General features: G+C 44.7%; 1 protein-coding gene across 1 annotated transcript; it reads right to left on the bottom strand.

The window, feature by feature from the left end:
• Positions 1-13,808: 13,808 nt before the first annotated feature.
• On the bottom strand, positions 13,809-36,354 carry LOC116501283 (Golgi phosphoprotein 3-like). The gene is made up of 3 exons (XM_032206801.1): positions 36,160-36,354; positions 18,620-18,734; positions 13,809-14,477 (listed from the first exon to the last, which is right to left on the bottom strand). Exons 1-3 carry the CDS (start codon positions 36,352-36,354, stop codon positions 14,053-14,055), a joined length of 735 nt encoding a protein of 244 aa, XP_032062692.1. The 3' UTR covers positions 13,809-14,052.
• Between the last annotated feature and the right edge of the window lie 24,594 nt (positions 36,355-60,948).

The following is a 60,948-nucleotide window of genomic DNA, read 5'->3' as shown; positions in this document are numbered from 1 at the left end:
ACAGCCTAGCTGAACAATTAGACCAGTTCCTACGACCTGATTTATACTCTTGGGGGAGGGAATTATGTCTATAAGTATGTTGTTTACAGGGAAAGAAATGGGAATGATCAGGAGGAGAGCTGCTATACAAGAATGGGAAAGAGCTCATCCTCCAGGACCAGGGGTAATACCGGCAGGGCAGAAATACCCACTTGCCAATCCTGGCTGGAATAATAATAGTGTGCAACACAGAAATCATATGAGAGACTTAGTGTCAGAATGAGAAAGTACTTGGGGATGAGACCTGAGGACCCAGTATCCCAAGGGCTCTTGAAAGTTCATTGTGTGATTAAAGCCTGGCAAAATACGCAGAAAATGCTTCAGAAGGTGGGGGGAATGTAGTGAACAGTCACTGGGGGACCCTCCTGCGGGAGGCCCTGGAGGGGTGTGTCTGGAGGGGAGATAAGAAGGGAAAAAAAAAAAAAAAAAAAAGATCGAAACTAATGGTATTGACAGTGCAGCGGGTAGTGAGGCAGAGGGTTGGAGAAAGATGAAGAAAATCTTCAGGGGGAGTCAGGGCCAGGATGGAAAGGAGAGGAAGAGAGATGAAGGAATGGCAGGCAAAGAAGGCTGCCTGTGTTGTGGCCCGAGTCCTAGCAGAGACAGGCTTTGATAAGATGTTTTAAGTGTGGCCAGGCTGGCCACTTCGAATGGGAATATCTGGAGTGGAAGAAGGAGGAAAGAAGGAATATGGGATGAAATATGCTATATTGATATGTTGTTTCAGTATCTTGGAGGGAAAAGGTATGGAATTAAGTTGGACCCTGACTGAGCCTTTGATGCTGGTATTAGAAAAGTACAGGCTGGAAAAAGATAAAGGAAGTGTTAAAAGAGTTGCTGAAGGTGTTAAAGGTGTGGCATGTAATATTTAACAGAGCTGTTTGAAGTTGAATGAGCAGGGAAAGAGGATGTAGGCATTATCTAAGTAACAGTCTAGAAGTTATGGTATATTTGCATATTTGCTGTGGTGTTTGGTCAGTTTCCCAGGCATCGGGGAGGGGGGAACAGCCTGCTCCACCAGGGGCCTCTCCAGCGGCCGCAGGGGGGTTTCGGCTCCAGCGCCTGGAGCGCCTCCTCCCCCTCCTTCTGCACTGACTTTGGTGTCTGCGGGGGGGTTTCTCGCTCTCTCAACTGCTGTTGAGAAGCAGGTTTTTGTTTGTTTCTTTGTTTGTTTGTTTTCGTGGATGTGCTCTCACAGAGGCACGGACTGTATTGCTCATGGCTTGGCTCTGGGCAGCAGTGGGCCCCTTAGGGCCAGATGAAATTGTCCCTTATCTGCCACGGGGAGGCTTCCGGGTTTTTTTCTCACGGGGGCTGCCACTGCAGTTTCCCACCCCCCTACTCGCAGCCCCCGAACCTTGCCATCAAACCCAATACACTGGGGAACAGCTAGGTCATTACTGACCTGTAAAGTATCAGGGATTAAATTAACTAATGAAACCCTAAAAAGTGGGGCTGGGATAACAGTGCCACTTTGGGGGGGATACCAAGCTGAGACTAGGGGATAAAATGATCACTGGGTAATTATTGTATGTACCCAAGGCAAGGACTAATTTGTTGGGAAGGGATTTGATGATTAAATTGGGCATTCAAATAGTAAATTGTTAGACTGGAATAACAGTGTTATTAATGGAGTGCTCTCTGGCCCTGAGAGCAAACATACATGTATATTCACCTCTGACTGGAAAGACCCTTAAATGGGGGCGGAAGCAACAATATAGGTGGACAATTTTACCTCAGGGGTTTACAGGGCCACCTATCTATTTGGGTCAGTTTAAATAACAAAAGATTTTGGAGCAATTACAACCTCCCAAGGAGGTATTAATGTTAACAAATATGTGGATCGTTTTCTATTGTCAGGACAGGAGAAAAGAGTTGTGAAGAAAGCTACTAACAAGCTATTCAACTTTCTGGGAAAGCAGGGCTTGGGAGTATTAATAAATAAATAAATAAATAAATTACAATATGGAGAAAGAGAAGTCAGGTATTTAAGGCATCTAATGTCTGAAGGAAAACAGAATAAATGCAGAGAGGATTCAGGGAATTGTTGAAAATTAAGAAAGAACTAAAAAGTTTTAAAAGAAAGATTTTTTTAAGGAATCAGGAGCCATGAAGTCTGAAGGAAAATCGATACTCCCTGATGGGAGAGAAATGCTGAATAAAGTGATAATGAGGCAAATATTAACTGTTTTACATCAGAAGAGTCATTAGGAGGTGCAAGCAATGTGTGATGTTGTGCTAAGAAAGTATGTCTGTGTAGGAATATACACTTTAGGGAAGCACATATGTAGAGGATGTACCATATGTCAAAAGGTAAATAAAAAGGTGTTCTGTAACCCATCTAGAGGGGGACGGGAGCCAGGGGTTTGACCTTTCCAAAGTATACAGGTAAACTTTACTGAGTTACTTGTTTGTCCTAATTGACCACGTGACTAGATGGGTGTAAGCTTTACTGCAAGGGTTAAAGCAGGCCTTAGAGATTGAGTGGGATTTTCACAGCCCCTGGCACCCCTCCTCTTCTGGGAAGGTGGAGCGAATGAATCAGACATTAAAGAAGCAATTAACTAAAGTAGTGTTAGAAACCCAACTTCCTTGGGTAAAATGCTTACTCCTACAGGTTTAAACAGCACCAAGAAAGGATATAGGAATTTCACCATATGAGATGCTGTTCAGATTGCCCTATCTGGGCAGAAGGGATGAGATACCACAATTCAAAATAAGAGAGTTAATCCTTAAGAACTGTATTCTGGGGTTGTCTTCTTCTTTGTCATCTCTCAGGACCTGTGGGTTGTTGGCTCAAACCCCACCTATGGAATTCCCCATTCACCACCATCATCCAGGAAACTGGGTCCTGATTCGGACCTGGAAAGAGTCAACTCCGGCCTGAATGGGAAGGACAATTACTGACCACTGAAACAGCCGTAAGAACTGCGGAAAAAGGTTGGACTCACTATACTCGAGTGAAGGCATCTGTCGACGCTAGTACCTGGGAAGCTGTTCCTACAAAAGACTTGTTGGAAGTTGAAATTGAAGAGAAAAATTTCGTAGTGGACTCTGAGCAGGATAAGAGCTTACAATTGTAAACTAACCTTTTATTTTCACAGGTAACTAACGAGTGTGACTTGTGATTGAGAGAAAGGACAGACCTATAGCGAACTGCAGTGCTCCCAAGGGGGGGGGTTGTTATAGTAGTAGTGTACATCTTATTTTTGTATCGATAATTATTTGGAAACCTAAGGTTTAAAAATAATGACAGGGAAAAATTGATTACTAATTTTGTTTTTAGTGATTCTAGGCCTCAGAGAAGGCCTTGGTCAATTGGTAACTTGGAAAAGGCATGACCAGATAATAGCAAAAACGGGATACCCCATCAAAATATGGGTGACTGTGACAGAGGGTTATGTACCACAAGCCGTCACGTTTGATGCTTGTGAGGTGTTAGCTTGTGGAGATTTAAATGCCCAATGACAATTGAGCAGAAAGAACAAATAACTGGGAGAGACACAACAGCCAGATTGAGAATAGCTGTATGGAAACAATCCTCTATTGCCATCAGAGAAAGGGAGAAACTCAAGGAGAAAACAGGAGAGTAAACAGGAGGCCCTCTGAAATGTGGCAGTTCAAACATTTGAGATTCAAACAGGGTATGGGGATGTGAATGCCTGGATAGAATGGGTCAAATATACTGTCCAGAGTCTCAATCGTAGCTACTGCTATGCTTGTGCCTCGGGATGACCGATTGCCCAGATAGTGCCCTTCCCATGGGGGTGGACCAAAGACTCCCAAGGGATGCGATGTATGATTGCATTGTACCAAGAAAAGACTGCCTGGGGAAATGAGGCCTGTAAGTCTCTCTTTGCTGTTTCTTGCATGATAACAATATCACAGTTCCCCCTGCATTCTCTACAGCTATAGGTAACCATACAGCTTGCCTCTCACAGCAGGGTGTGAGTGCTACCTGGCATCTGGGAGAATTTGCCTTGTGCTACCAAGGACTTGATGGGAAACTGCTCAAGACTAGAGATCCCCAGGGCAGATCTCTGGTGGTACGGCTGAGGGAAGATCTTACGGTCCACCCTACCATCTAATTGGGAAGGCACTTGTGCACTTGTTCAATCAGCTATACCCTTCACCCTGGCATTTGAAAGAGAAACATCACAAATACCCAGAAGAAGTAAAGGAGGCTTAGGAATATCATTTGATGATAGAGTATACATAGATTCTGTTGGGGTACCTAGAGGAGTTCAGGATGAATATAAAGCCAGAAATTAAATTGCTGCAGGGTTTGAGTTACTGTTCTGGTGGGTAACAATCAATAAAAATGTGGATTGGATTAATTATTTCTATTATAATCAGCAGAGATTCATCAATTATACCAAGGATGCGATGAGAGGAATCGCTGAACAACTAGATGCCATCAGCAAAATGGCTTGGGAAAACAGGATAGCATTAGATATGATGCTTGTGGAGAAGGGTGGTGTATGCATGATGCTGGGCAACCATTGCTGTACTTTTATCCCTAACAATACTGCCCCGGATGGCACAGTAACAAGAGCATTGCAAGGGCTTACCACCCTTGCCAATGAATTAGCAGAAAATTCGGGAGCAGACACTTCCATCACAGGATGGTTGAAATCTTGGTTTGGTAAATGGAAAGGGATGGTAATGTCCATATTTACATCCTTGATTGTAGTAGCAGGAGTTTTGACAGCTATTGGCTGTTGCGTTATCCCCTGTGTAAGGGGACTTGTCCAGCGGTTAATTGAAACCACATTATTGAAACAAATGACCATAGATCCACCACCCTACTCAGATAAAATGATATTAGAGGAAATGGAGAGCAAAGAAAGTGAAGAAGAGGAAGATATTTACCAAATTACACTTAAAATAAATAAATAAATAAAAATAAAAAGAGTTTTTGCAAAAATCAACAGTTTATAAAAAAAAAGAAAAGGGGGGAATTGTGGGAATAGAAATGGTTTTTTTGCAGAGTTACATTGTTTAGAAGGAGGGAATGTGGTACTGAGATATGCTTACAGTGATAAGAAAGTTTAGCAGGCGACCTTGTAAAATGCAGACAATCAGACTCCTTAGGACAATTAGGTGAAAATCACGGTGTCAAGTCAAGTCAGATAAGTGAAGAAACATTACCACTTCAAGCAGTAAAAATGTCAAAAGAAATTTGAAATTTAACAGGCTGGCAACTGAAGGCCATGCATTGTTTGTGAAGCATCAGATAGATTGTGAATCTGGATTACCCACTCAGTGGGGAAACAGGGGAGGGTCCTGCCATCAAAAAGTATATAAACTGTGTTTTGGAACTAGTAGATGCGCTCTCTCCTGCTTGTGGGGCGCCCGCCATTGCAATCGCGAATAAATTACTACTTCACTGAGATCCTCGCCTGAGCCTAAGTTATTGGCTACGGAGTGTTTCTCACAGTTTGTTGAGGGATTTTTGAAACAGCAAGGAGGCCATGACTTGCTGCAGCTGAGCAAACCAAGCTACCAGGAAAACTATGAAGAGTTGACATAATGATGTTCTTCTATTGCCCGATTGAGGAATTAAAAATATTGTTGCAAGCAGCTGGCACTTACTTCAAGGACAAGATCTACATGACTGCTAACCACAAGGTGTTTTTTTTCTTGCAGCTGGGGTTGTTTTCTTGCAGTTGTTTGTCTGTGTTTGTCTGAGTGCTGTTACATACAGAGTGGTAATTTGTGTCGTGAAGATGGTTGATATTGTGAGAAACACTCCGTAGCCAATAACTTAGGCTCAGTCGAGGATCTCAGTGAAGTAGTAATTTATTTGCGATTGCAATGACGGGCGCCCCACAAGCAGGAGAGAGCGCATCTACTAGTTCCAAAACACAGTTTATATACCTTTTGATGGCCGGACCCTCCCCTGTTTCCCCACTGAGTGGGTAATCCAGGTTCACAATCTATCCGATGCTTCACAAACAATGCATGGCCTTCAGTTGCCGGCCTGTTAAATTTCAATTTTCTTTTGACATTTTTACTGCTTGAAGTGGTAATGTCTCTTCACTTATCTGACTTGACTTGACACCATGATTTTCACCTAATTGTCCTAAGGAGTCTGGTTGTCTGCATTTTACAAGGTCGCCTGCTAAGCTTTCACTGTAAGCATATCTCAGTACCACATTCCCTCCTTCTAAACAATGTAACTCTGCAAAAACAACATTTCTATTCCTACAATATTAATAAAGAAGGGGGACATGTGGGAGTGTGGCCATGGGGGTCAGCAAGCCCGGTGGTTGAGGTAACATCAGACTCTTAATGATGAGGCCATCAGGAATATAAAAGAGTTTAGAGGGAACAAAGAAGGGTGATTCAGGAGACTCCATGCAGTCTCGGGTTGCTTGTTCTCCAGCCATTAAGACGTGGAAGTTGCTGGGTGTTTGCTGTTGCTGGGCAAAGTTGTTTGACCAATTAAAAGTTGTTTTTGAAAAGGACTGCTGTAGAGAGAAGGGTATAAGAGGGTAGCCTGTCCCCAAGATAAAAAAGAAGGCAACACGATGTAATGAAGTTCTGTCATCAGTAAAAAAGCAGAAAGAAGGATGAAAAGGAACAGGCTAGCAGAATGGAGACCAGGACGGGAACAGGCACATTGATTGCCTCATGAAGATAGGTTCGGCCAGACTCGGCAAACTGCTCAGAGAAGCTTGTACAGAAAGTTGCTGGAAATAGGCACACTGGAGCTGGGAAGAAGCTCGAGCTGAGAGAAGCGGACCCACGCACACAACTGCCCCTGGCTGGTAAGCAGATGTGCATTATGGGGAATCATATGTCCTTAGGAACAAAGACTGTCCAGGTAAACTTACAGATTATTCTCCTTATTAACCATAAGACAGTTTATGATCCTGAAATATGGGACCAAATTGAGGTCAAGGTGTGGGACTCTGTAACTAAAAATGACAAGGTTGCAGTGGGATTGCTTGGCACCTGGCGAGCAGTCTCTGAGGCCTTAAAGAGCCATGTGGGACCACAGTCAGAAACGTGTGGCTTGCCAGACAGTGAGGGAGCTGTGGGCTCCTTTACTGATCTGACTGCTATGCCAAAGGCTTTTCCTGTTATGCCCCATGTTGACCTGGATGTGCCTTTTGACCCAGGCCCTATTGGCCTTGAAAAGGAGATGGATATGCTTTTCTTCCAACTGGGAAGAATGGGGTACATAAGGCCCGAAGGCTGAGTTGCTTGACAACTTAAAGCGAGACATATTGTTCAAAAGGAATGGAAAATGGAGACTTGTTTGTAATCAATAAAAGGAATGGAAAATGGAGACTGTTAAGTCACGGAACTTAAAGGATTACAGAATCACAGAATCACAGAATTTCTAGGTTGGAAGAGACCTGAAGATCATCGAGTCCAACCTCTGACTTAATGCTAACAATCCCCACTAAACCATATCCCTAAGCTCTACATCTAAACGTCTTTTAAAGACTTCCAGGGATGGTGACTCCACCACTTCCCTGGGCAGCCTGTTCCAGTGTCTAACAACCCTTTCGGTAAAGAAGTTCTTCCTAACATCTAACCTAAAACTCCCCTGGCGCAACTTTAGCCCATTCCCCCTCGTCCTGTCACCAGGCACGTGGGAAAACAGGCCAACCCCCACCTCACTACAGCCTCCTTTAAGGTATCTGTAGAGAGCGATAAAGTCACCCCTGAGCCTCCTTTTCTCCAGGCTGAACAAGCCCAGCTCCCTCAGCCGCTCCTCGTAGGACTTGTTCTCCAGGCCCCTCACCAGCTTCGTCGCCCTTCTCTGCAACCGCTCAAGCACCTCGATGTCCTTCTTGTAGCGAGGGGCCCAAAACTGAACACAGTACTCGAGGTGCAGCCTCACCAGAGCTGAGTACAGGGGGACGATCACCTCCCTAGCCCTGCTGGCCACACTGTTTCTGATACAAGCCAGGATGCCGTTGGCCTTCTTGGCCACCTGAGCACACTGCTGGCTCATATTCAGCTGACTATCAACCATCACTCCCAGGTCCTTCTTTGCCTGGCATCTCTCCAACCACTCATCTCCTAGACTGTAGCTCTGCTTGGGGTTATTGCGTCCCAGGTGCAGGACCCGGCACTTGGCCTTGGTGAACTTCATGCAGTTGACCTTAGCCCATCGGTGCAGCCTATCCAGATCCTCCTGCAGAGCTTTCCTACCCTCGAGCAGATTGACACATGCGCATAGCTTGGTGTCATCTGCGAACTTACTGAGGGTGCACTTGATCCCCTCGTCCAGATCATCGATGAAGATATTAAAGAGGACCAGCCCCAGCACCGAGCCCTGGGGGACGCCACTAGTGACTGGCCTCCAACTGGACTTGGCTCCATTCACCACGACTCTTTGGGCCCGGCTATCCAGCCAGTTTCTAACCCAACGAAGCGTGCGCCAGTCCAAGCCATGAGCAGCCAGTTTCTTGAGGAGAATGCTGTGGGAAACGGTGTCAAAATCCTTGCTGAAGTCAAGGTAGACCACATCCACAGCCTTTCCCTCATCCACCCAGCGCGTCACTTTGTCACAGAAGGAGATCAGGTTCGTCAAGCAGGACCTGCCTTTCATAAATCCATGCTGACTGGGCCTGATCGCCTGCTTGCCCTGCAAGTGCTGCGTGATGACTGTCAAGAGGATCTGCTCCATGAGCTTCCCTGGTACCGAGGTCAAACTGACAGGCCTGTAGTTTCCCAGGTCTGCTCTCTGGCCCTTCTTGTAGATGGGAGTCACGTTTGCTAGCCGCCAGTCAACTGGGACCTCCCCCGATAGCCAGGACTGCTGATAGATGATGGATAGTGGCTTGGCCAGCTCCTCTGCCAGTTCACTCAGTACCCTTGGGTGGATCCCATCCGGCCCCATCAACTTGTGCACATCCAAGTGCCGTAGCAGGTCAACAACCAGTTCTTCGTGGATAGTGAGGGCCACGTTCTGCTCCCCATCCCCTTCCACCAGCTCAGGGTACTGAGTATCCAGAGAATAACCGGTATTGCCGCTAAAGACTGAGGCAAAGAAGGCATTGAGCACCTCCGCCTTTTCCTCATCTCTTGTCACTAAGTTCCCCCCCGCATCCAGTAAAGGATGGAGATTCTCCTTAGGCCTCCTTTTTGTGTTGATGTATTTATAGAAACATTTTTTTGTTATCTTTAACAGCAGTAGCCAGATTGAGCTCAAGATGAGCTTTGGCCTTCCTAATTTTGTCCCTGCACAGCCTCGCTATATCCTTATAGTCCTCCCTAGTGGCCTGCCCACTTTTCCAAAGATTATAAACCCTCTTTTTTCTCCTAAGATCAAGCCACAATTCTCTGTTCAGCCAGGCTGGTCTTCTTCCCCGCCAGCTCGTCTTTGGGCACATGGGAACAGACCGTTCCTGCGCCATTAAGATTTCCCTCTTGAAGAGCGCCCAGCCTTCCTGGACCCCTCTGCCCTTCAGAACCGCCTCCCAAGGGACTCCACCAACTAGTGTCCTGAACAGCTCAAAGTCAGCCCTCCAGAAGTCCAATACAGCGGTTTTACTGGTCCCCTTCCTGGCCTCGCCAAGAATAGTGAACTCCACCATTTCGTGGTCACTCTGCCCAAGACAGATTGTTTGTTACCTTTTCTGATTGTACATATGTATAGGCATACTCAGGTTTAGTATGTGAAAACAGTGTTCTGTATATTTAGAATGTTCGATGTTCGTGTGTGCATGTTGGTAGAGCATAGACTCCCTGCGCACCCAGCGCTGTTTACTTGCCTTTTATAAATATTCCTTTTATAAATATTTCTAAATTCAAATTGAGTTGAGACTTCATTTTTAACAGTGCTTTCGACCAATAATCTTGTGTTAGATGCTGTATGCCCCTGCTAGATTGCTATAAGAATCAGGCTATTCGGGTAATAAAGAGAGCATGATCTAGCCGTATTGGTGTATGTCATGACTTCAGCCGTTCTTCCTGTGACAAATGACGCCCGAACAGGGACCTGGGACATCGGTGATCAAACCGGACCTCAAAACTTCTATGGGAGAACAGAGGAGTCGGTGAAGACGGGGAACGAGTAGTGCTGTGAGGCAAGTGGCACACAGTAGTGCGGTGGGGATCGTGACCCTACAGGTTGTCCGGGGAAGCATGGAGGAGGAAGCAGCCATCCAGCTTCTCTCTAGTATACTCTCTAAGAGAGAACTATCTTGCAATGTGAATAAGTTGAAGGACTTGGTGCATTGGGCCCAGAAGGAGGGTTTTCTGAAGGAAATTCCTCTAATGTTTAGCCCAGAAGAGTGGCGGGATGTAGGAGATCGCTTATGGGATAAAGCCATCTCAAGTGGAAAGATGGATAAAGAAGTAAGTGGGATGTGGCGGACAGTGATTAATGCGCTGTGCATATTGGTGTATGTCATGACTTCAGCCATTCTTCCTGCGACAGTGGTTGAACATGGGAAACTGTTCTGCTGAGATTCATGTACCCTTATTCATATTAGCTGCTGCTGCAGCTAACAGATCCAGATTTTAAGACAGTTTTGGCTGCTGTGAGTCCATCTCTGGCTGTTTGAAGTAAAGATTATTATCTATAGCCTGAAGAACCTGAACCTCAGGGGAGAATAAGTATTATTCAGGGACTCATTTTTCTAAAACAAACTTCCAAGTTAATCTCAAAAACAGGATTTTGAAGGATAAATCCACAAATGGCATAGACGCATTTAATTTTACAGTCCTTGAGATATACATCTTCCTGTGTTTCTAGAGATGACTTTACAGTGCTCCTATATGAGGTGTTAGTGAAAACTCTGTGCCACGCATGATGCTTTTGAGGTGAAAGTTGCATAAATTGGCTATAAAAGACTGGTGACCGAGTGCTCATGTGTTCGTGCCCATTTCTCCTACAAAGTAAATATATGTATTAACCGTGTTCTCTGTGAACTGGACTGAATCTGTACTGAAACAAAATAAAGCACCCTTTCAAGCTATGAGCTCCAAGTGGTAGATGTGTATCACATGCATGCAGTATCTGAAGGTTTTTTTCATTTATTGAGTAACTTATGAGTGTTTTTCCTAAGGTCTTCACCAGTTTGGGAAATGGAACTTTTCCGTTTTCCATTAAAGTGTGAGTTCTATCTAAACTGAGCTTCAGGCACTTCAGGTAGTCAAAAGCCTGTTTGCATCCTAGTTTCCCTGTATTGTGTCCATCTATCTTTCTAAATGGAAAGGGGTTTCCAGGTTCAACATTTTTTGAAAATAACTCCTTTATTCTGTGGTTATGCTTAATTTATACAACAGTTTAATTACTCAGGGAATTAGGTGCTGCCAAGTGCTTTATAAGTGTCAAATATAAAAGCATGACTTCAGGTGGTCTTGCATAGGAGGGGAGGATCTTTGGATGGGGAATAAACATGGTGAGAACTACTGCCCATGTTCATCTCAAGACAAGACAAGACAGGACAAGAGCTAGAGTTTGCTCCCATTGCATTTTTTTTTTATTATTTTTTCTCCTTTCTACAAAGCAGCAACACAAAGCCTTTGAAAAGCTGAAGATAAGAAATGCCTTCTGACTCAGGAGGAGAAGCTTCTGTAGAAACAGAAGAAAAGCTGGCTTTTAAGACAGTGGAAAGGATAGGGAAAGAAATGCTGATTTAGTAGGATTTTTCCCCCCACTACCTCTCCAAACTGTTTGCTGTTTCTACTTTTTATTTTTTTCCTCTCAAACCTTTTGGTACCTGGTCTTCTCGCTCCGCTCCGCTCTCTTTCTTGGTGACTTCCTCTTTTGTGCTCAGAAACAATGTGTACTAACTTTGAACCTCAGATGTTTCTACTCTTGCCTTTTTATTACTAAGCTTTTCATTGCCTTCAGTTTTAGAGTCAATTTGAGCTTAAATCTATTGCCTCATCTTCAGAGTTGCTTTCACCTCTTCTCTGATTTCCTACTGATGCTTCAGGGAACCTCCCCTTCTTCAACAAATATCTTTGTCTACACTAGCTGCCTTGGTGGTTGAACTAAAGCAGCTGGCTTTCTGATCCAGCTTACATGATGTGATTTGTTAAGATGAACAGAAGCTGATGCTAATTTACACTGAAACTTCTCTTTGCTTGTTTCCAAAGCAAGCTATTGTCCATGCAGCAGGGAGGACTTAGAGCTGAGTATCATGACTTTTACCAGAGTTCTCTAATGTAAGAAGATCTTGTTCCTGAGTCAGTGCTCTAAAGACTTGCTATCTCCTTACTCAAGCTTTTCGTGTAGTAAGGTCATATACAAGATTAATTCTCCATTTTGGGCTATCTGCTTGTTGAAAAGAGGGTAAGTTTGTGTTGCAGCGCTAAAAAGCATCTTTTCTAGTGGGGCATTTATTTTTACGGAAGTTGTAGACAAATTATTTTGAAGGCTGATTCACTTCTATAAAGCAATAAGTAGGTGTGGTGGTTTTACTCGGGTGGGCAGCCGAGTTCCACCACGGCCACTCTCTCACTCCCCCCTCCTCAAAGGGGAAGGGAGAGAAAATACGATGAAAAGGGCTCAAGGGTTGAGATAAGGACAGGGAGATCACTCAACAATTATTGCGACGGGCAAAACGGACTCAGAGTAGGGAGATAGTAAGATTTATTGCCTATTACTAACAAGCTAGAGAAGTGAGAAACAAAAGAAAGAAACCAAAAATGCCTTCCCCCATCCGCCCACTTCCACCTCCTCCCCCCGAGTGGTGCAGGGGAATGGGGGTTGCAGTCAGTCTGTAGCGCTTCATCTCTGCTACTCCTTGGTCACTCTTGTCCCCTGCTCCAGTGTGGGGTTCCTCCCACGGGATGCAGTCCTTCCTAAACTAATCCTGTGTGGGCTTCCCACAGGCAGCAGCTCTTCAAGAACTGCTCCATATATGGGTCCGTACCATGGGGTCCATTCATCAGGAGCACACTGCTCCAACCTGGGTCCCCCACGGGCAGCAGCTCCTGATAGGTCACCTGCTCCTGTGTGGGCTCCTCTCCACGGGCTACAAGTCTGTCCTGGAATCTGCTCTGGCGGGGGTCCTCCACAGGCCACAACCTCCTTCAGGGCAGGTCCACCTGCTCCACCATGATCTCCTCCATGGGCTGCAGCATGGAATCCTGCTCCACCGTGGTACTCCATGGGCTGCAGGGGGACAGCCTGCTTCACCATGGTCCTCACCACATGCCGCAGGGGACTTCTGCTCCGGCGCCTGGAGCACCTCCTCCCCCTCCTTCTTCACTGAACTTGGAGCCTGCAAGGCTGTTTCTCACTCCTCTCTATCTCCCAGCTGCTGTTCCCCCGTAGATTATTTTTTTCCCTGTTTTAAATATGCTCTCACAGAGGCACAAAAGATATTGCTTATTAGCCTGGTTCTAGCCAGCGGCGGGGCCCTTATCTAACATGGGGCAGCTTCTGGATTCTTAAGCAAAATCTGTACGCACAATAAATTACATTATATATTACAGAGGTTCATGTTTGTAAAATTTATGGGGTTTTACAGGAACTATTGACAAAGCTGTTAAATGGAATTTCTGCTTTTAAAGTAATTTTGTCAGATATAATTGAAACAACATTTGTGTATAAAATGCCCTGACAGACACTTCGACATGGAGCTTTGGTGATTTTTTAAAAAGACCCTTTTTGATCTGTTATGAATTGTACTGCAGAAGTATTGAGGCATGCACACATCTGTGTCAGCTGAGACTAGTGATCCAATTGCATGCACGTTTCCTCGAGGTGCTTTCCATGTTAAACCACTTCAATAACAATAAGATGAAAAACAGAGTAACAAATATTTCAGATAACTCAAATTTAAAAGGAAATGGAAAGCCAATATGGCAGTAAAACCTTTTTCTGTTGTTTTAAATGGGAAGGTCTCTTGTACCAACAGAATCCTGTATACAGATGCACAGAGAAAGAAGGAATACACCACTTATAATTCCATTAAACAAAAGCCAATTCATGTGAGAAGGTACAAATTACAGAAAACATGAATAGCCAATAGAAGAGAAACAATTGGTTTACATGAAAGAAAAGAGAACACTGCAGTCTGATTGCAGTTATTTTGTGAAAGCTGCTACAACAGCCCACAGAACCTCATTCGTGTTGGCTTTCATACATTCAACCTCAGGGTCTAAATCCAGAAGCTGCCGCATTCTCTTTGTCGCTAAATCATACTGCTCATCCAAAAGGGGGGCAAAAGCGTTCTCCAGAACATCTGAAGCATGGGCTAAATAAACGAGTGCCAACAAGCGCTTGTCCATGCGGTGGGGGTCATTCACCCATTTGTCAAGAACTGCTTCTTGAACCTTCTTGATGAGGCGCTGTTTGATATTGTTGTTGGTGAGAGGGTGCGTAGTCATGTCAAAAAGAAGGAAGTTCTGTTTCTCTGTTGTCAGTACACCTTTTTCCACTAGATTTTTAGCTAACCGTTCACGGACATTTCGTAACTGGTAGTGCAACTTTAATGGGTTCCATGTTTCACCTAAAAAAAAAAGCAAACAAAAAAGCCAACAGTCAGGCAAAATCTAAGCTGTACTACTACAGCAATTTTTTCCTCTCCCGTGGCGCAGAATGAGCTGTCAAATTCATATAGCTGACTATTACAGTAAGTTAGCGCGCTCATGTCACCATTTCTCTGATCTCTGACCCATCTAGATACATGCGTAGAGACTGAGACCACGTGAGCATCTCTGAGGAGTTTCACTGTGCATTTAAAGTTGGGATGAAACACTAGCTAAGCCATGTCTTGAGCAAAGATATGACAAACAAGCACTTCTGTACTGAAGAAAAATTAGCCATGAAGACATTTTTTTTTTTAAACAGTAACCATAAAAATGAAAATTAAAAAAGTTTTAAAAAGCATCTCCTCCAGCCTTGTCTGCTCAGTCTTTGTCAATTCAGGGACTGGAAAAATCACAGAATCATTTAGGTTGGAAGAGACCTCCAAGATCACCTAGTCCAACCTCTGACCTAACACTAACCAGTCCTCCACCAAACCATATCAAAGTCTAAACGTCTTTTAAAGACCTCCAGGGATGGTGCCTCAACCACTTCCCTGGGCAGCCTATTCCAATGCCTAACAACCCTTTCAGTAAAGAAGTTCTTCCTAAGATCCGACCTAAACCTCCCCTGGAACAACTTTAGCCCATTCCCCCTCATCCTTTCGCCAGGCACGTGGGAGAATAGACCAATCTCCACCTTGCTACAGCCTCCTTTAAGGTACCTGTAGAGTGCGATAAGGTTGCCCCTGAGCCTCCTCTTCTCCAGGCTAAACAATCCCAGCTCCCTCAGCCGCTCCTTGTAAGACTTATAAGCATCATTGCTATTCTTTCTGTCACAAAGGCAAGCTAATGCACACCTATCCCATATGCTCTCCTCATTTCTCTTATTGTGGTGGTTTTACCGTGCTGGGCAGCTAAACCCCACAACCGCTCTCTCACTCCCCCTCTTTTAGATGAGGAGAGGGAGAAGTAAAGCAAAGAACAACTCACGGGTTGAGATAAGGATAATTTAATTAAAGGGAAATAATAATAATAATTAAAGATTATTATGAACAATTTAACTAAAGGGAAATAAAAAGGGAAAGGGGAAAAGGGAGGGGGAAAGGGAAAAATAAAAAGAAGGGAGGAAAACAAACAAATAAAATAAATGAAGGCTATGTGGAAGTGCAGAAGAAAGAAATTACTCTCTACTTCCCACAAATGAGCGATGATTGACCACGTCCTTGAAGCCGGGCCTCAACGCACGCAGCCGGTGTTCGGGAGGAGGACCGACGTTTTCCCAACAAGAGCCCACCCCTCCCCTCTTCTTCCTGTTTCCACCTTTTATTGCTGAGTGTGACATCACATGGTATGAAATATCCCTTTGATTGGTTTAGGTCAGCTGCCCTAGTGATGTTTCTCTCCTCACTTTTTGCCCACCCCCTAGGAGGGTTAGAGAGAGGCCCGGTCCCGTGCCAGCACTGCTCAGCAGTAGACACAACACTGGTGTGATACCACTGCTGTTCCAGCTACAAGTGCAGAGTACAGCACTGTATGGGCTGCTGCCGGGAAAGATAACATTCCAGCCAGACCCAGTACACTTATTTCTTCAGTTTTATGCTCTTCTTTCCACTTCTGCTCCCTCCAAGGTGAAACAGACATGCACCATGTGAGTGTGGGTGGATGGATGTACAGAAGAGCACTCGTGTTGAGAAGGGCTTTGATGTTTCTATGAAAACTATTTCTAATGCTTTGTTATGGCAGGACAAATGGGCACTTCAGAGCACATGTATGCACTTAAAGGAATTTTAAAAGCACAAAATAATACACCAGCAGCTACTGATAAAGCTGAAGTTGTTAAGCACTGAGAAATCCTTCTTTGATTAGAAGTTTACTTCAGCTAAAGTTTTTAGGTCCAGCTTAACTCAGTATTTACTTTAAGTATTAAAATCTCCTCCTGATATTAAACAGCCTATGCGCTTTAAGAAGCAAGGGAAGAAACAGCATTAAGTATTTCTTATGTAGAAGTGTTTTTTCCATAAACAATATGACAACTTCTATAGCAACTTGTATCTTAGAAAGCTTTTTTTTTTTTTTTTTTTTTTTTAAATCTTTGGTTATCTTTTAATAATACTACTTAAAACAAAAACAAAACAAAACAAACAAAAAAAACCCCACAGATTAATTTAAGGTTTCACTCATTGCAATGGAAGGTGGCATACTGCATCTAAGTAACAGCCAGGTTAAGTACACAAATGAGGTAACACCAACTGCATAGTGAGAGGTAAAGAATCTACCTAGGCCTGAACTATGTAAGTCCCTATAGGTCCTACACCTCATTGAGGTGTGATTTCCCAGCTTGACCACAAATGAAACTATCATATGCCAGCCACCACCTCCCCCAGAAAAGGCAGTCTCCTTATAGTGTTTCACATAGTAGAGGTTATTTCCTAGATGCTTCTAAATTTGTCAGGTGAATGCATCTATATGATAATAAAAATCAGTACTGTGGTGACACCTTGTGACCAATCTCCACCATTACACAGATGTAACATTTATTTCATCTGCAGGAAGACCTGACATTTTGATCCAAACTTCTATATTCCCTATGCTTGTTTCCCTTAGAGGTGATCTTATAAACAAGAACAGCCTGGAAAATATAGCCTCAAATGTCCATACAAATATTTCTGTGATGGCTTTGAACTTGTGTGTACTGGACCTTTAAGCAGTATTCTTTGCGTCTCTGATAATTATGGCTGGAATAGCTATTTTCCAGGATCCACCCCTAAAGTAAAACTCTAAAAGAATTTACAGAAAGAAAAAAAAAATCTTCACAGGGCAGTTCTCTTAACCATGGGAAATGCAAAGAACCCTAATGCCATCAAAGAACTAGTAATTAAATACCCATGGGCAATTAAAAAGGATTGATCCCCACTAAACCATATCCCTAAGCTCTACATCTAAACGTCTTTTAAAGACTTCCAGGGATGGTGACTCCACCACTTCCCTGGGCAGCCTGTTCCAGTGTCTAACAACCCTTTCGGTAAAGAAGTTCTTCCTAACATCTAACCTAAAACTCCCCTGGCGCAACTTTAGCCCATTCCCCCTCGTCCTGTCACCAGGCACGTGGGAAAACAGGCCAACCCCCACCTCACTACAGCCTCCCTTGAGGTATCTGTAGAGAGCGATAAGGTCACCCCTGAGCCTCCTTTTCTCCAGGCTGAACAAGCCCAGCTCCCTCAGCCGCTCCTCGTAGGACTTGTTCTCCAGGCCCCTCACCAGCTTTGTCGCCCTTCTCTGGACCCGCTCAAGCACCTCGATGTCCTTCTTGTAGCGAGGGGCTCAATCACTCAATAGTGATTCTCTCCGCACTACTGCTCATGCACCTGAAGTACAGCTCTGATCTACTCCAGGGAAGCTGCATTTTGTGTTTTGTAAAAACAGCCAAACCTTGGTGATACATTTTGGCTACAGAAAAAATAATGCTTTTGGCCACTGATCTCTTCAGTTTAATTTATGTAGTTTAATTTATTTCAGTTTACTTTCCTTTACAGAAAAAGCTGCGCACAAAGTGCTCATCTTGAAGCCTTTGTTTTGAACAACTAGAAATACATATATATTCAACATATATTCTAATGTTATTACATTTCTCTAGTTCATGGAAAAACAGAACTCTCTATTGTTTCTTTATGATTGATGGCTGAATTTTCACCCTCAATTTTTACATAGGAACAGTGAGCTCTTTATCTTCTTTCCTCATCAAAAAGCTCTGAATACTGAATCCATGTGATTATACTCTAAACTTTACTACCCCTCATTTCCAGTTACAGAGGAAGGCAGTTATACGCCTCAAGGGCACAGTCCTGATTCACTTCAGATTCAGCAGAAGACATCTCTTCCATAGAGTTGATATGTTCTGACACTTCAATCTAGATCCTTTCAGTACCAACTTAAGTCAAAAGAAACAGTTACTTATGTTTGATTAAAGACTACAATCAGCAAGAGACTGCTCTAAAGGACAGACTAATTACATTTTTGCATAATTTCTTCTCCAAAGTCTTGCAGTGTAATCTCTAGCGATGCCATATTGAGTGGTATCACTAGAGATTACAAAAAAAGCAAATATGTTATGTCCAAGGCTTACCACTAAGCAGTTCAATCCAATTTTGTACTGTTTCAGGAGGTTGGGTCTCCTTTATGTGTTTCAGAGCTTCATCAAGCAGAACATCCCCTGTAGAAGTATCTGACTTGCAAATCACCTATGACAGAACGAAACACAGCATTTTCACTTAGTTCATATGCCATAAACATCCAACAATAAAAAACAGGAAAATTAACTAAACTTATAGCATTCATAAATGCTTAACTCTTTGTTTATATATACATATTTTTAAGGAAGATAATCCACTGACCTGACTAGGTCCTTCATTTCTTCCTCAAAACAAAGTACACTACAGCGTTAAACTGATCTCTGATGGCACTCTATTTTACTGCTTCAAATCAATTTATTTAAAATACTGCAGTTAAACAATTAGGCCACATGAAACTGAGAAATCAGTTAGGAACTGGAAAAAAACAGGAAAACTGGTCAATACACCATCTGTAAGTTTTTCAGCTCTGAAAAACATGCTGACCAGCAATATTACGTTCCATTCACTAACAGTTCATATATATTAAGCAAAATCTGTACGTACAATAAATGATATTATATATTACAGGGGTTTATGTTTCCATTTAATAAATTCTAAAATGATTTATTTGACTTATTTCCCCAAGAGAGCACAGGAGAAAGAAAATCATTCACAGGAATGTAATAAAACTTAAGAACTTGAGTAACTGCTTGTTTACCAGTACAAGCAGTTATATAAACCATGTACAAATACCTTTTTTTTTTTTTTTTTTTTTTTCCTCTTGGTTAGAAAGAGGACACAGAATCACAGAATCGTCTAGGTTGGAAGAGACCTCCAAGATCACCTAGTCCAACCTCTGACCTAATACTAACCAGTCCTCCACTAAACGATATCCAACCTAAACCTCCCCTGGAGCAATTTTAGCCCGTCCCCCCTCATCCTTTCACCAGGCAAATGGGAGAATAGACCAATCCCCACCTCGCTACAGCCTCCTTTCAGGTACCTGTAGAGAGCAATAAGGTCACCCCTGAGCCTCCTTTTCTCCAGGCTGAACAAGCCCAGCTCCCTCAGCCGCTCCTCATAAGACTTGTTCTCCAGACCCCTCACCAGCTTCATCGCCCTTCTCTGGACTCGCTTGAGCACCTCGATGTCCTCTTTGTAGCAAGGGGCCCAAAACTGAACACAGTACTCGAGGTGCGGCCTCACCAGAGCCAAGTACAGAGGGACAATCACTTCCCTAGACCTGCTGGCCACACTGCTTCTTATCCAAGCCAGGAGGCTGCTGGCCTTCTTGGCCACCTGAGCACACTGCTGGCTCATATTCAGCCGACTATCAACCAATACTCCCAGGTCCTTCTCCACTAGGCAGCTTTCCAGCCACTCATCTCCCAGCCTGTAGCACTGCTTGGGGTTATTGCACCCCAGGTGCAGGACCCGGCACTTGGCCTTGGTGAACTTCATACAGTTGGCCTCAGCCCATCGGTCCAGCCTATCCAGATCCTCCTGCAGAGCCTTCCTACCCTCAAGTACATCGACACACACACCTAACTTGGTGTCATCTGCGAACTTACTGAGGGTGCACTTGATCCCCTCATCCAGATCATCGATAAAGATATTAAAGAGGACTGGCCCCAGTACTGAGCCCTGGGGGACGCCACTAGTGACCGGCCTCCAAATGGATTTGACTCCATTCACCACGACTCTTTGGCCCGGCTACCCAGCCAGTTTCTATCCCAACGAAGCATACACCAGTCAAAGCCATGAGCAGCCAGTTTCTTGAGGAGAATGCTGTGGGAAACGGTGTCAAAAGCCTTGCTGAAGTCAAGGTAGACCACATCCACAGCCTTTTCCTCATCCACTAATTATTCGGCGGTCTATAACAGACCCCCACCAGGATGCTTGGCTTGTTGACAACAGCACCAAGCTAAAAACTTATGGATTTAATTAGCCCAAGTCAATATAGTTTAATTGTAAAAAGGACACAGCCCCAAAAAGAAAACACTGTTTCTTTAGGAAAAGTATAATTACTACAGCACCAAAGCTGCTTATGAAAATAATGATTAAAACTGGCAATTCAAGTTGTTTGATAAGTTATCTTTTTACCTGATGCCTATAAAGTGCTAACAGGAAACAAAGAAAAAAACTTAACCACATCAAAACAACTCCAGAAATAGAGAAGCAGTAGGTAGAAAGTCTTATTTTTTAGTAAAGCTTCCCAGTAATCAGAAAGATGCTTGTTACCAGTCAGTAAAAGCTTTAAGTTTTCCATTGAAATACATCCCAAGTTTAATTCTGTAGTTCTAATAATTCTTGCTACAAATAGAAGAACGTATTCTCATAGGGTCTGTAGATAACACTGAACAGAAATGAGTTGCAGTGATAGGACAGCTTTGTAATGGCAAGGTGAACCTTAACTGGCGATGCGTCCAAGTATGAGATGAAATCAGAAAAAAATGCAAAGTATTACAGTCAGAGTGAAAAACAAGGAACAAATATGAAAGATATAATAAATGACTGCATAATCAGAATGGCAGAAAAAACATTAATAGTAATTCTAGCAGTAAAATAAAAACCAAATGAATTAACAAAAGGCAAGTCTTTTGACAAAGGGAAAATTTCATTCTAAGCTATATTAACAGGAAAGTTGTAGGAAAGATCTTAGTGAATACCTAGCAGGTTATAGCTAGAATATTATGTCCATTTTAGATAGTGTATATAAAGCATATGGGGTCCCGATGGGATGCATCCACGTGTGCTAAGGGAGTTGGTAGAGGTGATTGCTGAACCGCTCTCTATCATCTTTGAAAGGTCCTGGAGAACAGGAGAGGTGCCTGAAGATTGGAGGATAGCCAGTGTCACTCCAGTCTTCAAGAAGGGCAAGAAGGAAGATCCGGGAAACTACAGGCCAGTCAGTCTCACCTCTGTCCCTGGAAAGGTGTTGGAACAGCTTGTTCTGGATGCCATCTCCAAGCAATTGGAAGAGAAGAAGGTTACGAGTAGTCAGCATGGATTCACCAAGGGGAAGTCGTGCTTGACCAACCTCGTTGCCTTCTATGATGGCACCACCAGCTGGGTAGGTGAGGGGAGAGCCGTGGATGTCATCTACCTTGACTTTAACAAGGCATTTCATACTGTCTCCCATGACATCCTGCTAGCAAAGCTGAGAAAGTGTGGGATAGAGGAGTGGACAGTAAGGTGGGTTGAGAACTAGCTGACTGGCCGAGCTCAGAGGGTGGTGATTGGAGGAGCAGAGTCTGGCTAGAGGCCTGTGACTAGCGGTGTTCCCCAGGGGTCGGTGCTGGGTCCGGTCTTGTTAAACATCTTCATTGACGACCTTGATGAGGAAATAGTGTCTGCCCTCAGCAGACACAAAGCTGGGAGGAGTGGCTGACATGCCAGAAGGCTGTGGTGCCATTCAGCGAGACCTGAACAGGCTGGAGAGATGGGCAGGAAGAAACCAAATGAGGTTTAACAAGAGCAAGTGTAGAGTCCTGCACCTGGGAAGGAACAACCCGAAGTATCAGTACAGGCTGGGGGATGACCTGCTGGAGAGGAGCTCTGAGGGTCCTGGTGGACAACAGGTTGACCATGAGCCAGCACTGTGCCCTCATGGCCAAGAGGGCTAATGGGATCCTGGCGTGCATTAAAAGGAGTGTGGCCAGCAGGTCAAGGGAGGTGATCCTCCCCCTCTACTCTGCCCTGGGCAGGCCTCACCTGGAGTACTGTGTCCACTTCTGGGCTCCCCAGTACAAAAAAAGACAAGGATCTCCTGGAAAGAGTCCAGCGGAGGGCCACAAAGATGATATGGTGCCTGGAGCATCTTCCCTATGAGGAAAGGCTGAGAGACCTGGGTCTGTTCAGCCTGGAGAAAAGAAGACTGGATCTCATTAATGTGTATAAATACCTGAGGTGTGGGAGACAGAGGGATTTGGCCAACCTCTTTTCAGTGGTCTGTGGGGACAGGACAAGGAGTAATGGCCACAAGATAGAGCACAGGAAGTTCCGCACCAACATGCGAAAGAACTTCTTCACGGTGAGAGTGACAGAGCACTGGAACAGGCTGCCCAGGGAGGTTGTGGAGTCTCCTTCTCTGGAGATATTTAAGGCCCGTCTGAACACCTACCTGGGCATCCTACTCTAAGGAACCTGCTTTGGCAGGGGATTGGACCCGATGATCTTTCGAGGTCCCTTCCAACCCCTTCAGTTCTGTGATTCTGTGCTCCTGTGATTTTAGATAGTGTATATAAAGCACTAAAATTTAAAACTTTATTAAATCAGCAAGAATGAAACAGTCAGCAATGACAGGTTAAAAAGAACTAGGTTTGATCAGATATAAAAATAAAGCATGTAAAATATTTTTGCAAAGTTGATAGCAATCAGGAGTTTAGAATTTTAGTCCAGACAATCCCTACTTGAAACTAAACACACAGAACGACACATTAACTTTATGATTTACAAGCTTGTAGTGTAACTTCACTCAAAAACTTCATTAACCACATTATAAGGATATATAATATTTTCCAGTTTTATACCAATTTTTCTGAACTTTTGGAAGTTTCTATTCTTTAATTATACATTAGTATATTTCAAGTTGGGTTTTTGGTTGCTAAATTTGGCTCTATTAATACCCACCTTTCATGTATTCCTTTAATAAATAGCCAAAAAACGCCCAACAATTTTATCTTTACTTCTTCTAAAAACTGACATTCCAGCAAAATTTTAGTTTCTTTGAAGTGTCCCATATGATTAATTTCACAGTAACCTTAGTTATAGTGGATAGTTCCAGCCTCCTGAAGCTGGTAACCTATTACTACTCACCATCTCACTAACAGATAAGATGCAAAGTCAAGTTATTGGCTTGTTTTGTTAAAAACAACCACCACCACACATACACCCCTCACTGAAGAGACATAACCCAGACTTCAGAGCATTTTTGAAGAAAAAAAAAAAAAAAAAAGATTTAAAAAGTTTAGAAAACAGCTTTCCTTGCTTATTTGGGGTTAAAATATTTTTACTGCCACTACAAGGAAGTTTAAGAAGTTAGTTTGAATATAATCCATGATGACAATCTGAGCCTCAATACACAGGCACTTAGAGCAAAGACCTATAAGGAGCATAGACTCTTCCATTCAACTCAGTCAGGACTCCATAAGCTCCTGTGAAGCCACAAAACATGGAGATTTTGTCTCCAAGTTTACCATTCTCTGAAGCCAGGCAATAAAGCACTGTTTCTTATACTATGCTACAGTGAACATTCACTGTACAGATTCTTCCAATTATCCTTCCCCTGAAACAAAAGTATTTTGATTTATACTTCTCAATATTTCTTTTCCCCCTCCCTTTCTCAGCACATGGAGACAGGCAATAATGGGAGCTCAGCCACCTCTCTCCTATATTCACAGATCTGCTCTTTCTTGGACAAGGATTTATTGATCAATGTCTCTTGGTTAATTAAAGCACAAGAAGAGTAGGAAATTGAGTGGGTCGGGCATCTTGTGAATTGAATCATCACAGAAGACTAAGTATCCTCAAGGGGAATATTTTCATTTTTTTAATAGATGAGTTAAGATAGAGAAAGAAGCTAATAGCCTGGTTCTTCAGATATGATGATCCTTAGCTCTATTAAGGAAGCCTTTCTTTATCCCAATTTTTCAGCTGTTTATCACGTAATAGCTTTGCCTGGTATCTGACTGCTAAGAACATTTCAATTATACAGAGTATTTAATTTGCATTTTCCACAATGAAGCTCTGCAATTAGGCAATGCTAAAAATGAAGTACCTCATGCATTGACTTTTTGAGTAAACTCTTTATAATTTAGTTTTAATAATAATTATGAGAAAAAAATCACTCATGCACGAATCACTCAGAATTATCAATTATAAAATACTGAAGTTAATCCACCAATGATTTGTTGAGATTTCTTTTCTTTCAAAAAACTGTAATTATTGGTTTTGCTTTCTGACATAGTAAGGAAGCCATTTTCTATCTTCAATAACCACTAGTCTTAGAAATTGCTTTATTTACATACAAACCTCGGCTTTCATTTGTTTCCAGCAGTGGTACCATCAGTAGATACAACTCCAAAACAATGCAGTGATTATATACTCTCAAGCCAAATTTACAAGGATGTTGCAACATAAAAACACATCCTACTGACTTTCAGAATTTTTACTGAAGCTCATCAAGTCCGTCTGCCAGTTTCTCCATCTCATTTGTCTCCAGCATTCAAGCATGTTTATATATCTGCACTACTGACCAAAGAACTAGTTCTATCCTCCTCTTCTTCTCAGCTATTGCTTGTACCACACCTGATGACAAAACCAAGAAAATGATCTAAATAAAAATTTAATGGATCAGATACGTGAATTAGTTTTCAGCCAGAGTAATTACCTGACAAGGCTCCACAAACAGTAGTAAAAACTAAAGAGAGACTCCAAAAATAATAAGCTTCCTTGCAAAGACAGAACTGCTGTCTTTGCTGCTGTGAGGAATGTTTTAACAATTCGTGTCCATAAAGAACAATTCTGTTTGAAATGTTTGAATCCTGTCTGCCTCTGGGCCCTGCACTGGCAATTCAATGCTTGAACCGCAGCTGCAGTGTGTCCCAGTCTCCCCCTCATTCCTCATTCTAGCCAATTTATCACTTCTTAAATTTATGAACCTGTTTGCTTTTGTTATTCTGGACTTCTATTTCTAACACTGCTATAGATGTGTCTGTGAATGGCTGGGGAAGAATGTTTTAATTACCCGTGTGTCTGGGAGTTTCAGAACAACTGATAACAACTAGTGACTGTTATGGGATACTATGTGGATCTTTGGTATCTGGTTAGGGGGGGGCCGAGAAAGAAGCTGAAAGGCGGCTGGGAGACAAGATTTGAAGAAGGTGTTTTGAAGAGGGTGTTCTGTAAACTTGGGATGGTGCCCAGTAAGTACAAAGGGGAAGAGGAAGACTGCGAGCCTTCAGCATGGAAGACCCCTAGAGACCCCCAGAAGAGACCTCAGAGGAGACTGCGCATGCTCCAGTAGGAGGGACTGCACCCCGGAAGCTAATTTTAATAATCTATTTTTTTTAGAAGTAGTAATGAATATGTATTAGTCTAGGAGCATAAAAATCAGTTGCTTGATGTAATTGGTGTGCATCCTGGTGGAGCGGAGACTCCTGGTGCACCCAGCGCTGTTTGCTTACCTCTATTCCTTTATATCCTTTAATAAATCCTATTTTTCATTTAATTCTAATTTGAATCCTGAGCCATTTATAACAATTTGGGGGCTCGTCCGGGATGGCTATAGTTCCTGAATTCTGATTTACTCTAGGAGGGGCGCCCCACCATTTGGTGGCTCCTGTTTGAGTCAGATCAGGACTAATGCCATCCTGAACCTGAATAAAGGTAAGCAAAGAATTTTGATTTTTTTTGAGCTCCCTTGCCGGCTGTGTTTTTGTGCCCGTAATTCTGCGTGCGAAGATCCGGACGAAGACGACAGGGTCGTTTGGATACCGTCTGGTTGGGTTCCGGTGTCCGGGATCGAACCGGACGAAGACGACAGTCGTTTGGATACCGTCTGGTTCGATCCCAGACGAAGACGCTTGTGGATACCGTCCGGTTGGACTCTGGACGAAGACGACTGATTCGTAAGATACCGTCCGGTTGGGTAAAGGTATGGTTGCCTGTGTTTGTGTGTGAGAGTGTAACTGAGGCTTCTAAAGTCTGAAGCGTAGAAGTCTTTTTTGTTTTCTCACTGGTTCTAATCTCCTGTTGGGGGGGCTGGGCTGGTGAATGGAGTGATACGTGGGTGGGTGATAGGTCCTAAGCCCCCTGCAAGACACTCTCACTGGAGGCAACCAAGGGCTGTGGGAATTGCCACTAGTAAAATTCCCAGATGGGTCAGATAAAATCAAAGACCAAGGACCAGAAAGGGAGCGAAATACCAGATATACCACCAGAAAGTCCATTAGGAATAATGATTGGAAATTGGAACAATAGGGGCCCCAGAAAAGGAAAAAATAAATTAAAATTGGTTCATTACTGTATGATAGAATGGCCAAAAAAACCTTTAAGACCGTGTGTTTTCTGGCCTGTTTTTGGATCGTTTGATGATTGGATTTGTCAGGCTTTGAATATATATGTTAATTCAAAAGAGCCTTTCTGTCAGGAAGAAAGTGAGTATGCAGAATTGTGGATTGGGACTCCACGTCCAGCCTCAATATTAGCACTAAAAACAAATGAGGATTCTGGAGGGGAGGAAAAGCAGGAAAAAAGAAAGAATGATGAATGGGAGCCGCTGGATAATTTACCACCACCACCACCACCTCTGGGTCCTAATAACACACTCCCGGCTCTCCCGGCTCCCCCTCCTCCCCCTCTGGTAATCTCTCCGGCAGTGCAGCCATGGTCCCTGCCTCCACCACAAACAGCACCAGAATTAGACCTGCCTCCGGCTGCATGCACAAGAAGTAAGACTGCCGTACCTGAAGAAACCTCTCTATATCCATTAAGAGAAGTACCCCTTGGAGGCAATCAGGGAGGATTTGGGTTCGTGGCAGTCCCTTTAAATACCACAGAGGTGAGATCTTTTAGGAAAGAAATGGGGACTCTGTTAAATGACCCCCTCGGAGTAGCCGAAAGACTAGATCAATTCCTGGGTCCTAACACTTATACCTGGGAAGAAATACAATCCATTTTAGCAATCTTATTTACTGTTGAGGAAAGGGGAATGATTAGGCAAGCTGGAATGAGGATTTGGGAAAGACAAAATCAAGCTGGACCCCCAGGAGATCAAAAATGGCCAAATGTGGATCCCCACTGGGATCACCAGCAACCCCAGGGAAGACAAAACATGAGAGATTTGAGAACAATGATTATACAAGGGATCAGAGAAGCGGTTCCACGAGGAAAAAACATTAATAAAACATTCAATGAACAACAAAGAAAAGAGGAATCTCCAACAGAATGGTTGGAGAGATTAAAGAAAAGTTTACAAATGTATTCGGGGATCGATCCGAATACAGCAATTGGAACCGCACTCCTTAGAACACAATTCGTAGCCAAATCCTGGGTGGACATAAGAAAGAAATTGGAAAAGTTAGAAAATTGGCAAGAGAGAGGATTAGAAGAGTTACTTAGAGAAGCGCAAAAAGTATATGTCAGGAGAGATGAGGAAAAACAAAAAACAAAAGCCAAGATCTTTGTAGCAGCAGTAAAAGAAAGTCAGAAAAAGCCCTTGTTAGGAGAGAGGGAGAAGAGAAGAAGTATAGAAGAAACCCCTAGAGGCCAGCCTTCTCAAGGGAATTCAGCGATCCCCGCTTGTTACTATTGTCAAAAAAGAGGACATTTACAGAAGAATTGTCGTAAGCGGGAACAAGACGAGAAAATGTTTAAAGAAGAATAGGGGTGTCAGGGGCTATATCTTCTGGGGACTTCAACATCAACAGAGCCCTTGATAAAACTATTAATTGGTCCCCATAAAGAAGAAGTACTATTTTTAGTAGATACAGGAGCTGAAAGATCCACTATTCAAAAGCTCCCAGAGGGAATAAAAGAAGGGAAGAGTTATACGTCTGTAATAGGGGCAAGAGGGGAGCCCTTTAAGGTTCCTGTTTTAAAAGATGTGGAAATAGAAACTGATCAAAAGATTTGTCTTAATGATTTACTTTTGCTTCCTGAAGCGGGGTACAATTTACTAGGAAGGGATTTGATTTTAAAATTGAACTTAAGCATTCAGAGTCAAGGGGATAAGTTGCAAATCAAATTATACACTTTAACCCAAAAAGATGAAGAAGTTATTAACCCTTTAGTGTGGTATAAGGAGGAAGAAATTGGAAAAATGGAAATGGACCCCATAAATGTTCAGATAATGGATCCACATCGTCCTATTCGAATTAAACAATATCCTATACCAATGGAGGGTCGAAGGGGATTAAAACCTATAGTTGATAGACTTTTGGAGGAAGGGACTTTAGAACCGTGTATGTCACCTCATAATACACCCATCCTCCCTGTGAAGAAATCGGATGGGTCATACAGACTGGTACAGGATCTGAGAGCTGTAAATCAGCGAACAATCACTAAATTCCCTGTGGTAGCAAATCCTTACACCCTGCTGAGTCATGTCTCTCCCAAATATACTTGGTATAGTGTAATAGATCTGAAAGATGCTTTTTGGACCTGTCCTTTAGATGAAAATTCCAGGGATTACTTTGCTTTCGAGTGGGAAGACCCGGAGACAGGACGAAAACAACAATTAAGGTGGACTGTGCTACCACAAGGGTTTACTGAGTCACCGAATCTATTTGGACAAACTTTGGAAAAAGTTCTACAAGATTTTACATTACCTGGGGAGGTAAAGTTATTGCAATATGTGGATGATTTGTTAATAGCTGGAGAGACTGAAGAAGGAACCCGAAAAGCCACTATTAATTTGTTAAATTTTCTGGGGGAAAAGGGATTAAAAGTGTCCCGATCAAAGTTACAATTTGTGGAACAGGAGGTAAAATACTTAGGACACTGGTTAAGCAGGGGAGAAAAGAAATTGGATCCTGACAGGGTATCTGGGATCCTCTCCTTAAGACCCCCACAAACTAAAAAGGAAATTCGGCAAGTATTGGGATTATTAGGATATTGTAGACCGTGGCTTGAAAGCTACAGTGAAAAAGTTAAATTTTTATATGAAAAACTAATTGATAATCGATTCAAGTGGTCCACAGAAGATGATCAAAAATTTGAAGAAATAAAAAAAGCATTAATACAAGCACCTGTATTAAGTCTCCCAGATCTAGAGAAACCCTTTTATCTTTTTGTGAACACATCAAACCAGACAGCATATGGAGTCCTTACTCAAGATTGGGCAGGAATTAAAAAACCTGTGGGGTATTGTTCCAAATTACTTGATCCAGTAAGTAGGGGGTGGCCTGCTTGTCTTCAAGCCTTGGTTGCTACAGCATTATTGATAGAAGAAGTGAGAAAGATTACTTTTAGTGCTCCCTTAAAAGTGTATACTCCACACAATGTCAGAAGTGTCCTACAACAGAGAGCGGAGAAATGGTTAACAGACAGCCGGATCCTAAAGTATGAAGCTATACTAATTGACTCCCCTGATTTAGAATTGAAGGTAACCTCTGCTCAGAGCCCAGCACAATTTTTATTTGGAAAACCCTCAGAGGAACTACAACATAATTGTTTGGAGGTAATCGAGACCCAGACTAAAGTGAGACCCGATTTGAGAGATACTGAATTAGAAAAGGGAGAGATACTATTCATAGATGGTTCCTCTCGAGTAGTAGAGGGAAAAAGAAAAACAGGGTATGCCATAATTAATAAACACCTGGAATCTGTGGAATCAGGCCCCCTGAGTCCATCATGGTCAGCTCAGGCTTGTGAGCTGTATGCCCTATACAGGGCCCTGGAACTATTAAAGGGAAAAAGTGGAACTATATATACAGATTCTAAATATGCATATGGAGTGGTTCACACCTTTGGAAAAATTTGGGAGGAAAGAGGTTTAATTAATACTCAAGGGAAGAATCTTATACATCAAGAATTAATAAGGAAAATTTTAAAAGCTTTAAGGGAACCTAAAGAAATAGCAGTAGTACATGTAAGAGGGCACCAGAAAGGATTGGAATACCACACTAGGGGAAATAATCTAGCAGATAAAGAAGCTCAGGAAGCAGCTTTAAGAATTCAGGCTGCTAAAATTAATATAGTACAGGAAGAAGTAAGACAAGAAGAAGAAAAACAAGAAGAAGAAAAGAAGTTTACTCCTGAAGAACAAACAAAACTGGAGAAAATAGGTGCTAAATTAGAACAAGGAAAATGGACATTGCCAGATGGACGAGAAATGTTACCAAAAGCTTATGCAAGACAAATATTGGAACGTTTGCATACCCAAACACACTGGGGTACAAGAGCATTAAGTAATCACTTACTTAAACAATTTGGTTGTATAGGGGTTTTTGAAATAGCAAAGCAAATCACACAAGGTTGTTTAACTTGTCAGAAAATAAATAAGAAAATATTTCGACAGGCGGCAGCGGGAGGAAGAAAAACAGCATATCGGCCTTTTGAGAGAGTACAAGTTGATTTTACTGAATTGCCTAAAGTAGGGAGAATCAAGTATTTATTGGTAATTGTTGACCATTTAACACAATGGGTGGAAGCTTATCCTGTGGCACGAGCTACGGCGCAAACGGTGACAAAAATTTTATTGGAACATCTGATACCTAGATATGGGATAATCCAGTACATTGATTCTGACCAAGGCACACACTTTACTTCTAAAATAATAAAATTATTATGTCAATCATTAGGTATTCAGTGGGAGTATCATACTCCATGGCACCCACAAAGCTCAGGGAAAGTAGAGAGAATGAATCAAACAATAAAACAGCAATTGGCTAAATTGATGATTGAGACACAATTGCCCTGGACTCGATGTTTACCATTGGCACTTTTAAACATAAGAACTAAATCACACAGTGAGACTGGATTATCACCATATGAAATGTTATACGGTATGCCTTACTCACAGGGAATGCCCCTGGGGGATAATGTAGTTGAGGATCGAAGTATCCAGAAATATATAATTACTATTGGGAAGAGGTTGCAAGAACTAAGAGAAATTGGAATACTGGTTCAGACACCACCTTTAGGGTTTACCATCCATCAAATACAACCAGGGGATAAGGTCTTAATAAAAACTTGGAAAGAAGAATCCTTACAACCCCGGTGGGAGGGACCGTATCTTGTTTTACTTACCACTGAAACAGCTGTGAGAACAGCAGAAAGGGGTTGGACCCATGCATCCAGAGTGAAAGGACCAATAAATACCCAAAACCTGGAAGGTTGAGTCCGCTCCTGGGGAACTAATGTTCCGGAAATAGGGCCTGCTCTGCATGAAATACCAGAAGAAAGGGACAAGCCTGCAATGAAGAAAGGGGAGAAGGCAAGACCGGGGCAGGACTCTCCACTGCGGTGTGTATAGTGTGTATAGTCTACCGAGGGAGGCAACCCCTACGGGTATTGACTGCCGAGTGTGAGGGCCTCGACCGGACTTCTCCCGCACTGAAATCAAGCTGTCCCAGAAAAAGAAACAAGCGAGCAGACGAAAAATGTATGTATGTAGTAAGAGTTTTTTTTTTTAACCTATTGTAATTAGTTTTCCAGGAGCTGAACCACCCTCGAAGGCTGAACAGTGACACCAGTTTAAGTAGATTCTGGAAGTGGATCCAACCCCTTGATTGAGGACATTTCTCACACCCCTACATACCCCCCCCGGACGACGTAGAAGGATGAGAAGAATGCTATACTTCCTGGTATTATTCTTACAAGGGCAATTGAGCCATGGGAATAACTTTTTTATTCTGGGGGAGGAAGTGGCTAAGACTTTTAATCTTAGCAATTGCTGGGTTTGTGGGGGACCAAGAGGAGCTGAAAGTTGGCCTTGGGTAGCTGGCCCAGTTGAACCTAAATGGTGGGTTAGTAATTTAAGTGAAGTTCATAATGGAACACAATTCTGGAAAGAGGAAGAAGGCCCGTGGCAATTGTATTCATCAGAAAAAGGTATATATTGTTTAAACAGAACAGGGACAGTAAAGGTGGGAGAAAGCATTTGTAAATGGACTCTGTCCCCTGGATATGAATGTACTGATCCTGAATGTAGACCTATAAACTGTACAGCAAGTAAAGGAAAATGGAATGCTACACATGTCCAGCTGAAAAATGGGACTTGGCTGAAATGCTCATCTAAGGAATTCTTTGGACCTGGGTGTAAAGCCATGGCAAGAGCACAATCAAAAGGACAATTCGATGTTCAAATCTTGAGTTGTCAGCGTGATAACACCACTAGGGAACAGCATGTGGTAAAAATCTATCGCTGGAGGTGGCAAAATGAGAACGGGACGCAAGTGTTTTTTAAACATTTCTGGTCAGCCAATAATATGACAAGTCGTGAAGGAGAAATTAGCTGTAATTGTGAGTGGGAATCTAGTGTAGGGGCTTGGAAGTGTATATATACGAGTATTAAGGAAGCAAACATTGTAACGGGGCCACTTGGTAACGAGAACACCTTGTATTTTCATGCCCCAAGGAATAGAAAAAACTGGGATGGTCCTTTTCCAAATGGGACGTGGGCTTTAAAAGGACATTATTGGATATGTGGCAAACGGGCCTATAAAAGGTTACCAAAAGATTGGTCAGGAATATGCTACGTGGGATACATAAGACCTTTATTCTTTTTATTATCTCAAATACAAGGGAATCACTTAGGAGTAAAATTATATGATGATTTCAATAGGGAGAAACGATATATTGATACCTCTTTAGCTGGAGGTAGTGCTCAAAAATGGAGAGAAAATGAATGGCCCCCTGAAAGAATCATACAGTATTATGGACCAGCTACATGGAATCCGAATGAAGTAATATCTGGAGCTCGAGAACCTATTTATAATTTGAATCGCATAATTAGGTTACAAGCAGTTCTCGAAATAATAACTAATCAAACAGCAACAGCTCTGGATCTCCTAGCTGACCAATCTACCCAGATGAGGAATGCTATTTTCCAACATAGAATGGTCTTGGACTATTTACTAGCAGAAGAAGGGGGTGTGTGTGGTAAACTAAATTATTCTAATTGTTGTTTACAAATTGATGATAATGGGAAAGTAGTTAAAAAGATAACCAAGGAAATTAGAAAATTAGCCCACGTCCCAACACAAACCTGGAAGGATATGGAATGGGATTTATTTTCATGGCTGCCTGGTGGACCATGGGCTAAAAGGGTGTTATTTTTATTATTATGTGGTATAATGACATTATTATTTGTACCTTGTATGATACCTTGTCTTACACTATTAATACGCCGGGTGATAAATAGTACATTGGTAATAACTTCATTAAAAAAAGAAGGGAATATGTCAATTATGATGCTTAAGAATTGGACCCTCCAAGAACAAACTGATGAAATCCAATTATTAATAACAGAAGAGACACGAATTGGGGATATTGAAAAGAAGATAAGGGATTGTGAGGAATGTTTTAACAATTCGTGTCCATAAAGAACAATTCTGTTTGAAATGTTTGAATCCTGTCTGCCTCTGGGCCCTGCACTGGCAATTCAATGCTTGAACCGCAGCTGCAGTGTGTCCCAGTCTCCCCCTCATTCCTCATTCTAGCCAATTTATCACTTCTTAAATTTATGAACCTGTTTGCTTTTGTTATTCTGGACTTCTATTTCTAACACTGCTATAGATGTGTCTGTGAATGGCTGGGGAAGAATGTTTTAATTACCCGTGTGTCTGGGAGTTTCAGAACAACTGATAACAACTAGTGACTGTTATGGGATACTATGTGGATCTTTGGTATCTGGTTAGGGGGGGGCCGAGAAAGAAGCTGAAAGGCGGCTGGGAGACAAGATTTGAAGAAGGTGTTTTGAAGAGGGTGTTCCGTAAACTTGGGATGGTGCCCAGTAAGTACAAAGGGGAAGAGGAAGACTGCGAGCCTTCAGCATGGAAGACCCCTAGAGACCCCCAGAAGAGACCTCAGAGGAGACTGCGCATGCTCCAGTAGGAGGGACTGCACCCCGGAAGCTAATTTTAATAATCTATTTTTTTTAGAAGTAGTAATGAATATGTATTAGTCTAGGAGCATAAAAATCAGTTGCTTGATGTAATTGGTGTGCATCCTGGTGGAGCGGAGACTCCTGGTGCACCCAGCGCTGTTTGCTTACCTCTATTCCTTTATATCCTTTAATAAATCCTATTTTTCATTTAATTCTAATTTGAATCCTGAGCCATTTATAACACTGCTGAAGCTCCACACCTCACTGAATTGCAACCTTGTATACAACTAAACAGCTCATTCCATTCACTAACCATGGTACTTGGCTTTGTTTTTTTTTCTGTGAATTAAAGCGAGCAAAGCCTGCAAGCTTGTACCAAAGGAGGGTGGAGGTGGACACTTGGTAGAGTTCAGGCACATAAATCTACTAAACATGGGAACAAGACTGCAATTTCATATTAAACAATGCAAGACTTTACATAAAATGAGAAAAGACACATGAGAATGACTTCTAAACTGAGAGGTAGGGTAGGACAGAAGAAACATCATAGATATCAATAGTTAGGGATTTTACTTGCATGAAATTCTGTAAGCAGAAATCAATCTTCATTTGAATTTTATATTGTCTTTTTCATAGAATGCTCCTGCCTGCAAAAATCTCTAGATTTTCTTACAACAAAAAGAACAAAGCATTGAATACTAGTTAGATTTAGCTCTCCTTAAAGCAGCCAAAAAAAAAAAAAAAAAGAACACAGACAGACCCACCCCTAAAAATCACATGATAAAATTTTAAAAGAGGAACGGGAGGCAGACAAGAATTTGGTTTGTATGCTGTAGTAAAGATATGCATGGTTATTTCTCCATTTTCCTTAAAAAAAAAAAAAAAAAAAATAGAAAAGGCAGTTAAAGCTTCAGGTAGACAGACCTGACAAGGTTTGCATAGAAAGAAAATAGCTGTTAAAGAACATTCCTGAATGCCTAAGGAGCCAAAAGCCTGAATATGCTTAAATGAAGCTAAAAGAAGCAGGTGCCGTTTGCCAGAACAGAGGTTCAATTCTTTGGAGGAGAAGGAAGCTGGAAGAAGATTAGGGAATTTGGAAGTGTTCCTTTAAAAAAAAAAAAAAAATCAGCAAAGCATAATATTGACGGGGAAACAGGCTGTGAAAGAGGATTTCCTTGTGGTGGATAGAAATATTTGACCACGTATTCAATAAACTTATTTTACAAGTAACCACTAATGCTGATGAAGTAGAAATTCAAACAGTATGACTTTTCAAACAGTAGAATTCAAACTATGACTTCGCACATTTTGTACTAAGGAAAAAAAAAAAACGACAGCAAAATCAATAAATTAAAGCTTCAAATCTTCATCCTAACTCAATAAAGAACCTTAAAACTTTGCTCATCTTAAAGGTCAGCGAGTACAATCAATTTAACACACCAGTCATGCACTTTACCTAGAGTTTTGCGTTCTCAGGGGCCCAAGGTACAAGGATGTTTCCTTCCTACGCACTGCAAAGCATACCATGCAGAGGATACTGTGTACACCAGCACTAACTGGTGGCTTGCAGGATACATCTGTCTTGCTGTCAGTTAGCTGTCCATCTCAGCCCCAGCTCACATCTCACCGACACTGCAAAAGCCAGTTCCTTCGACAGATTGCAACTGGTGCTGCTGGAACCCAGCAGCAACTGCTATCACTGCACCCTGGCCACAGCCACAGCCAGATGATTGCAAAAGGCTCCCAACAGCAGCAGGAACACATCAAGAGAACAAACAGGAACTGAGAACAAGTACAGAAAATTTTACAAGACCTTTCAACTCACCACTGAAACAGTTTAGATAATAACTGTGCCTGTAACGTAAGTCACTACTCAGAATCTAACCCCATTTATAGGAAAAGAAAAAAAAATGTTTTACCTTAAAACTCACTGTTACTTGTAACTACTGCATTGCAAGAACACGATGCAAAAGCAAATATGAACACATTCCTCCCACTTACCTTTCTTGTCAATAGACTTTTGCGCCTAATTCCGCAAGCCTCTAGCTGAAGACGCCCTCGCAATGCCAATTCGATTAACATGCAGCCACGCAAACCTGAGGAGATGCAATCATTCCAAAATGAAGTGTAACCCTGAGAAGATGAAAAGACAGTAAGATACTTCCACCTCCACCTGAAAACAAATAGAAGAATCATAGAACCATTAAGGTTGGAAAAGATCTCCAAGATCATCTGGTCCAACCATTCCCCCACCACCAATATCACCCACTAAGCACCATGTTCAACCTTTCCTTAAACACCCCCAGGGACGGTGACTCCACCACCTCCCTGGGCAACCCATTCCTATGCCTGACCACTCTTTCTGAGAAGAAATGCCTCCCAATTTCCAACCTAAACCTCCCCTGGGCAACTTGAGGCCATTCCCTCTAGTCCTGTCACTAGTTATCTGCGAGAAAAGGCCAACCCCCAGCTCCCAACAACCTCCTTTCAGGTACCTGTAGAGAGCAATAAGGTCGCCCCCGAGCCTCCTCTCATCCAGACTAGACAACCCCAATTCCCTCAGCCACTCCTCATAGGACTTGAGTTCCAGGCCCTTCACCAGCTTCACGGCCCTTCTCTGGACATGCTCCAGGGCCTCAATGTCCTTCTTGTAATTAGGGGTCCAAAGCTGAACACAGTACTCGAGGTGTGGCCTCACCAGAGCAGAGTACAGGGGGACAATCACCTCCCTGGTCCTGCTGGCTACGCTATTCCTGATACAAACCAGGATGCCGTTGGCCTTCTTGGCCACCTGGGCACACTGCTGGCTCATGTTCAGGCAAGCATCAGTCAGCACCCCCAGATCCTTTTGCTCCGCACAGCTTTTGAGCCACTCTGCCCCAAGCCTGTAGTGTTGCATGGGGTTGTTGTGGACAAAGTGCAGGATCCGGCACTTAGCCATGTTCAACCTCAACCCATTGGCCTCTGCCCATCAATGCAACCTGTCCAGGTCCCTCTACAGGACCTTCCTACCCTGCAGCAGATCAGCACTTCCCCCCAACTTGGAGCCATCTGCAAACTTTCTGAGGATGCACTTGATTTCCTCATCCAAGTCATCAATAAAGATATTAAAGAGGATAGGCCCCAACACTGATCCCTGGGGAACTCCACTAGTGACCTGTCACTGTTGAGGATTTCTTGAAACAGCAAAGATCCCATGGCTTGCTGCAGCTGAGCAAACCAAGCTACCAGGACGACTACGAGAAGTTCCCATGACAGTGTTCCCACATCGCCCGATTGAGGAATTTAGAAAAATATTGTTACCAGCCTCTGGCTTCAAGGATGGGATCTACATGACTGCTAATCACAAGGGGGTTGTTTTCTTGCAGGTGGGGTTGTTTTCTTGCAGTTGTTTGTCTGAGTGCTTTTGACCAATAATCTTGTGTGAGATACTATCCGCCCCTGTTAAGTTCGCTATAAAAGTCAGGCTATTCGGGTAATAAAAGAGAGCATGATCTGACCATACTAGTGTCTGTCGTGTTTCAGCCGTTCTTCCTGCAACAGGTCACCAGCTGGATTTCACTCTGTTCACCACCACTCCCTGGGCCTGGCCGACCACACAGTTTTCAACCCAGCAAAGAGTGTTGCTGTCCAAGCCATGGGCTGCCAGCTTCTCCAGGAGAATACTGTGGGAGACCATGTCAAAGGCCTTGCTGAAGTCTAGGTAGACTACGTCAACAGCCTTTCCCTCATCAACCAGGCGGGTCACCCCATCATAGAAGATGAGGTTGGTCAGGCAGGACTTGCCTTTCATGACCCCATGCTGACTGGGCCTGTTTCTATGGTCGTCCTGCATATGCTGCATGATTGCATTCACGATGACCTGTTCCATCACCTTTCCTGGCACCGAGGTCAGGCTGACAGGCCTGTAGTTCCCTGGGTCCTCCTAATGACCCTTCTTATAGATGGGTGTCACATTACAGAATCACAGAATCATCTAGGTTGCAAGAGACCTCCAAGATCACCTAGTACAACCTCTGACCTAACACTAACAAGTCCTCCACTAAAACGTATCACTAAGCACTACATCTAAAGATCTTTTAAAGACCTCCAGGGATGGTGCCTCAACCACTTCCCTGGGCAGCCCATTCCAATGCCTCACAACCCTTTCAGTAAAGAAGTTCTTCCTAAGATCCAACCTAAACCTCCCCTGGAGCAACTTTAGCCCGTCCACCCTCGTCCTATCACCAGGCACGTGGGAGAACAGACCAATCCCCACCTCGCTACAGCCTCCTTTAAGGTACCTGTAGAGAGCGATAAGGTTGCCCCTGAGCCTCCTCTTCTCCAGGCTGAACAAGCCCAACTCCATCAGCTGCTCCTCGTAGGACTTGTTCTCCAGACCCCTCACCAGCTTCGTTGCCCTTCTCTGGACTTGCTTGAGCACCTCGATGTCCTTCTGGTAGCAAGGGGCCCAAAGCTGAACACAGTACTCGAGGTGCGGCCTCACCAGAGCCGAGTACAGGGGGACAATCACTTCCCTAGACCTGCTGGCCATGCTGCTTCTTATCCAAGCCAGGATGCTGCTGGCCTTCTTGGCCACCTGAGCACACTGCTGGCTCATATTCAGCTGACTATCAACCAATACTCCCAGGTCCTTCTCCGCCAGGCAGCTTCCCAACCACTCATCTCCCGGCCTTTAGCACTGCTTGGGGTTGTTGTGCCCCAGGTGCAGGACCCGGCACTTGGCCTTGGTGAACTTCATGCAGTTGGCCTCAGCCCATCGGTCCAGCCTATCCAGATCCTCCTGCAGAGCTTTCCTACCCTCAAGCAGATCGACACACACACCTAACTTGGTGTCATCTGCAAACTTACTGAGGGTGCACTCAACCCCCTCATCCAAATCATCAATAAAGATATTAAAGAGGACTGGCCCCAGTACTGAGCCCTGGGGGACGCCACTAGTGACCGGCCTCCAACTGGATTTGACTCCATTCACCACGACTATTTGGCCCGGCTATGCAGCCAGTTTCTAACCCAATGAAGCATACACCAGTCAAAGCCATGAGCAGCCAGTTTCTTGAGGAGAATGCTGTGGGAAATTGTGTCAAAAGCCTTGCTGAAGTCAAGGTAGACCGCATCCACGACCTTTTCCTCATCCACTAAGCGTGTCACTTTGTCACAGAAGGAGATCAGGTTCGTCAAGCAGGACCTGCCTTTCATAAATCCATGCTGACTGGGCCTGATCGCCTGCTTGCCCTGCAAGTGCTGCGTGATGACTGTCAAGAGGATCTGCTCCATGAGCTTCCCTGGTACTGAGGTCAAACTGACAGGCCTGTAGTTTCCCGGGTCTGCTCTCTGGCCCTTCTTGTAGATGGGAGTCACGTTTGCTAGCCGCCAGTCAACTGGGACCTCCCCCGATAGCCAGGACTGCTGATAGATGATGGATAGTGGCTTGGCCAGCCCCTCTGCCAGTTCACTCAGTATCCTCGGGTGGATCCCATCCGGCCCCATCAACTTGCACACATCCAAGTGCCGTAGCAGGTCGCCAACCATTTCCTCGTGGATTATGAGGGCCACGTTCTGCTCCCCATCCCCTTCCACCAGCTCAGGGTACTGGGTGTCCAGAGAACAACTGCTCTTGGTGCTAAAGACTGAGGCAAAGAAGGCATTAAGCACGTCAGCCTTTTCCTCATCTCTTGTCACTGTTTCCCCCCGCATCCTGTAAAGGATGGAGAGTCTCCTTAGGCCTCTTTTTTGTGTTGATGTGTTTATAAAAACATTTTTTTGTTATCTTTAACAGCAGTAGCCAGATTGAGCTCCAGATGAGCTTTGGCCGTTCTAATTTTGTCCCTGCACAGCCTCGCAACATCCTTATAGTCCTCCCGAGTGCCCCCCCCACCTCTTTTCCAAAGATTATAAACCCTCTTTTTTCTCCTAAGCTCAAGCCACAACTCTCTGTTCAGCCAGGCCGGTCTTCTTCCGTGCCAGCTCGTCTTTGGGCACGTGGGGTCGGACTGCTCCTGAGCCATTAAGATTTCCTTCTTGAAGAGCACCCAGCTTTCCTGGACTCCTCTGCCCTTCAGAACCACCTCCCAAGGGACTTGGCCAACCAGTGTCCTGAACAGCTCAAAGTCAGCCCTACGGAAGTCCAAGACTGCAGTTTTACTGATCCCCACCCTGAGTTCACCAAGAATAGAGAACTCTATTATTTTGTGGTCACTCTGCCCGAGGCAGCTCCCGACCACCACATCTCCCACCAGTCCTTCTCTTTTTGCGAAGAGAAGGTCTAGCGGGGCACCTCCCCTGGTAGGCTCACTAACAAGCTGCGTCAGGAAGCTATCTTCCACTCTCACCAGAAACCTCCTAGACTGCTTCCTCTGAGCTGTATTGCATTTCCAGGATATGTCAGGGAAGTTGAAGTCCCCCACAAGAACAAGCGCTGACAATTTCACAACTTTTTCCAGCTGCCTGTAGAACACCTCATCCCTCTCCTCATCCTGGTTTGACAGTCTGTAACAGACCCCCACCAGGATGCTTGCCTTGTTGGCCTTCCCACTGATCCTAACCCATAGGGACTCAACCTTATAATTCCCAGTCTCGAGTTCCACAACATCAAAACACTCTCTAATATAGAAAGCCACACCACCACCCCTTCTGTGCTGCCTGTCCCTTCTGAAGAGCCTATAGCCAGTCATTGCAGCACTCCAGTCATGAGAGTGGTCCCACCACATCTCCGTGATGGCAACCAAGTCATAGCTAACCTGCTTCACGATGGCTTCCAGCTCCTCCTGTTTGTTGTCCATGCTGCGTGCATTAGTGTAGATGCACTTCAGTTGGGCCATTGCCTTCTCCCAAGACCCTGACATTGTTCCCCCTGGCACACCTCTCAACTAGCCTTATTTTATCCCCGTCCCCCTTCTTACCTTGTTTAAAGCAGTCTCAGTGATCCCTGCCAGCTCCTGGGCTAGTATCCATTTTCCTCTTAGAGACAGGTGGAACCCATCTGCAGTTATCAGGCTGGGTGCTGAGTAAAGCACCCCATTGTCAAAAAAAAATAAATTTCTGTGTTGGCACCAGCCTCTGAGCCACGTGTTTATCAGGTGGGCTTTCCGTGTCCTCTCTGTACCCCTCCCTGACACTGTAGGGATGGAGGAAAACACCACCTGTACTCCTACTCCATCTATTAATTGTCCCAGTCCCCTAAAGTCCTGTTTGATAGCCTTCAGGCTTCTCTCTTCAATATCATCACTGCCAGCCTGGACTATCAAAAGAGGATAGTAATCAGAGGGTAGGTTCAGGCTGACATATAGGGCCCTCTGTTCCCCTGAGAAGGGAATCGCCTACAACAATCACCCTTCTTTCTTTCTTGTTGGAGGCAGTCCTGAGGAGTGGAGTTGACTTCCTTGCCCTAGGCATCCTCCTGGGTAGACTTTTCACCTCATCCTCACCCACTGTTAATGATACATTACAATAAGGAGTAGCAAAAGAGCATGTCTGAGAGCATCCAAGAGCATCAGCCAGAGCGTCCCTTGGCAAGACTTGGCACAGTTCCCCAGAGCAGTTCAACAGAGCCGTTTGCCAGAGGAGGATCTGGTCCCTGGCTCTTTCTCATGGCAAAGGAGCCCAGGAATTGTGAATCTTATCAAAGACTTTCCATGAACAGTAACTGGAATGGGATTTCATTTTTGGTATCTCTCTTAATAACCAGAGCTGAGAAAAAAACAAAACAAAACAAACAAACAAAAAAACAGCAGGACTGTGGTGTTGTTTTTTCCTTTTTAAAGAAAAATAAAACAGTAATATATGGGTAAAGTTATTTGACTGAGGAAGATGATGAGAAATATGACTTAGACTCAGGTCATTACTGAAAATTACTGACCTTCAGAAAAAACAAGTGGCTACAGTGATTTGCTGTCAGAGGTCTGATCTCCAGCATTGCAAGTGCAGGTGTGTTTCTGTGGCTGTGTTGTGGTTTAACCTGGCCTGCAGCTAAACACCACACAGCTGTTCGCTCACCGCCCCCCCCAGGATGGGGGAGAGAAACTGGAAAGTGAAGCCTGTGGGTTGAGATAGAGACAGTTTATTAGGACAGAAAATAATAGTAATATTAATATGTACAAAACAAGTGATGCGCAATACAATTGCTCACCACCCGATGACCGATGCCCAGCCTATCCCCGAGCAGCACGGCCCCCCCACATCCCAGCTAGCCACCTCTATATATTGTTTAGCATGATGTCAGATGGTATGGAATACCCCTTTGGCCACTTTGGGTCAGCTGTCCTGGGTCTGCCCCTCACAGCTCCTGCTGCACCCCCAGCCTGCCCGCTAGCAGGACAGAGCGAGAAGCTGAAAAGTCCTTGGCTTGGTGTAAGCACTGCTCTGCAACAATGAAAACATCAGCATGTTATCAGCACTCTTCTCATCCTAATACAAAACACAGCACCCTACCAGCTACTAGGAGGAAAATTAACTGTCCTAGCTAAAACCAGGACAGGCTGTTCTGGCAGATCTTTCTTTATTCAGTCAGTTAAGAGAAATGAAGCAGTGCACATATGCCTGCTGTGGTCATAGGTGCTGCTGCATCTCTTAGGCAGTGAGTGCAAGACATGCATCGTACTTGTGTTATTCACTAGCAGCCAAGATGGTGACTGGAAGGGCTAGAGCTGGCCTTGACCCTTGCACCACACCCAGGGTGAACATAAATAATCTCTTTACAAAACTGTGAAACAGGACTAAGTCTGGAAATCATGGCAAAATGTATGCTGAGCGAGTGTCCGTAGCAAGGCTATCCTCTTTTACTCAAGATTTCAGTATGTGTCACATGGAAAGGCAAACAAAAATAGTGTGTTGCTTCAGTTTTATGCCATCTTGCAATAAATCTGCTTTCTGTGTAAATTACAGCAAAACTGCACACCACTACTAAGGTACTGCCTTAATGCACCCACACTGCAGATGGGCTTTGTTCGTGTGTGTTTTGGTAAACAGACCTGGCCCGCATTTGATTTTTACATAGAATATGAAAAAAAAAAAAAAGATTTTTTTAAGGTACCTTGTTGGCTTGCTTGTATAGCTGACTATTTTGGAAGTTAACTGCTGTATTTTCTATTTGCATTTTTGCTGCACTGTGTTTTTCTAAAGTCACGATGATCAAAGAGGAATACTGGATAGGCACAACAAGGAGCCACTCTCACTAAGTCTGCACTGTGCAATTAAATTCGGCCATGCTGTGGCTTTTGCTGACTCGGGTCTTCAAGATATGGCCTCAGTTCTGCGTTCATGTCATAACATTGTCCGTAAAAGTCGTGTTATTTTTTTTCCCTAACTTCTCCCAATAGGAAATTGGATTTTTGATTAAATATGTTTGTCAAGAGAAGTTTTGGCTTTTCATGAGTTGGCCTGTCTTTGGAACCACCAACACCACATGGAAATATCATCAGACAATTAATGATATTCTCAGGGTTCTGACAGTTGGATGCCGAATATTTTCTGGTTTCACTTTTTTAATGAAATATCAAACCCTCTGCTGGCATTTGTTTCTCATGGTGCAGGCTTTCTCACTTTTGGTTTGCTTTTTTGACACAGTTCTGTGTAGTGGGTTTACATGGCAAGGTTTTGGTAGCAGGGGGCCATAGGGGTGGTTTCTGTGAGAAGGATCTAGAAGCTGCCCCATGTTTGGTAAGGGCCCCATTGTTGACCAGAGCTGAGCCAATAAGCAATGTTGTTTTGTGCCTCTGTGAGAGCATATTTAAGACAGGGAAAAAAATGCTGTGCCACACAGCAGCTGGGAGAGTGAAAGGAGTGAGGAACGGCCTTGCAGGAGCCAAGGTCAGTGAAGAAGGAGGGGGAGAGGTGCTCCAGGCGCTGGAGCAGAAGTCCCCTGCAGCCTGTGGTGAGGACCATGGTGAAGCAGGATGTCCCCCTGCAGCCCATGGAGTACCATGGTGGAGCAGGGTTCCACGCTGCAGCCCGTGGAGGAGACCACGGTGGAGCAGGTGGCCCTGCACTGATGGAGGCTGTAGCCTGTGGAAGACCCCTGCTGGAGCAGATTCCTGGCCGGACCTATAGCCCATGGAGAGGAACCCACGCAGGAGCAGGTGACCTGGCAGGAGCTGCTGCCCGTAGGGGAGCCAGGTTGGAGCAGTTTTCTCCTGAGGGATGGACCCCGTGGTACGGACCCATATCTGGAGCAGTTCTGGAAGAGCTGCTGCCTGTGGGAAGCCCACGCTGGATCAGTTCATTAAGGACTGCATCCCGTGGGTGGGACCCCACAGCACAGGGGACGAGAGTGACCGAGAAGGAGCAGCAGAGAAGAAGCGCTGTAGACTGACCATAATCCCCATTCCATCGTTCTCCTGCGCCGCTCAGGGGGAGGAGGTAGAAGTGGGTGGATGGGGGAAGGTGCTTTTGGTTTCTTTCCTTTGTTTCTCACTTCTCTAGCTTGTTAGTAATGAGCAATAAATCTTACTATCTCCTTATGCTGAGTCTGTTTTGCCCGTTACAGTAATTACTGAGTGATTTTCTCATCCTTATCTCAACCTTTGAGCCCTTTTCACATATTTTCTCCCCATTCCTCTTTGAGGAGGGGGAGTGAGAGAGCGGCTGTGGTGGAGCTCAGCTGCCCACTTGAGCAGAATCACGACATTCTGCAATATAAGAGAGAAAGATGGGAGAGTTTTTTGCAATGACAGCTTGACTGTATTATCATTATTTTCTCATAAGAGTTAAGCAGATCTTATGGCCTCTAAGCTGCGACTCTTCTGACATTGGTAGGTCAGAAATAGCATGTCAGACAGTCTGGATTTGACCTGCCTGACCACCTACTGAGCTGCTGCATCTTCCAGGGAAGCCATCTCACTGTGCCTCTGCTCAAATTGCTTTTGTCTGGGTGGAGCCATCCCAAAGGCTCAGTGTCATAAGGAAAAAGTAAGGAAAATATTTTATTGTAGGAACTCATTTTCAGACTTGGCATAGATATTTCCATGTCTACTTTGCTCCTAGGAGACAAATATTTCCTAGGGTGGACTCTCCTATTTCTACTTTTGACATCTGTAGCAAGAGACTACTTGACATATTATGTTCATTTGAAGCCAGTATAAAACATTGGGTTTTCCCTTCCCATTTTTTTCAGTCATTGCATGGCCATCATGTATCTTTTTCAACATGATTATCATGATAAAGTATAGGAGTTGCCTTTTCTGTTGAAGTTAACAAAAACCCGTATAACGCATTGTGCAGCTCCATTTGTCACATGCCAAGTCGCTGCCACATTACTGCCGGCAGATACAGGTTAATTCTCACTTTAAATCATTATCACAGAATCACAGAATCACAGAATTTCTAGGTTGGAAGAGACCTCAAGATCATCGAGTCCAACCTCTGACCTAACGCTAGCAGTCCCCACTAAACCATATCCCTAAGCTCTACATCTAAACATCTTTTAAAGACCTCCAGGGATGGTGACTCCACCACTTCCCTGGGCAGCCTGTTCCAATGCCTCACAACCCGTTCAGTGAAGAAGTTCTTCCTAACATCTAACCTAAAACTCCCCTGGCTCAACTTAAGCCCATTCCCCCTCGTCCTGTCATCAGGCACGTGGGAGAACAAGCCAACCCCCACCTCGCTACAGCCTCCCTTGAGGTACCTATAGAGAGCGATAAGGTCGCCCCTGAGCCTCCTCTTCTCCAGGCTGAACAAGCCCAGCTCCCTCAGCCGCTCCTCGTAGGACTTGTTCTCCAGGCCCCTCACCAGCTTCGTCGCCCTTCTCTGCAACCGCTCAAGCACCTCGATGTCCTTCTTGTAGCGAGGGGCCCAAAACTGAACACAGTACTCGAGGTGCGGCCTCACCAGAGCCGAGTACAGGGGGACGATCACCTTCCTAGCCCTGCTGGTCACACTGTTCCTGATACAAGCCAGGATGCCGTTGGCCTTCTTGGCCACCTGAGCACACTGCTGGCTCATATTCAGCTGACTATCCACCATCACTCCCAGGTCCTTCTCTGCCAGGCAGCTCTCCAACCATTCCTCTCCCGGCCTTTAGCACTGCTTGGGGTTATTGCGCCCCAGGTGCAGGACCCGGCACTTGGCCTTGTTGAACTTCATGCAGTTGACCTCAGCCCATCGGTGCAGCCTATCCAGATCCTCCTGCAGAGCTTTCCTACCCTCAAGCAGATTGACACATGCGCATAGCTTGGTGTCATCTGCGAACTTACTGAGGGTGCACTCAATGCCCTCGTCCAGATCATCGATGAAGATATTAAAGAGGACCGGCCCCAGCACCGAGCCCTGGGGGACGCCACTGGTGATTGGCCTCCAACTGGACTTGGCTCCATTCACCACAACTCTTTGGGCCCGGCTATCCAGCCAGTTTCTAACCCAACGAAGCGTGCGCCAGTCCAAGCCTAGGGCAGCCAGTTTCTTGAGGAGAATGCTGTGGGAAACAGTGTCAAAATCCTTGCTGAAGTCAAGGTAGACCACATCCACAGCCTTTCCCTCATCCACCAAACACATCACTTTGTCACAGAAGGAGATCAGGTTTGTCAAGCAGGACCTGCCTTTCATAAACCCATGCTGACTGGGCCTGATCGCCTGCTTGCCCTGCAAGTGCTGCGTGATGACTCTCAGGAGGATCTGCTCCATGAGCTTCCCTGGCACTGAGGTCAAACTGACAGGCCTGTAGTTTCCCAGGTCTGCTCTCCAGCCTTCTTGTAGATGGGCGTCACATTTGCTAGCCGCCAGTCAACTGGGACCTCCCCCGATAGCCAGGACTGCTGATAGATGATGGATAGTGGCTTGGCCAGCTCCTCTGCCAGTTCACTCAGTATCCTCGGGTGGATCCCATCCGGCCCCGACTTGTGCACATCTAAGTGCCGTAGCAGGTCACCAACCAGTTCTTCATGGATAGTGAGGGCCACATCCTGCTCCTCATCCCCTTCCACCAGCTCAGGGTACTGAGTGTACAGAGAACAACCGGTATTGCCGCTAAAGACTGAGGCAAAGAAGGCATTGAGCACCTCCGCCTTTTCCTCATCTCTTGTAACTAAGTTTCCCCCCGCATCCAGTAAAGGATGGAGATTCTCCTTAGTCCTCCTTTTTGTGTTGATGTATTTATAGAAACGTTTTTTGTTATCTTTAACGGCAGTAGCCAGATTGAGCTCCAGATGAGCTTTAGCCTTCCTAATTTTGTCCCTGCACAGCCTCGCTACATCCTTAAAGTCCTCCCTAGTGGCCTGCCCACTTTTCCAAAGCTTATAAACCCTCTTTTTTCTCCTAAGATCAAGCCACAATTCTCTGTTGAGCCAGGCCGGTCTTCTTCCCCGCCAGCTCATCTTTGGGCACTTGGGGACAGACCGTTCCTGCGCCATTAAGATTTCCCTCTTGAAGAGCGCCCAGCCTTCCTGGACCCCTCTGCCCTTCAGAACCGCCTCCCAAGGGACTCCACCAACCAGTGTCCTGAGCAGCTCAAAGTCAGCCCTCTGGAAGTCCAATACAGCGGTTTTACTGGTCCCCTTCCTGGCCTCGCCAAGAATAGTGAACTCCACCATTTCGTGGTCACTCTGCCCAAGACAGCTCCCGACAATCACATCTCCCACCAGTCCTTCTCTGTTTGAGAAGAGAAGGTCTAGCGGGGCACCACCCCTGGTAGTTTCACTAACCAGCTGCGTCAGGAAGCTATCTTCCACGCTCTCCAGAAACCTCCGAGACTGCTTTCTCAGGGCTGTGTTGTGCTTCCAGGATATGTCAGGGAAGTTGAAGTCCCCCACGAGTACAAGAGCTGACAATTTTGCAACTTCTGTCAGCTGCCTGTAGAACTCCTCATCCGTCTCCTCATCCTGGTTCGGCCATCCACTAACCATCCCAGTCCCCTAAAGTCTCTTTTGATAGCCTTGAGGCTTCTCTCTTCGATGTTGTCACTGCCCGCCTGGACTATCAAAAGGGGGTAATAGTCAGAGGGGCGTACCAGGTTGGGAAGCTTCCTGGCAACGTCCCTGACCCTGGCCCCAGGGAGACAGCAGACTTCCCTACGGGTAGGGTCAGGCCGACAAATAGGGCCCTCTGTTCCCCTAAGAATCGAGTCTCCTACAACAATAACCCTCCTGTCTTTCTTGGTGGAGTCAGTCCTGAGGCGTGGATTCAACCTCCTCGCCCTAGGCATCCTCCTGGGAACACTTGTGTTATAAATGGCTCAGGATTCAAATTAGGATTAAATAAAAAAAATAGGATTTATTGAAAGAATATAAAGGAATAGAGGTAAGCAAACAGCGCTGGGTGCACCGGGAGTCTCCGCTCCACCAGGACGCACACCAGTTACATCAAGCAGCTGATTTTTATGCTCCTAGACTAATACATATTCATTACTACTTCTAAAAAAATAGATTATTAAAATTAGCTTCCGGGGTGCAGTCCCTCCTACTGGAGCATGCGCGGTCTCCTCTGGGGTCTCTTCTGGGGGTCTCTAGGGGTCTTCCATGCTGAAGGCTCGCAGTCTTCCTCTTCCCCTTTGTACTTACTGGGCACCATCCCAAGTTTACAGAACACCTTCTTCAAAACACCTTCTTCAAATCTTGTCTCCCAGCCGCTTTTCAGCTTCTTTCTCGGCCCCCCCCAACCAGATACCAAAGATCCACATAGTATCCCATAACAGTCACTAGTTGTTATCAGTTGTTCTGAAACTCCCAGACACACGGGTAATTAAAACATTCTTCCCCAGCCATTCACAGACACATCTATAGCAGTGTTAGAAATAGAAGTCCGGAATAACAAAAGCAAACAGGTTCATAAATTTAAGAAGTGATAAATTGGCTAGAATGAGGAATGAGGGGGAGACTGGGACACACTGCAGCTGTGGTTCAAGCATTGAATTGCCAGTGCAGGGCCCAGAGGCAGACAGGATTCAAACATTTCAAACAGAATTGTTCTTTATGGACACGAATTGTTAAAACATTCCTCACAATCCCTTATCTTCTTTTCAATATCCCCAATTCGTGTCTCTTCTGTTATTAATAATTGGATTTCATCAGTTTGTTCTTGGAGGGTCCAATTCTTAAACATCATAATTGACATATCCCCTTCCCTTTTTAATGAAGTTATTACAAATGTACTATTTATCACCCGGTGTATTAATAATGTAAGACAAGGTATCATACAAGGTATATACAATAACATAATTACACCACATGACAATAAAAATAACACTCTTTTAACCCATGGTCCACCAGGCAGCCATGAAAATAAATCCCATTCCAGGTTTTTGTTTGCTCGCTCACCTCCCCCCCTTCCTTCTCTGGGATGGGAGAGAGAAATGGGAAAGTGAAGCCTGTGAGTTGAGATAAAAACAAGAAAATAATAACAATAATAATAATAACAATAATGATGATAATAGTACTACTAGTAATAATGTGTACGAAACAAGTGATGCACAATGCAATTGCTCACCACCTGCTGTCCGATGCCCAACCTAACCCCGAGCAGTACGGCCCTCCTCCCAGCCTGCCTGCTGACAGGACAGTGAGAAGCTGAATTTGGCTTGGTCCTTGGCTTGGTGTAAGCACTGCTCTGTAACAATTAAAAACAATTAAAACACCAGCATATTATTAACATTCTTCTCATCCTAAACCAGAACATAACATTCTATCAGTTACTAGGAAGAAACACCCTTTTTATCAATCTTTAAACAGCAATTACTAAAGCTAAATTTTCCACAGACTTCTCCTTCTTGTGCTAGTAAATAATCCAAAGCTAGGCAATTTTGATACAAAGCAGTTCTCATCTTTATAACTCATTTAAATCAGTTCTCATCATTTATAACTATTTCTATTACAGCTAATAATTCTATTAAGTATATATACTGGGGTCCTATAGTCCCAGGATCTGTCTTCTGCCCACGTAGCTGGATCATAATAGGCAAACGCCTTCAGTCAAGGAGTTAGGCCCGCTTTCAGGGTCACTTCAGGCTTGTGTTACCGTTCGGCCTGTCAGGGTGATCCAGCTCCTGTAAAACGAATCACAATTTTATATAGGTTTAAAAAAAAGTTTTTTTTTATGTTATTTTCTCGGGACAACCTGATCTTAGTGTGGGAGAAGTCCGGTCGAGGCCCTCTCACTCGGCAGTCAATACCCATAGGGGTTGCCTCCCTCGGTAGACCATACACACCGCAGTGGAGGGTCCTGCCCCGGTCTTGCCTTCTCCGTTTTCTCCCTTTAGGCTTGTCCCCTTTATTTAGCATCCTTCATTCATGCAGAGCCTCGTTGCCAGAATATTAGTTCTCCCTTAGCTTGAGTTTCAGTTTCCCAGGAGCGGACTCAACCCTCCAAGTTTCAGTAGTTACTGGTCCTTTTATTCTGGATGCGTGGGTCCCTTTCTGCAGTTCTCACAGCTGTTTCAGTAGTCAGTAAAACAAGGTACAGTCCCTCACATCGGGGGTTCAGTGATTCTTCCCTCCCATGGCTGCTTGTTGAAACACTTTCTTTTTTATCTTCTGACAAGTTAAATAACAGTTATCTAATTTGCTTTGCCGTATGGCCCTTTCCAGGTTCCTGTAGCAGGATTCATCTGATAGCCACGGCTACATTCACATTTGTAGCCACATTTCAGGTTGATACAGATTTGACTACAGATACCAGGGTTTTGGCATTCATCAATACCTCCACAGTTTCTCTTGTTTACAAACTCAAACTCAGCTGGACAGTCACATTCATTTATGTTGCATTCCTTCAGGGGCTCATCACCCCAGTCCTTGCAGTCTCTCTGCTGGTTACACACTTTATTGATATCTATGCATTCTCCACTTCTGCACTTGAATTTGCCAGGTCCAGAGCACTGAATAACATTGTTTCATCAGTGCCATCCAGACAGTCTCTCAGACCACTGCACTGCCTACTCCTATGGACACAGTTCCCATCTTCACATCTGAACTGGTCTGGCCTGCAGGTCCAGGAAGGGCAGTTAATTTCATCACTTCCATCCTTACAATAAGGATCTCTGTCACATCGCCACTTCTTGTAGATACATTCTTGTAGATACAAGTCACATTGTCGGGCGAAGGTGAGCAGCAGGCAGAGCGCTCCGCACCGTCACCTGTGTCACTTATACTACTCCTATTACCCATGCTGTTAGTGTCAGTGGCATCCTCCTTTTCTTTTTGCCACTGACCATTCACCACAAATGGATGAGACACATGATTACTAGTTAGGAAAGAGAGTGTAACGTCTGCTATACGGCTGCAGGCAGTGCCAGCTGCAACCTTAGGTTTGTGAAAGAGCCTGCCGGTGGTCATTTGGCAGTGTAATCTGCGTCTCTGCACTCCTGCCCTGCAATAGAGCTAAGTCGTCATTAGTAATGGTTATAACATCAATCTGGGGACTAATAGTCCTTTTTGCATTGCAAGATAAACCTTTTATAAAAAGAATGCTAGAGTGAAGCAGCACAGCCGCTGCTGCCGCTGCCTCCATGGTTACGTCAGACAGGCTGCAGGGTCCTGATGTCCGCCCCTCTGCTCTGCGCCGACTCGCCTCACGGTGAGAGTCGACTGCCGGTGTCCACTGACGCCTCTGATCTCCCGTAGCAACTCGATCTCGGATGTTCCGCAATTACTTCAATTTCCCCGCGTTTTGCAGCTTCTGTCAGGTCTATTCTGTGTCTCTCAGAGCCGTCCGTGGCTCTGCAGCGTCCCAGGGCTCTCTCCGTCCAGCGGTAGTCCCTCCGTAGTTTCTCTGGTCTCCCAGCGCCGCTCCAGTCTCTCGGCGCCGCTCCGGTCTCTCGGCCTGTTCAGGTCTCAGCGAGTCCAGGTCTCGGCCTGTGCGGGCCTCATATGTTGCAGGAAGCACAGCCGAAAGCACCAGTAGAGTCAGATCATGCTCCTGCCTTTTTCTTGTCACAGTCAAAACATTTAAGAGCAAAAATAGGATACACGAGATACACAAGATACACCGGGCCCATATATTAGGCACCACCACTCAAACTTGGATAAAACAGCACTTCTTTTCAGTCTGTCAAGCACTTCGTTCATCTCTGCCCACTCCCCTTGCAGAGAGTACAGAACCACGGATCGGAACTCTGCACTCGCTTTGCAGCAACGCTGCGTCTCACTCACACAGCACAATCGCACACGGAGGCCTCCAGCACATCTCATTCATACCACAGGAATATAACTTAGAATGATAACCAACCAAATAAGTATTGTCTCTGACTGTGTTCTTCGTGAAGTGACTTGTAACACTTTGTTTCAAACCCTTACACTTACACAAATACTTTCAACACAAAATACGTACAATATGCAAATATTACAATATACAAAATTTCAACACAAAATACAACACAAAATACATACATAAAAACACATACAATTATTAACACTCCAGTTAGTATCCCTCCAGCAGCCGAAAACATACCGTTTGTCTGCAGTTTCAGGAGATCTTTGCTCCTGCGGTGAGCAGCTGAGAGTGGAGTCCCCTCCGAGCAAAACGCTCAGGGTGCACCTAGGGGTGTCCACGCTGCAGCCGATCCCACAGCCGAGCAGAGTGTCTCCTGCCTGGCTCACCAAAATGACTCACAGAAAGCTGACTCCACAATCCGTAAGATTGTAAAGTAGGTATGTTTACTCAGTTCCATGCAGCACGGGGCGGGTAGTCCCACCAAAGTCGTACACGCCTAACGTGGCAAATTGCTTTAGTAAAGAGTTACATATACATAAACATTCCTATACATATACATATTCCTAACCTGTCCCTTTGTGAACAGTCCTCCTTATCTCAGACCCCTTGATTAAAATCTGAACCATGAGGTTGTTTTTGATCTGGTTCTCGGGGTCCGAGAGGCTCCTGTTATCTGGTGGTATAAGTGCAGCACAGGCACAAATGCAGCATATATTCATTCTTAATCAATTGCTCTCTAATTTCTAATTCCATTGTTTCAGCTTGCTCTTTTCCGGATCCACAGCTATTCTACTATTAATGTTTAAAGCCTGACAGACCCCGTCCTCCGTGGATCAAAATACATGGGGTCTTAAGGGTTCTTTTGGTCATTCTATCATATAATACTGGATCATTTTCAATTTACTCTTTAATTTTCTGGGGCCCCTATTGTTCCAATTTCTAATCATTATTCATAATGGACTTTTTGGTCATATATCTGGTAATTTGCTCCCTTTCTGGTCCTTGGTCTTCGATTTTATCTGACCCATCCGGGAATTTTACTAGTGGCAATTCCCACAGCCCTTGGTTGCCCCCAGTGAGAGTGTCTTGCAGGGGGTTTAGGACCTATCACCCACCCACGTATCACTCCATTCACCAGCCCAGCCCCCCCCGACAGGAGATTAGAACTGGTGAGAAAACAAAAAGACCTCCACGCTGACTTTAGAAGTCTGTTACACTCTCACACACAAACACGGGCAACCGTACCTTTACCCAACCGGACGGTATCTTACGAATCAGTCGTCTTCGTCCAGAGTCCAACCGGACGGTATCCACAAGCGTCTTCGTCTGGGATCGAACCAGACGGTATCCAAACGACTGTCGTCTTCATCCGGTTCGATTCCGGACACCGGAATCCAACCGAACGGTATCCAAACGACCCTGTCGTCTTCGTCCGGATCTTCGCGCGCAGAATTACGGGCACAAAAACACAGCCGGCAAGGGAGCTCAAAAAAAATCAAATTCTTTGCTTACCTTTATTCAGGTTCAGGATGGCATTAGTCCCGATCTGAGTCAAACAGGAGCCAACAAATGGTGGGGCGCCCCTCCTAGATTAAATCAGAATTCAGGAACTATAGCCATCCCGGACGAGCCCCCAAATTGTTATAAATGGCTCAGGATTCAAATTAGGATTAAATAAAAAAAATAGGATTTATTGAAAGAATATAAAGGAATAGAGGTAAGCAAACAGCGCTGGGTGCACCGGGAGTCTCCGCTCCACCAGGACGCACACCAGTTACATCAAGCAGCTGATTTTTATGCTCCTAGACTAATACATATTCATTACTACTTCTAAAAAAATAGATTATTAAAATTAGCTTCCGGGGTGCAGTCCCTCCTACTGGAGCATGCGCGGTCTCCTCTGGGGTCTCTTCTGGGGGTCTCTAGGGGTCTTCCATGCTGAAGGCTCGCAGTCTTCCTCTTCCCCTTTGTACTTACTGGGCACCATCCCAAGTTTACAGAACACCTTCTTCAAAACACCTTCTTCAAATCTTGTCTCCCAGCCGCTTTTCAGCTTCTTTCTCGGCCCCCCCCAACCAGATACCAAAGATCCACATAGTATCCCATAACAGTCACTAGTTGTTATCAGTTGTTCTGAAACTCCCAGACACACGGGTAATTAAAACATTCTTCCCCAGCCATTCACAGACACATCTATAGCAGTGTTAGAAATAGAAGTCCGGAATAACAAAAGCAAACAGGTTCATAAATTTAAGAAGTGATAAATTGGCTAGAATGAGGAATGAGGGGGAGACTGGGACACACTGCAGCTGTGGTTCAAGCATTGAATTGCCAGTGCAGGGCCCAGAGGCAGACAGGATTCAAACATTTCAAACAGAATTGTTCTTTATGGACACGAATTGTTAAAACATTCCTCACACTTGCTACCTCTTCCTCATGCACCGGCCTCTCAATCTCTAGGGCCTCAAACCTGTTGTGTAAGGGCACCTGGGAAGGTGGGGCCGGAAGGGGAGGGCGTCGCCTGCGATGTCGAGCAGGGACCTGTTTCCATTCCTCCTCAGCTCCCAGATCCCCTCCCTCTGCCCGACGGGGACAGGGCAGGGGGTCCACCCCCATTTGAGGAGTCTCACCTTGGTACCTCCCCTTGAGGCCCTGCAGGGAGTTACTCCACCAGTCTATCTCTCGCTCACACTCCCTGATGGCCCTCAACCTCTCCACCTCCTCCTTGAGCTCCGCCACCATGCGGACCAGGTCATCCACGTGCTCGCACCTCACGCACGCAGTTTCTCTGCCTCCCGCCGATGGCAGCAACAGGCTCAGACACTCCTTGCATCCGGTGACCTGAACTGCGGCATTTTTTAACGGGTAGTCGGTCATTATTTGCATTTTGAAGGCACTCCAGCTGTTGCAGGACCCAGAGCTCAGCCTCTCTCACACAGCTGCACTTTCCTGGCTTGGTGCCCCCTGGTACCCATGGCACTGCTACCAGTGTCCTGGCACAGACCTGGAGCTGGGCGGGGCTGGTGGCAGCCCTGCGCCAGGTGGAAACAATTATGGGAAAGAGTACTGGTCCGCGCTGGATGAGTTACTGTTAATAGCTCCCATATAAGCCAACTTAATAAAGTTGTGGCTTAATGAAACCACATTCCTTGCATCTTGCCTTTCATCCTGCCCGTCTGGGGCGATGCTATCGAGCAGCTACACAGGGCTGGGGGGCTGTGCCAGTGCACCACTGTGTGCTGGGCATGGGGGAGGGATAAGATCACCCATCTAGTCGATCAAGGGAAGCCAGTTGATGTGATCTTTTTGGACTTCATCAAAGCTTTTAACACGGTTTCCCATAGGATCCTACTGGACAAAATGGCCAGCATACAGCTAGACAAAAACATCATACGATGGGTGAACAATTGGCTGATGGGTAGGACTCAAAGGGTTGTGGTAAATGGGGCCGCATCAGGCTGGCAGCCAGTCACCAGTGGGGTCTCCCAAGGCTCCATTTTAGGGCCAGTCCTCTTCAATGTTTTTTAAATGATTTTGACTAGAAGGTGTTTTGAGCAAATTTGCTGATGACACTAAACTGGGAGGAGCTGTTGACTCTGTTGAGGGTGGAAAGGCCTTGCAGAGAGATCTGGACAGATTGGAGAGCTGGGCAATCACCAACCGCATGAAGTTTAACAAGAGCAAGTGCTGCTGGGTCCTTCACCTGGGACGGGGCAACCCTGGTTATACGTACAGACTGGGCAACGAGATACTGGATAGCAGCCCTGCAGAGAGGGGTCTAGGGGTTTTGGTTGATGGCAAGTTGAATATGAACCAGCAGTGTGCCCTGGAAGCCAGGAGAGCCAACCATATCCTGGGGTGCATCAAACAAGGGAGTGGAGGGGTAGGCACCGATCTATTCTCTAGTTACCAGCAATACGACCCGAGGGAATGGAGTCAAGCTGCAACAGGGGAGGTTCAGGCCGGATATCAGGAAGAGGTTCTTCACCAAGAGGGTTGTCATGCACTGGAACAGGCTCCCCAGGGATGTAATCACAGCACCAAGCCTGTCAGAGTTTAAGAAGCTTTTGGACTATGCTCTTAGTCACATGGTCTGAATTTTTGGGCAGGCCTGTGTGGAGCCAGGAGTTGGACTCAGTGATCATTATTGGTCCCTTTTAACTCGGGATATTATATGATTCTGTGATTCTATGAATGGGCACTTGGAAAGCCATTGGCATGGCTTGCAGTGTATGAGCAGCCTCCCTGATACACCTTTCAACCCATTCCTCCTGCATTTGTTTGTCTTTCAGATAAAACTTCACAGCAGTGTTTAGAGAAAAATATAATGAGGGACCACTGTATAACAAAGCGAGGTTTCCTCTTCAAATGTTCAACCTTCATTAAGCAAAATTTATATTTCAGCAAATCTTTGAAAGTGGATAAAATATCAAGCTAAAGTTTGTTTTTACATAGTTTGGAGTAATGCATTGTTTGTTTCAAATGGTCAGTTGCAACTGACAGTTGATTTATATTCAACATAATGATGGTTTGTGATGGGTGTGGATTGTCGCAGGGAGTGTTGTGTCATTGACTGCCATAGCTTTAGCACTCTTCTGTGTCAGTTATTGGATTAAAAGAAAAGACTGAATGGATGGTTTCTTAGTTTTGCAGATATTTCAGCACAAATCATACAAAATTTTGAATTTGTAAAACATTTTTTTTTCTTTTTCTTTTTCTCCAAAACTCATGTTAACTTGATTGAATTGCAAGTTGAACATCAGTTTGCTTCTCTGGCAGTCCTAGTAGCCACCACTTGGGACACTTCAAAGGTCACCAAGCCCCTGCAGCGGGTAGCCTTGACACTGCAGCCTTGCAAGAGTTTGCTGCCTAGAAAGCAAATGGGCTGATATATATATGAACATCTACAGGTCATTACAGGCTAGTGTGTAAGAAGTGAATTAATTTCTCAGCACTTAGACTTTGTTCATATCATAGGCACATAAAAAAAGGTCCGATCCTACTGAATCTTCACTACGTTTTTTGAGTCTTCACTTATACTTCACCTGTATAAGATACTCCATTTCACTCCAAATGAAATACCCAATATATTTCACTTATCACCTTCCAGGTTTAAAAGATGAGAAATGACTGATAACATTTTTCTTGTGTGAATTCCTACCTGAGACTTACCCCTTTCTGAAAGTTTACATTGTAATGACGGATGTTTGAAAACACCCTTCAGCATATCATGAAAATTATGACCTGGCTTGTGTATGAAGACAGGACCAAGGTATACTGCATCCTTTCAACACACGAAAACAGGATTTTCACTTCTGTGATCCTCTGTCTGGTTCCCTGAGCAGAGTTGCTGAGGTATCAAATGGCTCATGGATTGAGTGGTGGCTTCCCATGTTATGTTCTTTAATGCCAGGATAGCTCCAAATGCAAAGCTCAGGATCCTCAGCTGTTTTTTTTCATCACATCCATAAAAATGTGACTATCTGTGACTGTTTTTAAAGGCAGTACCAACCTTTAGAGAACACATTTATTTATTCATGTATTTTTTTTTTTCAGGAAAAAATGCTGTAAGGATTATAAGTTTGTTCTTGGACAGTGCATCCCTGAAGGTATGTGATTTTGCTGTTCTTATGCTTTGCATCCCCGTGCATTTGTCTTTCCCTGTCTGCCCTGTTATCTGCACTGCTGGTTTGGAAGAGCATCCTGATAAAACCACAGGCTGGGCTGTACCTCATGTATCAGTGGGGGAACTGCTTCCAAGAAATTGTTGGGAAAATAAAAAGAATCAGCATCTTCCAAAAGTTTCACTTAGCATGCCAAAGTCTTGATCCTCCCCTGAGTACATGTGGCTGCACAGATCTTGTAACATGATCCACTGCAAGCACAGGGCTGCATGCTGCTCTTGGCTGTGCACGCAGGAGCTGTCCATGTCCATGCGTCTGGGAATGCACACTCCCTGGCTACCCCATGGTCTGGCACAGCTGATTTGGCTTGGAAGTGCACAGGGTGACTAGGTGAGTCAGTTCTGCCTTTGGTTACCTGTTTCCTGAAGATGCCAGCAAGGGGAAAGCATCGCCATAAGGCATCTCTCTTTCACCTCCTCTCCTGGTCATGGGCATGGCCTCCTTGTCACCAGGGGCATAGAGAGACCAGCAATTACCTGGGGTAGTTCATGTCGTAGTGAAGAGGAAATGTTCCCCTCCTAACAGACTGCCCAGAGGCTTTGCCAAGTCAATAGTAGGGTTCCAATGCTGAGAGGCACTGATATGAGAGGTACCTCTCTTTTAGAAAAAAGGCTGAAGTTGTGAGAAACAAAATTGTGTTTTTGCAGTAGAGAACTAATTTTCTGTATTCCAAGGTAGTTGTGTAGTCATAACAAGGAGAAATGCTAAGTAGATAAGTGGACAGTAGAAGGTCTCACTGTTCCAAAATAAGGTAGAAGCTTGAGAAAATCAGGATGAGCAGTGTGAGAACAGTAAAACAAAGATCACAAGTTCTCAAAACATAAGAAAGGAGAAATTAAAGGGTTGATAAAAAGAAAAATTGTACATATATGGTATAGAGGAGCATTGAGTAGCTTGTGAACCTGTAGCACTCAGCCAATGAGGAAACAGGGGAGGTGATCAGGTGTCAGGTAATAGGGAATAAAAGGTTATGATTTATTTACTAAAATGCGCTCCTGATTGGCAGGATGTCCACCATTGCAATTGCAAATAAAATAGCTTCACAGAAGATCCTGTCTGAAGAAAATTATTTGAGAAGTTTCTCACAATTTGGGGGCTCGTCCGGGAGCTTGTCGCCTGCTGAAGATTTCTTGCCACCACAGACAGGAAGGTGCACCCCACTGATTTCAGCGGTCCCATCGGGGGTGGTGGGCTGTCTCGGTATGGCCAGCAAAGGACCGAGACCGTTAATCTGAAGACAGGCTCTGTGAAGTACTGGGGAGAAGGGAGGCCAGCACTGACATACCACAGATACAGCCCAGAGATAGTTCAGCCTGGATCAGGAACAGGCACAGGGATTACTGCTGATAACCCGGACCGGGAAGCCGTGCACAGACCTAGGTAAGGGAAACTTTACCGTATCTTGCCTCGGGCTGGGTTCGGGGAGACTGTGGTGTGAATGAGTGTGAGTGTGAATGAGACGCACTTTTAGTGCAGAGCAAATGTGAAGTCCCGATCTGCAAAGCTCGGTGGTCCTTCTGCAAAGCTCAGTGGTCCTGCGAGGGGACAAACAAAGTCCCCTCAGCTGGAGAGGGACAAAGTGAAAGAGAGGAGAGAAGTGAAAGAGAGTCTTGGGGAGTTTGGGCCCTTAGGTGTACAGTACCCCAAGCACGGTGAAGTGAGGTGCTCAGCAGTATACCCCACCTCTGTCCTAATCCTAGGTGAAGGCGTGTGGTACCCTGTGCATGGTAAAGTCCACAGCAGCACGTCAGGAAAAGATGGGGATTAAGGGTTCCAAGAGTCATCAGGATGGGGTTGGAGACCCCAGGACTGTGCCTAAAGATAGCCCTTTGGAGAGAATGATAAGGATTTGGAAAAACAACCCAAAAACTAGGGAAAAAGATTTAAAAATATATAATTTTAAATATTGTGTAATTGTCTGCCCAAAAAGTCAATAAAAGGAAATTCAGTATTTTGGCCAAAATACAGGTCTGATGAAAATTCAGGCTTGAAATTTATATGTAAACAATAAGGTTTCGTTTTCGGATGAGGAATCAAGCTTTGCTCCCTATAAACCTAATATTGCACCGGAGGCAGCAGCAGGTGCTCCAGGAAGGGAGACAGGGACTGCAGTTGACGCTGTCCCTGGAGAAGTCTTGCGGTGGATTGCGGAGTGTCAGGAGCGGAGGCGGGGGGGTCCCGGTGGGGCCTAGTGGCCATGCAGGGACAATGCAGGGCCGATGCCACTCCCCCCTTACCAGCAGAGAGGTTAGGAGTTTTAAGAAGGAAATGAAGTCTTTAACTGAGGGCCTAGCAGAACAGTCAAATCTGTTTCTAAGGCCTAATTTGTTTTCCTAGGGGGGAAATGTTAATCTTGAGTATGTTATTCCCTGGAGAAGAATGTTTAGGAGGGGAATGATTTGCCAGGCAGATATGCAAGAATGGGAAAGAACTAACACCCCCCACCCCCCAAACTGAGACTAATTCCAATAGAGCAGAAATATCTGCTTATCTAACTGTGATAATAACAACCCACAACACAGAAATCCTATGAGAGACTCGGGGTCACAATTAGAAAGTACTCGGGGATGAATCCTGAGGAGCCGGTAGCCCAAGGGCTCTTGAAAGTTCATTTTGTGATTAAAGCCTGGCCAGATATACAGAAAAAGCTCCAGAAACTGGGAGGATGGAGTAAAAAGTGCAGGTAGTATGAAGGTGTACACCAGTAGGGGAGATGAGAAGGAAAAGCAGAGAGCGAAAGAAATGGTATTCACAGGGTACTGGGTAGTGAGGCAGAGGGGGAGATAGAGGGCCCAGGATGGAAAGGAGAGGAAGAGAGACGAAGGAATGGCAGGCAAGGAAAGTTACCTGTGTTGCAGCCTAAATCCTAGCAGGGACAGGCTTTGAGAAGATGTTTTAAGTGTGGCCAGGCCGGCCACTTCAAATAGGAGTATCCAGAGTGGAAGAAGGAGGAGAGATTTGTTATATATAGAGT

Source organism: Aythya fuligula, chromosome W (assembly GCF_009819795.1).
Source record: "Aythya fuligula isolate bAytFul2 chromosome W, bAytFul2.pri, whole genome shotgun sequence".
Lineage (NCBI taxonomy): Eukaryota > Metazoa > Chordata > Aves > Anseriformes > Anatidae > Aythya > Aythya fuligula.
Note: the sequence above shows the minus strand (reverse complement) of the source record. Positions and strands in the feature narration are given on the sequence as shown.

Excerpts from the sequence above, each read along its gene's own strand:
- LOC116501283 (XM_032206801.1), bottom strand. The coding sequence starts at position 36,354 with ATGATTCTTCTATTTGTTTTCAGGTGGAGGTGGAAGTATCTTACTGTC. Across the intron at positions 18,735-36,159 it reads AAAGTCTATTGACAAGAAAG|GTGATTTGCAAGTCAGATAC; the intron begins GTAAGTGGGAGG and ends GTTCTGTCATAG. Across the intron at positions 14,478-18,619 it reads TTGGATTGAACTGCTTAGTG|GTGAAACATGGAACCCATTA; the intron begins GTAAGCCTTGGA and ends TTTTTTTTTTAG.